Genomic DNA, 72,089 nt, shown 5'->3' on the forward strand with positions numbered 1-72,089 from the left:
AATTTGACAGGTTTATATCTGAACAAGGTTATCCTAGATGTCACTCTGACCATTTTGTTTATCTTAAAAATAAAATTGATGGCAGTGATATTATATTGCTATTGTATGTAGATGACATGCTTGTTGTAGGGTCTAACATGTAGGAGATAAATGTGCTCCAATGAAAATTGGCAAATTCATTTGCAATGAAGGATTTGGGTGTTGCAAAACGAATCCTTGGTATGAGAATAACTAGAGACAGGAAAAATAGTAAATTAACATTATCTCAAAGTGAGTACATAGAAAATGTCTTGGAAATATTTAATATGCAAAATGCAAAACTAGTTAGTACACCTTTGGCTAGCCATTTCAAACTAAGTAAGGAGATGTGTCCCAAGACCTAGGAAGAGATGGATTATATGTGTAAAGTTCCATATGCATCAACAGTTGGAAGCTTAATGTATGCAATAGCCTACACAAGACATGATATTTCACATGCAGTGGGAGTTGTAAGCAGGTATATGAATGATCCAGGAAAATAGCATTGGATGGCGGTGAAGTGGATTCTCAATTATTTGAGAGGTACCACAAATCAAGCATTGGGCTTTGGTGGTTGAAACATTTCTCTACAGGGATATGTTGATACAGATATGGCAGGTGATAGAGATAACATGTTTATTATTGGTGGAACAACTTTCATTTGGGTTTTAAAGTTGAAAAACATTATTTCACTTTCAACAACAGAAGCAGAGTATGTTGCTTCTATAGAGGCTAGTAAAGAAATGATTTGGTCACAAAGGTTTGTGGATGAGTTGAGCAAGAATCAGGAGATGGGAAAGTTATACAGTGACAGCCACAGTGCCATTCATCTTACAAAGAACTCAACATTTCATTCCAATACTAAAAATATATAGCTAAAGTACCATTTCATATGGTTAGTGTTGGAAGATGGACAGTTAAAGCTGGAAAAGATACACTCTAGCCAGAACCTTACAGATATGTTAACAAAATTGTAACCAGGGAGAAACTGAGATTTTGCTTAGTTTCAATTGGTCTTCAAGTATGGCAATGAAGATGAGAAACATCCACATCCAAAGTGAAATCATTTTCCAGCAAGTGAAGCAACGGTGGAGTTGTTATAATCAATCTCCAAGTAGGAGATTGTTGGGTGTGGAGCTTGATTACCTTCCTGATTGTTCATAGATTTTTGTTTCAATCACGTTGAATCCATGTTCCTAAAGGAGCGCAAACACCCCCATTTAATTAATTTCGTGGTGGTCCGGGGGGGGGCGTGACAGTGACTTTTATCAGCACCCCCACCCCTCCCTTCCCCTTCCCTTGGGGGGGGCTCGATGGCAACTTACCTGAAGCTAAAAATAGATGAAATTTTTCCTTGTAAAATATTGTAATTTCACAGTCAATCTAGGTCATTCATTAGGCGGATGATATGATGGTAGAAGTTATGTTAATTTAGGATTTTCTCCATAAAAGGAAACCCTCATTTTATATGAGGGAATTGTATTATGGTTGTGTATGATTATTCTGAGAGAGAGAGAGAGAGAGAGAGAGAGGAGGTTGTGTGAGAGTGAAGAGGAAATTACAGTGGATTTGTTGTAGGTTGTATCTATTCATTTTGTTGGACAATAGAAAATGAAGGACTGGTTGTTTCTCTGTGGAGATAGACAAAATTGGGTGAACCACGTATATTTGTGTCTCTCTTGTTTTATGTGTTTTTGTGTTTGTGTTTCCACGATATTTTGTATATTTCATTGCTTCATTAATTAATTTCTAACACTTATTGAATTCAGATTTAGGCTGGAGTTTCTTGGCATATTCATTTTTTATAGAGGTCATATGATTATTGTTTAAATAAGCTATATTGACAAGGTTTCTCTTTCACCATAAGCTCTGAGATCATGTTGATTTGCCTAGGTATCATCTACACTGATAGTTTCTTCTTATGATTTACTTAGGTTTATATTTTCTTGCTTTTCATTATTCATCATCTTGCATTCATTATCCATCATAAAGAAATTATACAAATGATATCAATGGTAAAACTAAAATACCAATAGGATAATGCAGAGACAGCCACACAAGAACACAAAAATTTACCCTAGGAAAACCCACATGGGGTAAAAACCCAGCAATCCTTTCCTTAGAGAATCAATACAACAAGACATCAAATTCATGGACAAACTAATCAACATAATAGCAAGATGGAAATCCACCAAGAGCCAAGTCAACCCTCCACCAAAATCCAAGTCAAAACATCCGTAATCTATCCACAAGTGCTCACGGTCAAGGTCTGCTACAGGTTTGTACTACAGTCGAATTTTGGCCTCTTTTTGTACCACAAAAAGCTCATACTAATCATAGATACCACTGTAGAAAACTTCGGATCCACCTCAAAAAAGTACCACAAAAACCCAGAATGATCTCAACCTCTTGTTATCACTCGAGTGAGGGAAAAAGGATAACTTGTTCTTCTTCTTTTTGGTCTCCTTATCTTCTTGTCTTCCCTTGTTGATTGCAAAGATATACTTGTGATTGTTAAAATTGGCAGCTACAAGCCGAATTTTCCCAAGGAGAATCCCAACTACCCCAAGTTAGGTCCATTATTCTTCAAAGGAAATTTCAATTTGGTCAAAGGAATTTTTCTATTTTGTGTTTAACAAGTCGGCCCCACCTAAGGAAATTACCCCTCCTCAACCACATACAAATAGGCATTCATTGACCTCACTTGGAGTGTCATCTATTGATCTAGGTGGATGTTGGTGGCCACCCACCTATCCCACTTGGACCCCCACAACTGTCTCTTTCAGTTTTTCAGTTTCCTTAATTGTAGCACACTTTACTATTTTTAGCAGTTTTTCAGGTCTTGAACTTCTGGAGCTGTTTTGAGGCCCTAAACAACGTTTTTTGGGAAAATTGGGAGTAACACGGGGCCATGGAACAATGTTGCTTTTCCCAAAGTTGTAGTTCTCGGATAGATCTTTCTAATGAGATATTGTGCGCGTCAAACAGAGATCGTATGCCAAAGTTACGACCCTGGGAAGTTGATGTATCAATTTACTTGAAACGAGGCCCATAGTTTGGAGTTTCATCTCCTAGGGTTGGGTTTTTGGGTGTTTAGGGTTTTCCATTGTTTCTCAACAATAAATAGGCCAAACAATTGAGATTGAAAAAAGGCCAAACAATCTCAATAGAGATGACGGATGGAAAATCAGCAGTTGTTGGATCCCTGCCCTCTCTTCCTAGCCATTTCCCCCTGCCCCCGCTCCTTTTGTTGTTATTCCCCCTCGTTTTCTGGATTATCAATTTTTCCTTTTTATCGTCCCTTTGATTTTTATATGTTTTGTTCACCTATTCTCTTTCCCTTCCTCTCGATTTATATTGAAAACTTTATTGTTTGCTTAAGAAATAAAAATCCTTTTATAAAACTTTCTTTTACTTATTAGTGATGAATGATTTTTATGATGAACTAACCTTCTTTAAAACAAGCTTATTCTCCCTATCGGTTTTTTTTTTGATCCCTTATTCAACTACCTTAATAAGTTATCCTTTAAAGAATTATTCTTATTATATAAGGCTTAAGTTAATTTATTTTAATAGCTTTATTAATAAGATCGATTAATAGATCTAACAACAATTAGAAGTTATGGTAATAAATATAACAATACTAACTTACAATTAGATTTTTAATTTTTATTAACCTCTTTGATTAAATATAAATATAACTAACTTACAATTAATTAACTAAATATTTAATTTTAAATAAATATGAAATATTTAATTATATAACACTTATGCGTATGTAAACCCTTTTAATTCATGTTAATTAAATATGTTACCTTATTTACATATGTTTTAAACTAACTTCCCAGTAACTATTTAATTATTTGTAAATTTAAACCCTTTTTAATTTAATAATAGTAAAACCAACTTATTATTGATTTAATAATTATTTAAATCTGAAACTTTAACTTATTTATTTATTTAATATATTACCTAGTTTTTATTTGATACTTAACTAACTTTCAATTAACTAACTAAATATTTATTTATCTTACTTAAATATATGTCATTAATTCCTATTGATTAATTTTTATTTAAATATAGTTATGCTCTCCTATCCCTGTCCCTTGGTCCAGTCCGACTAGCCGTTTCCCAGTCAAATATAGCCGTTAGCCGGTCTAGCCTACCAGTTCAATATAGTCATTGCATGGTCAAATATAGCCGTTGGATGTTCTGCTCTGACTATTTAACATGCAACCTAGATCTGATTCTTCAACTTGTCCTGACGATGAACCACACTGGTTGGTTCGAAATGCGTCGACAAAGGAATTCGAATGTGATTTACGCTGAAAATTCTTCTTAAAAAACATGATATGGATCACATAAGTTTAAATTCATCAATAAATAGGCCTTCGAGCCTCATTGTAACACAATTCAGAGGCATGCATCCACCACATCTCTTCTCAGAGATAAGCTACCATCGCCCTAGCTGGTTTATTTCTATTTCTATTTGTAAGCATATTTCAGTATTTTACAGTAATGAAATGAAGTATTATTTCCACTGCATATCTGTATTTATGGTTATCTTTGTAATTTGTTGCGTTTCTGTTTAAATCTAGCACATCTTGGTCCCTTCCCTGCCGCAACGTGGTCCACTTTATGTATTTGTCGTCATAGCTTTTGACAGGGTAGTACTACTCCTTGACGGCATCCCGGAATGAATTCCAAGTGGGTGCGGCTGGAAATAGTGAGCCTGTTCTTTCATCCTTCTGCTCGCAGTAGGTTTCCCACCAATCCTTGACGTGGGGGGCTACTTTGAGAAGAGCGAAAATAATCTTTTCCCGACTGGAAAAATCATGAACAGAAAAATAACCCTCTAGCATATTTAACCATTTATCTACGGCATCTTCGTCTATCTGACCCTCGAATATGGGGATTTCAAAATTAACTTGTACCTTAAAGGGTGTGGCATTTCCAGAGTAGCTGTTGGAAGTTGATGCATCGCCTCTGGGTAGCCGCTGAAGGATCTGGGCAAAGTTGTCCAGCATCGCGTCACTACAACAAAACCAGCAATTTGCGCCAGATTTAGCGCCAGATTTTAGTGCATTTTTTTTGTAATTGTGATGAGCAACCTGGCGCTAAATCTGGCTCTATTGTACAATTTTTAAAGCGTCCTTTTTTGCACCTGATTTTGCATCCTTTTTCACGCTAGATTTTGCATCATTTTTTACACCAAACTATGCATCATTTTTTGCGTCAAATTTTGAACCAAGATTTGCATCTTATTTTATGACAGGTTTTGCTTCTAGTTTTGTGTCATTTTTTGCATCTATTTTTCATTCTCTTTTGCTTCCTATTTTGTGTCATTCTTTGCTTCCATTTTTGCACCATCATTTGCATCAAGTTTACACTGTATTTTGAATCCAATTTAACGTCTTTTTATGCATCCATTTTGTGTCAGTTTTTGCATCTAGTCTTACGCCAGGTTTTGTATCTAGTCTTACACTAGTTTTTGCTTCTATTTTTGCACCAGCTTTGGTGCCTATCTTTGCACCATGTGTTGAATTTGATTTAGCACCAAATTTTGCACCCATTTTTGTGCCCATTTTTGCATCTTTTTTTGGACCATTTTTTACATCCACATTTATGTTTGATTTGTCTCCATTTTTCCCATCTCATTTTGCACCATATTTTGCGTCATTTGTTTCATCCAATTTTGCATCATTTTTAACACCATCTCTTGCATCTAATGTTACATCATTTTGAGCATCCAAATTTGCATTTATATTTGCATCTTATGTTGAGTCATGTGTTGTGTCCACCTTTGCATCTTATTTTGTGTCTAATGGTACATTCAATTTAGAGCCATTTTTTACGTCTACTTTTGTATTTGTTTTTGCACCAAGTTTTGCATCCAATTTTAAGCTATTTTATGCCCCTTTTTGCACCATTTTTTTGTGTCTACTTGTGTCCAATGTTGCACCATTATTTACACCGACTTTTTCATCCAATTTTGCATTTTTTTGGTGTCTAGTTTTACATCGTTTTCACCATCCAAATTTGCATCTTTTTTTGCCTCATTTTGTGTCCACATTTGCATATAATTTTGTGTCTGAGTTCGAGCCTAAATTTGCATGTGATTAGGAATCATTTTTTACATCCAATATGGCATCCTTGGTTTCACCTTTTTTCAGCCCCATTTTGCATCTTGTTTTATGTCTTTTCTTACATCTTTTTTTTTTCCTTTTTTGCACCCAAGTTTGCATCCCAAATTTACACCATTATTTGCATCATCATTTGGCATATTAATTTGTAACGTTTTTTGCTTCTTTTTAACGTTCAACTTTGCATCTTATTTTACATCTAGTTGTTGTCTTTTTTTGCATCTAATTTGGTGCCCATTTATGTGTCCTTGTTTTTGCCCAATTTGATATCCTTTTGTATGCCATGTTTTGTTCCCTTCTTTGTGTCAACTATTGCACAATTTTTCACTTCTAATTTAAAACACTTTGTATGTCAATTGTCTGCATTTTGTATTAATTCCTAGTTTAACATCCAATTTTACTTTCAATTTTGCATCCATGGTTACATCCGCATTTGACTTCTTATATAGAGTATATTTTTCTTTACATATATGACCCCCTTTATAGATTCATAGTGAAATATATGATAGTTTCTAAATATCATTAAAGCAGATATCACAATTCAAAATCATTTGTAAAGAAATTTAAGAGAAATTGACAACATCCATCCAAAAAAATAACAATGTGTCATTAACAACTTTCAAAACATGTATAAAATAGCAACATAATACTAATAAAATCAGTATTATTTTTAATCAAAACAAGTAAAATTCAAATATGATTAACAAATCAAAATATTTCATGAATATCGTTATTCTACGATAAATTAACAACATACATAAATCAAACTCATCGTATGATTACAAAATCAAAATGTCTCATTGATATAGGGTAAATTCACAACACCCATCTAAACATAAGAATGTCATTCTACACAATAATTTCTTCATAAAAAACAATGCATGTGCATGCCTAGCTACCACCACCAAGATCATCCTCATGATCATCTTGACCATCCTCATTACTCTGATCCACATCATCACCAACACCGCAACTATCATCATCATCTCCTCCTTCACCACCATCATCCTCATCCTCATCCTCATCATCTCCTGATATATGTTGAACATAATTTGGATCATCGTCTTGGCAATCATTACCTATAGCATTCTGACAAAAAAAATCAATATTACCTGTTAGTATTAATTACATAACACAACGCATGTTTTTGTTATACAATGTTAACCATAAAATGAAGTAAGATATAATATCTAATAGTACTAAAAAATAAAATGAAAATATAGTTTAAAAGTATATTGGAAATCCAACTAAGATTACATACCATGGAGTCCATCCAAACAACAAATTCAACCCATCTCTTTTCCTGCAGCACCTCCTTTTCCAAATGATTTGGAGGTCTTCCATATTTTAGTTCCTATCAATCAGTAAATAGGGAGAAATTAGATAACAATGACTTTCTTCTAGTACAAAATTTATTAAAAAAATATCACATGTTTAATATACTTACAAAGGTTGTTATCAGTGCTTTTAAACCTTTCTGGCCACTACGATGAGTGACTTTTGTCTTGGTTAACCTCGCCTTGGATGCCTTGTCCTTAAACATAAACCAATTCAATTTATTTTCACACAAATACATGTTTAAGATACTTATAAATATTAATACATTCTAAATAATGTTTAATGAAAAATTAAATACCTGAATGCTCTCATTGCCGACTTTTCTTTGTGTCTTCTAGAAGAGATTCATTCATACTTAAACAAGGGGATATATTGTAACTTTTTCTAAGTTCTGAATTTTTGGATCGAATACTAGAGTCCAGGCCAAATAAGGTGCTTAAACAGGTTGATATATTATATCTCGGCGTAACCTCATGGATCCTCAACGGAGTATCCAGTTGGGAAGGTTCCTACTTGCTCACCACAATCTGTATATTTTCTCCAACTTCGAAATTTTGGTTCTCTCCAGCTTCCTGGCCATTGTTTCCCTCAATTTTGGCAGGGTCAATGAATCCCTCATGTTTTCTGTTGCTGTCCATATCAAACAATTTTTCTCTAATTGGACCTGCAACAATTATGCCATCAACAATAAAAATGCTTTCCTGGCATGCTCCCTTCATGGATTTGACTAAAGATCAGTAGCAGGAGTTACAGGTGGTCCAGGTTCAGGAGTAGATGGGTGGGGTTCATGAAAGCAGTAAAAGGAGCTAAAGAGGGATCTCCTAGTGTCCAAACAGGACTAACTGCTTAAAGACTGGGATCTGCTAATGACAGATTGCTCACCCGGGGTCTCAGGATCAGCATGAAAATATTGAAACCATATTCCACAGAAGTGAGATCTTGAAACCATCCAGCATTCTCTCCCAAGTTCCCAGCATCTGGGAGATGAAGGTTGGTATTTCAAGTCCTTCACTTTCATACCTCCGATGAGTGGATTATCCAGAACGAGGTTTCGAGAAAGGCAGGCAAAAAAGAAAATCAGAGTGTTTTTTGTATTCGGTAGCATCTGAAGTTCTGGTCTCCAACAAGCTAATCACTCCCACTAGAAAGCCATAATGAAATTTCCATATGTGAAATTTCTATAAAGACTCTGAGCCTTTTGTTTTGAAATCCTGTAATATGTATACCGACTGAATGTAAATGTTTGTTCACTAATAGGAAAACAAGGTTACTATCTATTAACATATTTCTTAATAGTGAAGAATTGCATTGAACTTCTTTGTGCTATACATATGAATTCTCAGATACTATAAAATATCCGCTGAAAACTAGAACACCTCTAGTTATACTTCAGTTTATAGATCAACTACAGCACAGGCAAACAACCTTATGTCAGACAACAACATCAAATAATTCTGTAGCCATTGACTACAAGATTTGACCACTTTTGACTACAAAACTAACCAGGGCCATCTGGGTGACAACAGATAAAAGAAAGCAGAGAAAATTTGTGTTATGTATATGTTATCTCTTATGCATACAATATTATTATGCGCCTATGGAAAGATGGAACCTCTGCATTTCTTTGGATTTAGGCTATATCATTTTCCTTGAATTAACTAGGTGATTTTTTATTTTTTTTTTCTCATGTAGTAGGTGCTCCAAGGACATAAGGACTCAGTGTATTCTCTTGCATCTTATTGTCTCAATAGGATTCCGAGCTTGGCCACACTTGTGTATTTTTATTTTCAATAAATTGAAATTGGGATTCTCACTCTGAAAAGATATGAGGGAAAAATATAAACAATACTTGCAAATTGATAGATAAGATCGTTGTTTATCATATGGTAGTATTTAATGATAAAAGTCTGTGCTACAAAAAAACACTGCTTTGCATGAACGAAAACAATGGCTACATAAGATTTTCCTAGATGATATCCTTTATCCCATTTGCACAGTCAGGTTTCTGTCAAGGTCTGCACCTGACACTTTCTCTCAGAGCTTAGCAGCACCAATGAGGATACTCTTCATACAGTTAATTAAAGTTTGCATTTGTTTTCTGGAATGCAAAGATGCGGGATATACACATGCACAATCCAAAGCTCCATTTCTAACTGTATCAAAAACTGCAAGAGAAGGTCCTCCTCCATGAACAGAAGAGCATCCCATATAATCCTCTAAACCTATTGCCCTTTTCAATTCATCCATTTCGTCCACCATGGGACCTTCAAATACAACAATAAGTGAAGTGCGAAGTGAAGATGATGGAGTTAAATAAGGATGTCGAATTGCTTGGCACATAAGGAAGTTGACATCACTCATGTCTGTGAAATGTTTTCGATTCCTCATAGATGTATCAAGTGCATTTGAGCATTGTCTGGCCAGCTCCCAAAAGTCCCCTGTTTCATTGATATGATGGGTATTCATAATAGCAGAATGGTAGAAACCTTCGTGCCCACAAGAAACCAAAATAAGGGTCAAGGGAAGCAATACAAATATTCACACAACTGATCAGAAGAAAATTAATAAAAAAATAAAGGGTATACAAATTGAGATATACTAATACTGTTTGTAGCTGATAGAACCACACACAATTGCTTTCTTACTGAATACAAGTGTATCTGTACAACATATATACCATGAACAACATGACTGCTCACACTAGAAAAACCCAGTTCATAGAGTGCAAGAAATCATGCCATAAATAAATTAAACCTACAGAAACCGATAACTGTAAATAAATACAAAAACATACTGTGAAAACTAGACAAAACTTTGAAGCAGCAGTGGTAATTCAAAATAAAATAAAGCAATGTGCAAATATGGAATTAGCAAAACCTTACCAACACTATGATCAGATAGGCTGCTGCCAACGAGGCTTCTGCAGTCAACCAGAGTTATGACAGAGTAATGCTCCCAGCGATTGCCAAGCTCCTTGAGAACGGAAGTGGCTTTAAGCCCAGCTGCTGTTAAAGCTCCACACATTGTTGTTCTTTCTGTCTTGCAAACCTGTGATGGCAATCCATCAACATCAAAATTGATACTCATGAAATCATAGAACTTATAGTTCATTAATTTATAATGATATAACGTAGAGAACAAAACCTAGTGTGCATTTACTGGCATTAACAATGCACAAATGTAAGACCTCATGGACTATAAACTCTTTGTGGACAATAAACTCTATTAACATGGAAGATAATAGACTTTATGGCCTAGCTATCACTAGGCTATAGACCTTATGGACTTCCTATCCACAGTTACAGAACAATTCCTATCCTCTTCATTGACCTAGATACTAGGAAATAAACCTTATGGACTTCATATCCGCATAACATAATTCCTATCCTCCCCATATGACTTCTCTGACACTACTAAATCAAACAGTACACAGTATTGGATATTGACTTGCAGCAATGCTACAAAACTATCTATAAATCTATCAGTACAGATTATCAACTTACATTCTCAAGCTGAGCTGTCCTCTCTGAGCATAAGCACAGACGAACGATTTGCGAATGGCGAGGAGAATTAGGATCTTCAAATGGCAAATTGGCATGCCTCCTGGACCCCAAAGAATATCCCAATAAGTCAACCCCATGAGCCCAGAAGGGCTTGTTGGCCTGGCCTCTGGGAATTGCATCCTCTATAGCCATAAAATTTAGGTTTTCTTCATGATATCCATTCTTCTCTGTCTGAGAATTGGTTTCATATAAAGATCTATAAAGATCTTAGAAATTTCTATAAAGATCTTAGAGGCTAGATCAGTGTGAAAGAGGGAGAGAGCCAACAAGTACCATGGATAGTGAGTAGGTTTCATATCTATAGTCTCTTTATTACAGGATGGTATAACATTACTAATCAGTGAGGCACATAGACCAGTGTACATGTTTCCACCAAGAAAGCTCATAACACAAAGACTAATCGCCCGGTTGGATTCTTCCCTGCACCTGCTTTGGCTGGATCGAATCCCTATATCGGGAGTAGTGCCAGCGGGGAGGTGGGCCGACATCTAGCTAGTCCAAATCATCCATCCAGGCACATCAATCTCAATTTTATGTTTGAAGTGACAGGCAGGCCCCTGACTTATAAAGGGTTCATTCATGCGCTCGTTCTCGCTTATTGATCGGATTACCTTATGGATGCTCGACACCTTGATGAGGTCTGACCTAGATCGGATGCCCAGCTGTATCGGATGGGCGGCGAGATGAGGGATGTTTCTGCTCAAGCATTGATTGACTAAGCCAGTTTTTTCCTACAGGATTCCAATCGGGGCCAACAGGATAGATAGATTGGGCTGATTCCATCCATAGGTTCAGATTAGTGCGTCGCCCTACTTACTATTATTAGGCGACCCCTATTCTTATTTGAGCTCTTCCAACCTTTTCACAATGGCAAGCAATTACCGAATCCACAATGGCTGGCAAGAGCGCCCCCAGCTTATTCCTATAGCTATGGCCAGATCTTCCAATCACCTGGGAAAGCCGAACAAAAGAAAGTGAGGGGCCCTACCGCTCCAGGAGCAATCAGCCAGCACACCGGTGCTCCACCTACTGGCCAAATTAGATATAAAAGGAGGACGTTAATACCAGTTCCCCATTCATCCCGGAATTCAGATCTTTTGACCGGGAATAAGAATCTCGCTTGACCAATCTTGCACATAAAGACTCGTTACGTAACGTATCCTCTCTCTTGCGACCGAAAGGAGCTAAGGAACCAGTAACTAAGATGGGTGGGGTTCATGAAAGCAGTAAAAGGAGCTAAAGAGGGATCTCCTAGTGTCCAAACAGGACTAACTGCTTAAAGACTGGGATCTGCTAATGACAGATTGCTCACCCGGGGTCTCAGGATCAGCATGAAAATATTGAAACCATATTCCACAGAAGTGAGATCTTGAAACCATCCAGCATTCTCTCCCAAGTTCCCAGCATCTGGGAGATGAAGGTTGGTATTTCAAGTCCTTCACTTTCATACCTCCGATGAGTGGATTATCCAGAACGAGGTTTCGAGAAAGGCAGGCAAAAAATCAAATTAGAGTGTTTTCTGTATTCGGTAGCATCTGAAGTTCTGGTCTCCAACAAGCTAATCACTCCCACTAGAAAGCCATAATGAAATTTCCATATGTGATCTGTATGTTTCTACACTCAACATCTGCATTGCACTCCTTATAAACCATCTCCTAAAACCACTGTATCAATGCATACTAAGCTCACCAGAAATCTTTCTAATAATGACCATAGCTCCTGTAGGGATGGTATCGCCATAATGCATGCCACAGCAGTAACACACTAAAGCCTACTAAAAGAGAAAGCTTGGATTGTGGTGTGACTCCCTAGCATATGTGTTATACAATAATCCACCTCTAGCCCTCTAAGTAGCTCTATAATGTATCTCTCCTCGCATCAGTGCCAAAATATGTCGCAGAGAAGCAATGTAGGTTGATGCCATTCATTCAAACCGACTTTGTTGTAGAGGAACGTGTCAGTCAACCTGTGTGTTAATGTTATACATATTGCAGAGGAACAAAGTCTTATACATCGTGAGCCATATGAACTGTGTAGAGCCAAGAGCCATCGGTAATAGAATTGGCAGTAACAACATACCAAGCAGCTCTGCTACTGCTGTTCAATGAAGCTACGAAGATGAGCTGTGTAGAAATTAAATTAAATCTCTGAGATATTTTCTGGAAGAGAATCATCAATACCTGAACAAAATAATGCATCATTACTCTCCATAAGATTTGGCTTATCTAATGGATCACTAAAGTCCAGTACCAAACAAAGAATTCAAGCAAGAAGACATATCAAGGCCTTCTGTAAGCATAGGCATCTTCAATGGAGCACCCATGTTAGAAGGTTCCTGGTTGCTAGCCACTGTGTCTACTTTCACAAGTTGTATATTTTCTCCAACTTTGAATTCTTGTGTCTCTTCAGCTCCATTCTGTACAGATTGTTCTTCCTGGTCATCCTTACTACCATACTTGAAACAAGTCATTCATACTACTGAAATGGAGCAGCCCCGCTGCTAGATAAAGCTCAAACTTGATGAAGATCTTCTTACTGTTATTCAAAACTTTTTGCAGGGTTATGATTTGAAACCCTGCTTCGACTGAAACCCCAAGTGTAGAAGATAGTTTTGATTTTGAAATGCTAATAGTACAGACAGTGGATGTCAACAATATCACTGACTGCCAGAACAATCTGCCCATGCATACACTCTTCCTTGATTATGATATTGAAGATAGGCAAAGGAGGTAATACCAATGAGATAGATCAATGCTTCAGAGAATGAAGATCGGTGGATACTCCTGGACTTGTTATGGAGATTGAAGACACAGTAAAAGTCTGACATTCCTTAGAAGTGAAGTCAGATGATCTTTGGTATCATCGATATTTGTTCCTTTCACTTCTTCATAGGCACCTTACTAGCTAGTGCCAGTGAGAAGTATCAGTGAGTTCTGAGGGAGCAACATATATTTTCTTACTATTCCAACTATATGCCCTAGACTTGAATCTAAACAGCGAATTGTCAACAATGGTGTCTTGTCACTTAAAAAAAAAACTCAACAGTGCCTTGTGTATCTTAAATTCAACAAGTTTATTTATGCTGATCTCTGTAAGATTACAGTCTTCATTAGGAGTTCTTTCCATGGTCATATAAGATGATGCCATTTGATGCTATTGGTTAGATTACATATAAACATCGAATTCTCAACAATGGTGTCTTATCACTTAAAAAATACTCAACGGTGCCTTATGGATCTTAAACTCAACATGTTTATTTATGCTGGTCTCTGTAAGATTACAGTCTTCATTAGGAGTTATTTCCATGGTCATATAGGATGACGCCATTTGATGCTATTGGTTAGATTACATATATATGGAGTATCGATTCCATATTAACTATGCATCAGTGCCAAAATATGTCGCAGAGAAGCAATGTAGATTGATGCCATTCATTCAAACTGACTTTGTTGTATAAGAATGTGCCAGTCGACCTATGTGTTAATGTTATACATAATGCAGAGGAACAAAGTCTTATACATCGTGAGCCATATGAACTGTGTAGAGCCAAGAGCCATCGGTAATAGAATTGGCAGTAACAACATACCAAGCAGCTCTGCTACTGCTGTTCAATGAAGCTACGAAGATGAGCTGTGTAGAAATTAAATCTCAACTAAATTTGGAAGATGAAGATCTTATTCAACTTCTGTATTTAGTTTCATGTGGCAAGATCGAGATTCTTCTAAAGGAACCTAGCACTGCAACAATATCTACAAGTGATAATTTTGAATTCAATCCTCCCTTTTCGCACAAGTTGAAAAATATTAAGATTCCACTTACAGATATGAATGCAAATGAGAGGAATAGAGTGATTGAAAATGTAAAAGAAGACAGACATTTCTGAATAGATTCAACAATAGTTCTCATCATGAAGGCTAGAAAAATCTTACCTCAGCAACAACTATTGAGTGAGTGTGTTGAACAATTCCAAAGCACATTCAAGCCCGAACTTAAAGCAATAAAATCCAGAATTCAGGACTTGATCTCAAAGGAGTACCTGGAACGTGACAATGAAAACAGTAATTTATTGAGATATATAGCCTAATATCGCTGATTGAGATGCAAGTCGAAAACAAATCTGTAATGCAACATATGGTTAATTTTGTTTTATTTTAGAGAAATAAAACATATCACAGATTGGATTTTCCATGTGAGTTCGACTGACTAACATAGAAATACTCTGTTTTGCAATAGAGGATGAAGAAGTTTTCCAGGTCAGCTAATCAGTCACCCAGTTCTACCTTAAAGAGGAGGGACTTAGATAATGCACGGTTTTTGTGCCACAACTCATCAGAGGAGAGAACACTGCTCGACTCATGCTACTGTTCCTTAAATTTTGTTTTATGTTTCAGACAGGGAGTTCCATCCCTTCGTCTACAAGGAAATAACATAAAGTGGCGATGGATCGATATAGAAGTTAAAATTATTTGGATCTAAAGGAGTGGTGGTTTTATCCACTACTCCAGCTAGTGCCTAAAAAATATAAAATTTGGGTTTGGTGGTTGTGAATTCCATTGTCACTGAAGGTAGGTATAGCCTAATTTTGGTGTCCACCAGAAACCTATCAATTACTTTGGCTATACCCTCTTTACCCTTCCTTTCATTACACCAATCTTACAAATAGCATGCACTTTCAGAACCTAGTCAAAGAGCCCCCAACTCCAATGGTTTTTCAGACTGGTTATGATTTGAAACCCTGCTTCGTCTGAAACCCCAAGTGTAGAAGATAGTTTTGATTTTGAAATGCTAATAGTATTGACAGTGGATGTCAACAATATCACTGACTGCCAGAACAATCTTCCCATGCATATGCTCTTCCTTGATTATGATATTGAAGATAGGCAAAGGAAATTATACCAATGAGATAGATCAATGCTTCAGAGAATGAAGATCGGTGGATACTCCTGGACTTATTATGGAGATTGAAGACACAACAAAAGTCTAACATTCCTTAGAAGTGAAGTCAGATGATCTTTGGTATCATAGAGATTTGTTCCTTTCACTTCTTGATAGTCACCTTACTAGCTAGTGCCAGTGAGAAGTATCAGTGAGTTCTGAGGGAGCAACATATCTTTTCTTACTATGCCAACTATATGCCCTAGACTTGAATCTAAACAGCGAATTGTCAACAATGGTGTCTTGTAACTTAAAAAAAAAACTCAACAGTGCCTTGTGGATCTTAAATTCAACAAGTTTATTTATGCTGGTCTCTGTAAGATTACAGTCTTCATTAGGGGTTCTTTCCATGGTCATATAAGATGATGCCATTTGATGCTATTGGTTAGATTACATATAAACATCGAATTCTCAACAATGGTGTCTTGTCACTTAAAAAATACTCAACGGTGCCTTATGTATCTTAAACTCAACATGTTTATTTATGCTGGTCTCTGTAAGATTACAGTCTTCATTAGGAGTTATTTCCATGGTCATATAAGATGATGCCATTTTGACGCTATTGGTTAGATTACATATATATGGAGTATCGATTCCATATTAACTATGCATCAATGCCAAAATATGTCGCAGAGAAGCAATGCAGATTGATGCCATTCAGTCAAACTGACTTTGTTGTAGAGGAACGTGTCAGTCGACCTGTGTGTTAATGTTATACATAATGCAGAGGAACAAAGTCTTATACATCGTGAGCCATATGAACTGTGTAGAGCCAAGAGCCATCGGTAATAGATTTGGCAGTAACAACATACCAAGCAGCTCTGCTATTGCTGTTCAATGAAGCTACGAAGCTGAGCTGTGTAGAAATTAAATCTCAACTAAATTTGGAAGATGAAGATCTTATTATGAGGCCGAATTGACTGGGTTTGGCTGAGCTCATTTGGAGGAGATTTTTGTTGGTTTGACTAGCATTAACTTTCTGGTTACAACATCTTGTTAACTGTTGTTTGGCTGGACTGTTTTGACAGTGATTGGGCAAGTAATTTTGTATGATGTACTCTCTCTCTCTCTCTCTCTCTGTGCTGAACTTTTGAAGAATAATAAGAAGATTTGATCAAAGGGTTTTCCCCACATTGGGGTTTTTCTCTAGCATCCGCCAAATATTGTGCCCTCTTGTCTTGACTTGTCTTATTCTTATTGTTTATGTTCTATCTGCAAATACTCTCAATATTTATGTGATTGCTAATCTGGAAATTTATATTGGGCTAATAAGGAAAATTGACGTAAATTGCTCTAAAGCATAAGAACATACCATTGTTATCTAAAATTAACAATCATTCTATAATTAGCATGATTAAAATGTAGAAAAATGTTATGGAGTGTCCAAGTAGTGTAGAACAGAGAAGCAAGAAAAAATACCACAAGACAACCATAGGGTTGATAGAACCATGTTTAGGCACATTAGATATTGCTTGGTGACAGAGTCTTACACCTTTGAAAGGAATATTTGTTTCCCTACATTTCTATTGAACAAATACAAACCTGAATATGTTCTAAGGACTATCATGGAGGGAGTCGAGATGACCCACAGGACCCATAGCTGAATACACAAGGGGATTTCAATGTTGGAAATCTAGTTTATAGCATAGTAGCAAGATTTGGTCATATTGCTCTTTATTATATGGAAATTCGGCAACAATACAAAATTCAGTATGTTTTCACTGCAATGCAGATACAGAACAGTTCACTTACCTTATAATGTCTTTGATACCCATCAACATATAAGCCCCAAAAAAACAGAGCAAAAACCTCAAAAAAATAAAAATAACAGTAAGAAAACACTTAAAAATAAACTACATTGCAAAATTTTCAAAGAATAAATTGCTTTTTCTGGTTTTAGTGTGTTCTGAGGATGAAATTCTTCTAAAATATGGAACAAAACGCTTATTTTCATACTGAGAAATATAGATTTCCATATTGGAACCATGCTGCATTTCTTTATTAGGTATTTTCCATACTGAGTTGTATTTGAATACATATTCGGATTCAAATTTTGCTACTATGGTTTATAGCCATTCCTAGTTACACGTATGCTGAAATCAGGGAGGTCAAGGTAATCAGATAAATTGTCACAACAATTATGAACAAGAGGCAACCTTCCTTGAAATTCTTGAACCTCCAGTAATCAGAAAAATTGTCACAACAATTATGAACAAGAGGCAACCTTCCTTAAAATTCTTGAACCCCCTACCCTTGCCTGGATTTGCTCATGGCGCCAATCAGTCCTCATGTACATGTACATCAAAATATTTATTATATAATTAACTATAAATTTGTTAACATTAAAAGGACAAATAGATCCTCTGTTCATGTAGAGATGCTCACTGACGACCATGTTGACAATGGCGATGAGAGGGAGAAACTGCCGTGATATCCAATCTTCAATATGCATATTTTAGATAATAAAGACTGACCTACTAAGTTAACCAAGTAGCCATTATACAAAGTACACATAAATGAAGCTCAAAGCTAAGAGATTTTTTTCTCACTTTCTTTGCTTCCCACACAAACTATTACTCGATTTCGATTTTTCTTATTAGATTCCAAAATTTAATGAAATTATCTGGCTGGGAGCATTGTTGCAGTGCATGGCTTTTAACCACTATCTCCACTACAAATTTTGAAATGACAACAAAAAATCCATTAAGACCGGAATCTCCCCACAACAGTGAAAGCAGAGTTCATTATTCAAGAACAAAGTAAAGCGAACCAAATACTCTAAGAGCAGGACATGCATGAGTCCTCCAGACCCAGATCCACTAGATTGATTGCATCATTTTTTCAGCTGGATGAAGCATCGATGACCCGGTAGATGCACCAGTCATGAGCAAAAATAACAGACGATCAGTGATTCAGAAGCACCCTTACCAAGCACAGTTGAGATCATCCAGATAATCCACAAGGCCATCTAGGTATGCTATCTTACAAAAGCTATAATTCTCAGCTTATATCTTGTAGACACTAGACAGACACCCATCACCAGGGTTCTCCCTTCCACACGTAACCCGTCAAACTTTGCATTCCGATGAGCTTCAATAAAGTTTGCCAGGATAGAATCCAGCCTGGTTTATGGCCCTGCATACCTCTCCTTTGACGCTTAGATAAATTAGGACTTATTTATTTTCTAGGCTTCTGCTATTAGTCTCGTCTTCATTGTATCAGGTTTATCTGTTATTATAACCCTTGAAAATCTGATAAGGAAATCCAAGAGATGCTTCTCCATATTTGCGAATGGCATTCTTCGTAAAACTGTTGACATAGACTAGTGCACCTAAATCTGGGGGATTTAAACTGGTTACCTACTAACACGTAACCAGAACCAGCCAGATGCTCGTCTTCATTGTATCAGGTTTATCTGTTATTATAACCCTTGAAAATCTGATAAGGAAATCCAAGAGATGCTTCTCCATATTTGTGAATGGCATTCTTCGTAAAACTGTTGACATAGACTAGTGCACCTAAATCTGGGGGATTTAAACTGGTTACCTACTAACACGTAACTAGAACCAGCCAGATGCTCAACAACATTGGCTACAAACAATTGAGATAATCACCCCTTTGTTATTTTATCATTCGTCATTCTGTTAAATCTGAAATCTTATTTGTAGTCTCTCCTTTTCAGCGAATACCTTTAAGCACTCCAGCATCAATATATAGTTTTAGTCCCATTAACCTAATGTCCTTTCATCATTTGTGGACATTTATATAATTTATTTCTTTATTCCGAAATTCTTCTTAAAATTATTATTTCCATTTCTTTATGAACCTTCTGCTGTCGAGCAATTGGTGTTATTTTGAGCAAAATAATTTGTAAACGAAGTTTCTTGGTTAGTGAAAAGCCCGCCAAAAGTACCTCTACGCCAAGTAGATCCCTGGAAAGTGTCTATCTCTCAATGTTAGTGACATCTCAACGCATTCACCCATTCGGGAGCTTTCGTAGGCAGTCAGCGTCGTATGTAGAGCATCTAGCTCGGCAGGCCTCACAGTTTGTGAGGAAGAGTAAGCAGATCGCAGAGTATTTGCTTATTTCAATCCTTTCGGAAAACCTATAAATTTTTTAAAGTAACTGCTACTTACGAATCATAAGTTTTTTAAAATAAATTCTACTTAGTTTCAGATTTTTAGATTTTTAAGGGGTTTTACCGACCCAGAAATAGAGATTCAATAAATGGAAGAGAAGCTTACTGATGGTGACATCGTCGTCGGGGCTCTGGAGCATCTTGTCCATTCCCTTGGGGCCGAGTGAGGTGCAGAGGATTCTCGCAACGAACCTGGCGGCCGCAATGTTGGCCTTCTGAGCATCTAAGCCTCTGATTCGGGTCTTCTGCTCCTGCTCCTTTATTATGATAAATGGCCTCCCGTACTCATCAAATGCCAGCGCCATCCCTGCAAACAGTAACAGATTGCAGCACAGAGATTAAAACCTAAACATACAAGAGTGGCTGCTAAAAACACACTGGATTTTGAACCAGAAACCTGAAATGCGTGTACTCCTCTCTGTGTGGAAGACTGAATGTGCGGGTGGAAATCCATTGAAGTTAAAAATGGAACATACCTTGGCGCCGTCAATGGACTGAAGAACCGATCGTGGGGTTCGAGTGTCTGCTACTGGTGAACCCTAATTCGCAAATCTCTGCAATCTCGTTTTCGCTCCCGCCCTGCGAAAAGCGAACAGATCCTCCTTCTTGTTCTAGAACGTAAACGAAGTTTGGGTTGGGAGGGGTTTTGTAAAGAAAAGTAAAGCTTTACCTTTTTCAAAAATGCTAATTTCATAGTGAAAAACAGTAAATACATTTTTTTATTTTCACATCACTAGTTAAGTAGCTATATAATGTTTTTGGTTCTTGGTTAGGTTGGAAAATATTTATAATAATATAATTTTATGGTTGTTGTTTAAGTTTATTAGGTGTTATTAAAACAATAAATACATTTTTTTTATTTTCACATCACTAAAGAAGTAACTATATAATGTTTTTGGTTATTGGTTAGGTTATAAAATATTTATAATAATAATAATATAATTTTATGGTTGTTGTTTAAGTTTATTAGGTGTAATTTTTTTTAATTTCAATTTAATAATTTTTAAATGGAAAAATATGATTTTAATTTGGTTGTATTGAAAATATTTATATGTTTTTACATATAAGGTGGGTGCAAACAAAGGAGAATATATAGTAAGTCTATTTAATAGTTAATAACAAGTGTTAATTTCTTAAAATTATATGATAAATTTGAAAGGAGTAGGGTATGTATCTTTTTTCGGGTGAAATATATTAAATTATTGTGTGAATGGGGTTGTAAGACCCTATATTTTCATCCTGGGAAAATATAGTCCTCTCTTAGCCACTTGCATAGTTTAGATTGTCATAAGCAAAGTAGGTACATTGTCTTAAGATGTAAACATTTCATTTTAAGCAGTGTCATAATGTGGTTTCAGTGAAGCATTAAAAGATGGAATGAGCATGCACATTTGGGATGCTAGTGTTATATTCAGCGTGAGGCATGATTGCACGTCTAAGAAGACTCTAACAAGGGTTGCAGAGGAGAGGTTGGGGGATTGTAGTCTCACTTAGAAGTGTATACAAGCAAGTTAAGCCCTATGAGAAGTTGTGAAACAAAATTAAGGGATTTGACAAGTTGCACGAAGGCAACTTAGTAGTGGTACTAAGTGAGCAATCCTTGATTCAACTTGATACTCTCTCCTTGGCACTACCACTTTGTAAGATGGAGAAGAAATGTGAAATAGATGTGCAACCCACTAAAGAAGTTGAAGGTTGTTGTAATGTATATCGGTGGTTATGTCATGATGTGAAAGGAAGTGTTGGAACTTGGAAGGTGACCATTAGAGTAGATTTACCATGGAGTGCAAGGAGGTGCAAGGATCTGATAAGGAGGGAACTACACAAATCTAACAAGTAGGCCATGTTGGGTTAGGATATTACTATTTTGGGACATCCAAAGTTGAAGGTGCATTTTATGGAGGTGCAGTCGAAGTGCTTGGGTGCGTGCCACAGCGTAAGGGTATCTAGGACTTTTAGTGTGTGTTAGTGGTGTTAGTGCATTGTGTTTGATCAACACTAGCTAGAATGTGTTCCATGAAGGAAAAAATCCCACAAATTTGGGATGACTTAACCATTTGGCATTTAAGGTGTGTTATGTCCTAGTTTTGAGGAGACAATTAGAACCATCTTAGAGTGTGATGGGTTGTGCCATGGACTTAGGTCCACTTATATGGGTTGAGGTGTAAAGGTACCGTGTGAGTTGAGGAAAATGATTACAATGCTTACCTATATAAAGTGTTTATGATATAAGATTAATAAGTTTTTGTTGGAGAATGGAAGAGGAGGATAAGAAAAGAGAGGCATTAAGGTTTGTTGTAAATCAATCAAAAGGAACGAACTTGTTAATCTTATTAGCAAGATTGTTCAAGTTGTCTCTTCAATAGGAGTGAATTTTGGCTAGGACTAGGGAGTTAAGCATTGATTGGGTACTCTGGAAATCCAAGACCTAACATATCCAAGCTAGTCCATTAAATAGATTCATCTTGGGCAAGGGTTGTTAAGGCTAAGGTGCAAATATCCCCTCTGCTCAAACTATTTAACATGCAAAGTTGGATCTGATTCTTCAACTTGTCCTGACGATGAACCACACTGGTTGGTTCGAAACGCCTAAACAAATGATATATCTTGTGATTTACGCTGGAAAAATTTCTCGTAAACTACACATTAAGAAAGTTTGTGCACTCCTATATGGATAAACATGCTTATTATCTTTCATGAGTTTCATCAAATATTTAACATATTATTCATCAACTTTATTTAGATATTCATCATCTCCAATTAACAAATATACATTAAGCAAGTTCATGCACTCTTATATCGATAACATGCTTATTATTTTTCATGAGTTTCATTAAAGATTTAACATATTATTCATCAACTTTGGATTTGGCGAGGATGAATTCTAGTATATTACCAAGTGTGTTTTTTTCAATTGTAGTTCTTACTTTCATGATTAATTTGGTTGTAATTTTTACTTCCACGATTAATTTAGTCTAAGTTCTCTAGGTAGTCATTAATGATCTATTCAGTGCTATGTGGGGGTTTTACTTTTCAACAAATATGAAGTATCTATGTTACATTGGGACCTAGTGACCTTGTTGAAAAACCCTAGCAAACATCTTTGAAACCATTTACTAGCACTAGTTGAACTTGAGATATCTCAAAAACTAAAAGGAACAAATAAGGGTTGCTTTGCCAATCCACTCATAACCTAATCCACTTTGGTGTACTTATATTCTCAAAGTGAATCAAATACCAAGAATGATCTATGTCTGCTAAAACCTATAATCACATTGTTTCCCTAATAGCAACTAAAAACTTCTATACCCAGTTGTTGAACTTTTGCAACCAATTATAAACCTTCAACAAGAAGTAGTTTTCTAACGAGAATTATTGACATATCTTCCTTGGTTTTACGAGGAAAAAGAAATAAAATTTCATTTGTTATCAAAGGTAAACCAAATTCATTATTTGCATACTTCCAAACCTAGGGTTTCGTATCCAAAGTAGATCCTAACCACATCAATGAAACAAACTTTGTTTTTATGTATCATCCAAACATTATGTACAATTACAGACTCACCTCTAATCCATTGTTTATAAAAATGTTGAATATTTTCATACATGATATACTGAACAGTTGGACAATGAAAATAGTTGTCATCGCTATTCTTCCATTTATATGCTTTTTGCAACTTATTTGAAAGAGCAATTTTGTCCCAACAATTAGACTTGTAGCATAAAGAACATGGTTAATACATATGATTAGACCAAAAACTAGTTACTACCAAAATTCAACCAAAAAAAATATTACTGCATAAAAATAGAATTAAAAACAAAAAATATAAAAACAAAAATTTCCCAAATTAAAAATAAATAAATGATAAACTTTTTTTTACCAAAATTTAGTGATTTTTTTGGTGCTAATACTAACATCACCATTACAACAAGATATTTTTCTAGTGCTAATACTGCCATTACAACAAGATATAAGAGGGATATAATGCAAAAAGTTTAATAATAATATGTATGTAGAAGATGGTCTTCAGACTGGTGAATTCATGATAATCAATGGGACTATAGTCAAAATAATTGGATGTTATTTACTTTTTTACATAGATTGTCAAAATAATTGCATAAATCGGTTTTTTTTAACCAAAATTTAACAAAAACTTTGCTAGTGCTAACATTAGAACCACCATTACAACAAGATATATTTCTAGTGTTGACAACACCATTATAGTAAGATACCTCAAGAGAGACAGAAAATCTAAAAAGTATGATAGTAATACGTATCCAGAAGATGGTATTGAAACTAGTAATTGTTCACGAATCCATAAGATTGTAAGGTCATTCTCATTATCATAATCATTGTCATCATCATCACATCCTTGTCATTGTTATTGCCATCATTACATTATCATCATAATCACCATTCATGCCATCATCATCATCATTATGGACATTGTTTGCAATTGTTCATAATTGTAGATGTTGTAAGAAATATCATCAACCCAAAAAATGTGATCAGTGCTAGAAAAGGGTTGTTTAGGACACATTGATATACGTAAGAGAAATAACAACTCTATTTTTGAGAGATGATCGATGATGATCATCATCACCACCATTATCATCGTCATTGTCATTTTTATCATCCCCATCATCATCATTAATGTAATTTATATCGACATTGTTGTAATCATCATCATCATTCATGCCATTATAGTTTTTTATGATGACCTAGATGAAAATGATGATGATGACACCAAAGATAATGCTTATGATTATGACAATGACAACATCTAAAATTGGGAAGATTCGCCAACGTCATTAGCATCGTCATCATCATAATCATTGCCATCATCATCATTGTCATTGTAACCACTATCGTCTTTATCATCATAATCACAATTCATGTCATCGCCATCATCTTCATTTTCATCATTGTCAATATTATTGACATTGTCATCAATTGTTCATAATTGTCAATGCCATAAGGAATATCATCAATGCAGAAAATATGATGAGTGTTGGAAAAGGGATGCAAAAGCGAACATAGAAATGGGGGCAACAATAGAAGTAAAATTGGATGAAAAGTGGATACAAAATAAGTAGATGCACAACAACATGAAAAACCTGACACAAAAGTGGATGCAAAAGTAGATGCAGTTGTCAATGCAAACTTGGATGCAAACATGAAGGCAAAAGTGGAAGCAAACATGGGTCCAATGGTAGGTGTAAAACTTGGCACAAATTGTGGTGAAACAAATGTGGATGCAACAACGGACACAAAAGCAGATGCAAAAATGGATGAAACAAAAGTGGATGCAATAGGGGATGCAAACGTGGAAGCAAATGTGGTTGCAATGGTAGGCGCAAGATATGGTGCAACAAAAGTGGATGTAACAATAGACAAAAAATATGCAAAATAAGATGCAAAAATGGATGTAAAAGTGGAAGCAAACATTGATGCAACAGGCAAAACAAAATTGGATGCAAAAAATGGATACAATGTAAGTAGATGCAAAAGTAGATACAAAACGAGATGCAAAACCCAATGCATAAACCTGACACAAAAGTGGATGCAAAAATAGATGCAATATTTGATGCAAAAGAGGATGTGAACATGGATGCAAAATTGGAAGCAAACGTGGATACAACAGTGAGTGCAAAACATGGTGCAAATTGTGGCATAACAAAAGTGGATGTAATGATAGATGCAAAAAAAGAATCAAAGTATGATGCAAATGAAGATGTAAAAAGGGATGCAAAAAGTGAAATTTAAAATGGGTGCAACAGTGGATGCAAAATTGTGTGCAAAAGTGGATGCAATAGAAGTCGATGCAAAAGTAGATGCAAAACGAGACACAAAACCCGATGCAAATCCTGGTCCAAAATTGGATACAAAAAGGGATGCAAAAATAGATGTAGTAGTTGATGAAAACCTAGACGCAAATGAGGATGCAAACATGGATGCAAAATTATAATCAAAAGTGGGTGCAAAAGGAGGCCAAACTAGGCGCTAATTGTGGCACAAAAATATTAGATGCAATAGTGGGTACAATAATAGATGCAAAAGAGGATGTAAATATGGATGCCAAACAAGATGGAAAAGTGGATGCAACAAAAGTAGATGCAAAATTATATGCAAAACTAGACACAAAACTCGATGTAAAACTTGGCGCAAAAGGGATGCACAAATGGATGAAAAAATGGATGCAAAAAATGATTTAAAAAAGGATGCAAAAGTCGATGCAAAAGTTGATGCAAGTGTAGGTGCAAAAAGTGGATGCAAATGAGGATGCAAAAGTATGTCAAACAAAATTAGGTGCCAAACTTGATGCAAAACCTGGTGTAAAGGATGACACAAAACTTGGCATAAAATTTGGTGCAAAACGTGGTGCAAAACCTATTGCAATACCTGGTGCTAAACTTGGTGTAAGATTTGGTGCAAAACTTGATGCAAATTTTGTGTCAAGTTTTGCACCATATTTGATAAATGGATGCAAATAGCACCAAAAATGGGCTCTAGATGCAAAAAAAGAAGTAAAAAGGGACGCTAATCGCTGGTTTTGTTGTAGTGCGTTCCTTTGTCGCTCGAGGGCTTCTTCAAGCAAGATTTTGATAGGATTTTCTGCCCCCTCGTCTTTCTTTTCATCCGCCATGGGAGGCCATCAAGATTTGCGAGGCTAGTCTTGCAAAGGTTCGACCAGTTCAAGCCCTAACTCCTTATATCCTGACCTCGTTGGGGACATGCAAAGAAAAACAGAGAAAAATAAGACCACTCTAATACCATTGATCCTGATTTAAACAGGAACGCAACAAATTACAGAGATAACCATAAATACAGATATGCAGCGAAAATAATACCTCATTTCATTACTATAAAATACTGAAATATGCTTACAAATAGAAATGGAAATAAACCAGCTAGGGCGATGGTAGCTTATCTCTGAGAAGAGATGTGGCAGCTACATGCCTCTGAACTGTGATACAATGAGGCTCGAAGGCCTATTTATTGTTGAGAAACAATGGAAAACCCTAAACATCCAAAAATCCAACCCTAGGAGATGACACGCCAAACTATGGGCCCTGTTTCGGGTAAATTGGTACATCAACTTCCTGGGGTCATAACTTTGGCATACGATCTCCAGTTGACGTGCACAATATCTCGTCAAAAAGATCTATCCGAGAAATACAATTTTGGGAAGAGCAACATTGATCCATGGACCCATGTTGCTCCCAAATTACCCAAAAAACATTGTTTAGGGCCTCAAAATAGCTCTGAAAGTTCAGGACCCAAAAGACTGCTAAAAATAGTAAATTGTGCTACAATTAAGGAAACTGAAAAAACTGAAAGAGACAGTTGTGGGGGTCCAAGTGGGATAGGTGGGTGGCCACCAACATCCACCTGGATTTCATAAACATTTTTCATACCCCTCGCACACAGTTGGGTATCAAGGACTCTGAGCTGCATTTGGTACTCAAGTACTGCGGTTGCCTACACAGATACATCCAGGAAGAGATGGAGTTCCTGAACATCTTCTCGCTCGACACGACGTACCAATATGCTGTCAAAATCAAGCAGAAGTTCAAACAAAAGAAGCGAGACTTTGGATGTGTGAATCCGAAGCAAGTGAAAGGTTTCCCCAAATCACAGAACCAAGGACAAAGCCAAGACGGGGCATGCCAAGACAACCCGTCGAAGCCACAAGAAAAGAACAACACCACGAAGTCGAAGGAGGAAACAGGAAAGTGGTGTGAGTTCCATAAGAGCCCCACTCACAATACAAGTGAGTGTTGGACCAAGCAGTCGCTGGTGGCCGAGTTGAAGGCTTCAGAATCATATGCATGTTCCGACCCTGAGTTAGAACCTGACAAGGGGAATGGAAAAGGAAAGTAGATCATTGACGCGGATCCCAGCGCCACTGTTGCCACCGCCAAGATCCAGAAGAATGAGCCCAAAGATCCAGAGGAGGGGGAGCATCATTTCCACTCACAGATGTGGGTGAAGGGTTCGTCGCTACAATTCATTGTTGACAATGGCAGCCAAAACAACCTCATTTCAGCAAAGGTCGTGAAGCAGTTGGGACTCCCAACCATACCACACCTGCAACCATATAGCATCGGGTGGCTTCACCAAGGACGAGATCTCCGAGTTTGCCAGCAGTGTCGCCTTCCCTACAACATCAAGCCCTTCACAGATGAGGTATTGTGTGATGTTGCACCGCTTGATGTTTGTGATGTATTATTAGGCCAACCATACTTATGGAGGTGACATGTTGTGTATGAGTCAAGGCCTCGCATTGTTATTATCACTTTGGGTAATTCATTATACAAGATACCGGAGGTAGCCCCACCTACCGCCACCTCTTTGATCACTGCTAAGAAATGAAGCAAGCTCATCTCCTAGACTAGGAAATTCATTTTCTGTCTGGTTCTCTCCCAAAGTAAGGGGAAGATCGTCGCCACATCCATGACCCCCGTGAAGGGTTCCTCCATGTAGCAACAGCAGATGGATACGGTCATGAAAGCAGACAGGAACAACTTCTCCTCACCCACAGGGGTACCACAAAAGTCTTAGGTGGGCAACAAAGTCGGGTTGCATCTATAGAAAAAATGCCTTACAAGAGCCCATCAGAAGCTTAGACCACTCCGACATGGTCCTTACACCATTACTAAGGCTATGGGAAATAATGCTTTGGAGCATAGCATTCCCCCATTCCTTCGCTTGCACGAAGTGTTCAATGTGGACCTTCCTCTACCATGCTTCCCACCATTACTGGACACATCAGAGATTGCAGAACAGCTCACTAGGGACTGAGTTCAGCAGATGGAGGAACTCAATGCAATGGGGACCATTGCTTCCTAAGGGGGGAGGAATGATCCAGGTGGATATTGGTGGCCACCCACCTATCCCACTTGGACCCCCACAATTGTCTCTTTCAGTTTTTTCAATTTCCTTAATTGTAGCACAATTTACTATTTTTAGCAGTTTTTCGAGGCCTGAACTTCCGGAGCCATTTTGAGGCCCTAAACAACGTTTTTTGGGAAATTTGGGAGCAACATCGGTCCATCGATTGATGTTGCTCTTCCAAAAGTTGTAGTTCTTGGATAGATATTTCTAACGAGATATTGTGCGCGTCAAACGGAGATCGTATGCCAAAGTTACGACCCCGTGAAGTTGATGTACCAATTTACCTGAAACGAGGCCCATAGTTTGTTGTTTCATCTCCTAGGGTTGGGTTTTTGGATGTTTAGGGTTTTCTATTATTTCTCAACAATAAATAGGCCTTCGAACCTCATTGTAACACAGTTCAGAGGCATGTAGCCACCACATCTCTTCTTAGAGATAAGCTACCATCGCCCTAGATGGTTTATTTCCATTTCTATATGTAAGCATATTTTAGTATTTTACAATAATCAAATGAAGTATTATTTCCGCTGCATATCTATATTTATGGTTATCTCTGTAACTTGTTGTGTTCTTGTTTAAATCTAGATCATCCATCACATCGCTCATCACATCAAAAAGGTTTGATCTGATTTGAAAATCGCAGGAGATATTCACACGTGGGAAGGAGGAGAGAGAGACTTATGATGACCAACTTTGACTTTATTTTTGGGATACATTGACCAATGTTGACTTGGGCACTTTACCTCTATTTTAATTTCTTGGGAGGTTGAGTTGAGGGAGACTTTGACCGAAATTTTCTGGGAACTTTGATTGAGGTTGATCACAGTGTTGAATAGGGTTTGACCACGGGTCAAACCTGAGATTCTCACTCCCCTTTCACCAAGAATTTTGTTGTTTTGACCGATTTTGACTGAGCAAGGAAGGTCGAATTTACTGTTGAATTGACCAATATTTTTTGGGTAGTTTGACCATTAAATTTGACTAATTTGTTGCAGACTATTGACCGTTGTTAACGTTTCCTCCATAGGCTGAAAATTGCAGACTAATGTTTTGACCAGATTTGAATTTCTCTCTCATCATTGATTGGTTTTAGATTTATGGGTTTTGGAAAGTCAAAGTTTGACTTTGGCTGGTTTATGAATGTACTATTGGATTGATATATCTCATGCTTAACATTGATTGACTAATAGAAGAAGAAGAATTGATGAAGGGGTTTCCCCCTTGTGGGGTTTTTCCCGTATCTTTGACCAAATCTCTATGTCTCATTGTGCTTGGCTATCTTCTATTATGCATTTATTGTTTAATGTTTTATTTATAATTGCTTATCTGATATTACGGTGATTTAAATTGAAATAAAAAAATTTAAGTGATTATAACAACATAGAACACTATAAAAACTAAAATGGTATCAAAGTTGAGGTGAAGGTTAGCCTAAGGAGACCATAGAGCACCCCTTGGAGACACTCTTTTTGTTGATCAGTGATAATTTTCTTTTGAAACATGACTACCTCTTATTTCAAGATTGAAAAGAAGTTGAATGGTGCCTCCAACTTCACAGCATGGAGGGATACTCTTGAAGAGAATGATGTGATGGAATTTGTTTAGGTCCAAGTAGTTGAACCTCTAGAAAATGCCAACATTGGTGCTAAGTCCAAGTAAAACAAGGGTGAGATCAAGGCCAAGAAGATCATTATTGACTCCCTCTGGGATCATCTCATTACTTATGTTTCCAAGATGAAGAAGTCAAAGGATATGTATGAAAAATTGATTGGGATGTATGAGGTCAACAATCTAAGTTGGACATGTTTTTGAAGAGCCAACTTTGTGACAGTAGGATGAACAAGTTTGAATATATTAAATCCTACTTCATGAGGATCTCTCAAATAAGAGATCAATTTCTTTCGATTGGAGAAATCATATCTGAAAGAGAGCTTACGCAAATGATTCTTTGTGGGCTCCCCGTGCCTTGGGAATAATTCATCACAAGCATTAGTTGCAGGAAAGAGCTCCCTACATTTCATGAGATTTTGGGAGATTGCACGTAAGAAGAATCTAGGCTCATTTCCATAGGAAGAATTCAAAGACAAGAAGGAGAGCCTAATGCCTTTGCAGCCAATGTCAAGAAAGGAAAAGGAAAAGGTACACCTTTCAAAGGGAAGCCGAAGAAGACAACCCTTGCATTCAACAATAATATAAGGGACTTCTCCAATGTCCAATGCTACAGGTGTGAAAGATTTTACCACATAGCTCGAGATTGTCCTAATAGAAGAAATTCTCAAAGGATCCACAACAACAACAATAATGGAAACAACAACTACTTCTACCATAGAAGGAAAAGAGGAGGTCATGCTACCCATGCAAGTGCTGAAGAGTGCTAGAACCTTCAAAAGAGATATAGAAACACAAAGTATGTAATAATGTTGCAAAATCTCAGTCTAAATATGTTTTTATTGATGCTTTTTCTAGTTCATCTTCAGATAGCATTGATAGTTGGTTGGTGGATAGTGGAGTATCTAGAAATTTTACTGGGTATCGTGAAGTCTTCTCAAATTTTGTTATCCATGAGTCCAATTTGAAAATTTTGCTTGGGGGATAATTCTTCTCATGCTGTAAAATGGTATGGTTATGTTTCTTCTCATTTGGAGGATGGTCAAACTATTCTTCTACAAGATGTGTTGTATGTGCTAGGGCCTGCAGAAGAATCGTGTCTCCATCTCTGCCATGGAAGACAAGGGGTTTAGAGTTGCATTCATTAATTGTAAATTCCTTGCTTGGCGAGGGAATTATACTATGAGGGAAGCCTTCACACTTGGTGTCAGATTTGAATGCCTTTATGGAGTTTGTGGTCTACCTGTTCAAGCATTGGTCCATGATACCACTAATTAATGTGAGCTTTGGCACTGGGGATTTGCACACATTCATTACAAGGCTTTTCCTAGCTTTAGTAGGATGGTTATAAGGATACCCAAGATTCAAGTGGATCATGAAGGTGTATGTCAGGGATGTGCGAGTGGAAATAATATCAAGGGACCATTCCCTTCTAACAACAATAGATCTAAGGAGTCCCTTCTAGCAGCAATAGATCTAAGGAGATTATTCAGCTAATTCATTATGATCTTTGTGGACCCATGCCAATGAAATATCTTGATGGATATTTATACTATGTGATTTTTTTTGATGACTACTCTCAAAACTTGGATCTTCTACTTGAATACCAAGGATCAGGTTTTCGATGTATTTAGGGATTTCAAGGTTCTTGTGGAAAATAAGACATGGAATAAGATCAAGATCCTGAGGATAGATAATGGAGGAGAATAAACTTCAAATGATTTCAAATACTTCTACAGAGAAGCCAGGATTAAGAGGGAGGTCATTGTTCCATAAAACCCTCAACAAAATGGAGTTGTTGAGAGAAAGAACGGGTCCATCTTGGAAGCATCCAAAGCCATGATTCATGATCAAAATATTCCTATGTTTTCGTGGGGAGAAGCTACAAATATTGTAGTCCATGTCCAAAATAGGAGTCCTCATCATGCCTTGGGAAACATCACTCCTGAAGAAGCCACTTTACAGGTGCGAAACCGAAAGTTGGATACTTGAGAATCTTTAGTTTCCCTATCTACTTTCATGTACCGAAGGAGAAGAGGTCAAAGCTACAGGCTTCCACAAAGAAAGGTACGTTTTTTGGCTATTGTGAAAATTCTAAAGCTTATAGGATATATTTTTCAAGTCAAAGGAACATTGAATTCATTCGAGATGTGACATTCGATGAAGATGTTGCTCTTGGGAAAGATAGGGACTCCCCCGACTCTAGATGTTGAGTCATCCATTCCTAAGCATGACCTTGCTGGTGAACCTATGGCACCCATGGATCCTTTATATCCTCTCCTTGTGATCCTCCCACGAGAAAGAGACCATTGTGTCTTCGTGGTACATTACAGGATGCAGAGAGACACTTACCCCCGAGAAGCACCTTCAGGAAGAGAAAGCAGACTTACAAATATCAAGGATATGCTACCATGATGAGTGACATTATACTATCTGAACCTTGCATCTGTTAAGAAGCAGTGAAGGAACAAGTTTGGAGAGATTCCATGGTCGAGGAGTATGAGTCCATCATGAAGAACGACGTATGAGAGGTGGTTCTGAGACCTAAGGGGAAGTCTATTCTGACTTCCAAGTTGTTATACAAAATCAAACATGTAGCTGATGGTAGTATTAAGAAGTTAAAGGAAATATTTGTGGCCATAGGATTCTCCCAGAAAGAGGGAGAGTATTATGATGATATATTTGCACCTAATGCCGGATACATTACCATCTGATCCATCATTGCTCTTACTGCTAATTAGGGTTCAAGGATTCATCAGGTGGATGTGAAGACAACAATTTTTCATAGCATACTTAAGGAAGAGGCGTGTGTGGAACAACTAAAGGGATTTGAGGACTGTGATAGGGAAACCCATGCTTGTGTATTGAAGAAATCCCTCTATGGATTGAAACAAGCCCCTAGGGCTTGGCATGCTCGAACCGATGGATACCTGATGAAGTTGGGATTCACCAGAAGCAGTGTCAATTTTGACCTCTACTTAAAGGTTGTCCAAGGTATGCCTTTGATTTTGGTTTTATTTGTTGATGATTTGTTCATGATAGGAGCAGAGCCTCTGGTCATCCAATGTAAGAGGGAGCTTGCCTCTGAATTTGAGATGAAGGATCTTGGGTTGATGCATTTTTTACTAGGCTTAAAGGTGTGGTAGAGACCTAGTGAGATTTTTCTTAGCGAAGGAAAATATATGGTCAAAATCTTGGACATATTGGGGATGGTGGATTGCAAATCCATGGCCACATCGATGGAGGCAAACTTGAAGAAGTTATGGGCTGACGCTGCAGGACCAAATCTAGTGGATCCTTTGATGTACTGGCAGTTGATTAGGGCTCTGATGTTTCTAATCAACATGAGAGCATATATATATATATATATATTAACACCTTGATCCATTTCATGGTGGAACCTTTGCATGCTCACTGGGTGGTCGCAAAACATGTGCTGACATATCTACATGGGATGATCAACTATGGACTGAGATATACCTCCGATGATGAGTTGAGATTGCATGGATATACTTATGCAGATTGAGCTAGGAGTGTTACTGACAGGAAGAGCACATTAGGATGTTGTTTTAGCTTAGGGTCGGCTATAATTCCCCGGATGAGCAAGAAGCATAAATTTGTCACTCTCAACACAGCCAAGGCAGAGTACATTGCAGCTAGTACGGCTAGCTGTGAGGTAGTGTGGTTGTGGAAGCTCTTTGCAGAGCTGTTTTAGTAGGTGCTTGATATAACTGTGATATACTGTGACAAGCAAAGTCAAGACTGACTTTTAGGGAATCCAATATTCCATGACAAGTCGAAGCACATCAAGATCAAGTACCACTATATCAAACATAGTTACCAATCAAACGAGTTCTGAACTGAATTCTCACTTTTTAGAGGTAACAAAAAATCATTCGATTTTGAAAAGTGTTGATTTAGAACACACCTTTCTTTTTGGAGAATATTTTTTAGACCTAAAATTTTCTTATGTATTAAATATGCACATTTTTTATAAATGTTAGTGATTTTCATGTCAATTTGAAAAGTGTTGATGCAACAACAACGCTATTCTTTTGGGGCTTATTTTTGACACTTAAATTTTTTTCATATATTAAGTATGGATAAAAAAAATTAAATGTTGGTGATTTTCAAGGAATTTAGAAAAGCATTAACATTTTTTTAGGCATATTTTTCACACTTTAAATTTTTTTATGTGCTAAGTATGCACAATTTTCTTTAAATGTTGTTTATTTAACCATTTTTCAAGTTGTTTTACTCCTATTCTTCTTTTTCTTCCTAGGATGTTTGTTTTTCAAGGGTTTTCCAAACTTGTGTTTTTTGTTTTTCTTTGCAATGTTTTTTTAGAATGATTTTTTTGTTACAGAGTTTAAAAAAAATTATAAAATTAATATTTTAATTAGGATTTTTTATGTACCTTTAATTAATACTTCAATACACATGAAATAATTGTCACTAAAAAAAATAATTTTAAACAGTTGACAAAAAAAACACATTTTGCATATAGATATATTTTAAAAAATATGTATTTCGAGACTCTTTTGCTAAAAATGACATGTTAAATAAAAGATGTTTATGAAAATTTGAATAAAAAAGGTCCAAAATTAGCAAACTTTATGAAATTTTTATGAATTTTATATCCGAAGATGATGACATTTGAAGTGTTTTTTCCAAAAAAAATGATTCAGATAAACTTTTAAATAAAAATCTTCGGCTTTGGCCGAACATGCTGAGAATACCAAGCATCATATATGCATTGAGGAAGCTAAGGTTATCGCTAAGATTCCTCACTTTCATCATCGTAAATTTAGGGAAGCCATTGAAATTGAGAGGTTTTCCAGTAATATTAATAAGGATGACGGCTAGAAAATTAGTCGCTGCTGGATTCCCGCCCTCTCTTCTTAGTTTTCCTTTGTCTTTGTCTAGAACATTTGTCCTTTTTTTTAATATGAATATTAGTATTTTTATTTATTTTTTTATTTTTTTTAACACAGTCGATTACTTTTTATATATTGCAAAAAGAAGAAAAAAAAGGAAAGGAAGCTAGTTCCTTGTACATTCAGAGGAGGGCTAGTTCAAAAGTAGTGCACAAAATGGGAGCGCAGTCCCTACAACTACTTTTACAACCCTGTTTCTATAAACTTCAAAACTATAACACTGGTGTCGTGGTTCTGAGCTATGGGATAACTTTCCAAATTTTGACTTGATCTCCTTAAGCCTCGCGTGGTAACCAAACCCGCACTTAACTATGGATAAAGCGGTCTTAACCATAAACCTTTATCCTCGTATAGTGGGAATATACACAAACACATGGGAAATAACATTTTCCGCTTTTCCATAGCCTTGGCATGATTTTCAATGCTTACCTTTATTAGGCTCAATCTCCACCATAGATTTTCCTCAGTTAGATCTAACGGACACCTGTGACCGCCAATGAATCGACTTGCACGTCACTCCACCACCGTCAATCCACTCGCAATAGATCCAATGGCTAATAGGGATTTCAGGTGGGCAAATCGCGCGGAGAATACCCACCCGATAAAGCAGTATTCTCACTCCACCCTCTTGCTACATGTCCATCGGTGAGTGGAATCAGGTGGTTCCCTCCTGAAACCGCTTACCGCTTAATCTCATCCCGAAATACCATTCCTGCTTATATTCCCGCCTTTTCTCTTTGACTAACTCTCGAGCATGTTAGCGCCCGATGACCATAGATCTGCCACCATCGATGGCTGCGACGGCTTCTCCAAGTTCCTCTTCCGCTACTACTAAAGTCAATCCTCGTCCGTTGATCTCTGAGATCCAACGGTTCCTGTGCGATGATTCTTCATCTGTCTCCTCACTCTTACTTTGTGGCATTTCTTCAGTGTTTTGTGGTTTCTGTTCCTAATTTATTGGTCTCTGTTGAGGAGAGACCTACTGCTGTTGATTTCCATACTGTCTCGGGTCACCTGGGAGCCTGCGCAGGTGTACGTGGAGACCTGACTGTTACTTGCAATACCATTATGGTCCAGGCGTTCATGATTGACATGACTAATGTCGTCTTCACCTAAGAGAGGAGGACAATTGAAATCTTGATTCATCATATAGTGTAGCTTTTTTTGGATTGTGAGAATCGTGTGCTCTGAGCAAGGCTGATTACAGTTGAGAACCTCTGCTGACATATATTCTCTGTTTTCCTCATGCAATCTCCTTCTTGAATTGATGTTTTGATTCTTCTTTTTTATTCCCCCCCCCTGTAATATTTCTTGTGATATTCTTCGGATCTATATCTTCTTTCTCGATCCTCATACTGGGTGAGGGGGTCATGGTATACTTTCTTCATAAACTTCATTATTCTCTTTGACAATCCCAACTGGTCTGTCAATTGCTTTGTTGGCATGGCTATCAGCGTCCTTATTTTGGTTTCTCAGGACATGCTTTATGGTTATTTTTCCCAGACTTTCAAAACTTGTTCTGATCCTTTGATAGATTTTGTTGATGGCTATGCTTTTGAAGTCCCTTTTGGCATCCAAAGCGGCTATTATGATAGCCGAGTCCCCTATTATTATAGGGTCCTTGATTTCATTTTTGTTTAAAAGCCTTGTGCCTAGGAGAAGGTTGTATGCTTCAGCCCTGTTGTTTGTCATTTCTCCAAGGCTCCATTCATAGGTTATTATTTTTTTTCCATTTGGATCTAGTATAACTCTGCCTGCCCCTGCTTTACCTGGGTTATTTTTTGCAGCTCCGTAAAAAAAAAGAATGTGTCTCTTCTATTCTTTATCCATTCTGCAAATTCTTTATCCTCCAATCTTAATTTCCATTTCTTGTTTGTGTGAAATTCTTTATTTTTTGCTATAGCTTCTGCTTTTGCTTTGTTTTCTAACATTGCTTTGTTGTACCAATCTTTCTCTTCTTGTTGTAAATTGTTCTGGTCCATTTTTGAGATTCCATTTGTACTTATTATCTCTACAACTTGGCTCCAAGTTTTTGCTAAGATCTTGCCTAAATTTGGCTTTTGTTCTTTGAAAATGCATTTGTTTTGGGCTAACCAAATTTGCCAACATAGGATTGAAGGGAGACATTTCCATATCCTATTTATTGTTGCCTTTTTTTTCTTTGTATATGGGTAGCTTTTATCCCAGTTTTTATGAAGAGTTGTCAACTGAATTATTGGATTTATGTTTATTTCCAAAGGACTTGTTGCCTGTTTCCAGCACTCTCTCGCCACCATACAGTTTATGAAGAGGTGTTGGATTGTTTCTTCCTCCTTTTGACACATGACACATTTTGAGGGCCCTTGTATTCCTTTTTTTTTTTTTTTTTTAATTTTCAGAGGTAAGAATTTTACCTTTTGTTGGGTTGTGTTATATTCTTTCCATGACTAGCCCACGTAGTTAACTGGGGGTTACAAGGGGGAAGGTCACACGGGGTTTGAGAGGTACCCGTAACCCCACTTTATGGGGTCGGGGCAGCACCCCAGAAAATTTTGGACCCTATGTTAGGTTGGGCGGACCCACCTATGGTTTTGTGCATGATTTTCGCACATGTTTTTGGACGTGATGGTTTTCAGTCCATGGTATTGGACGCGATGGTTTTCGGTCCATGGTATTGGATGCTTCGGCATGTCAAAATATGTATTATAACATTGAAAGAAACATAATGAAAAATCAAGCTGGTAGTCCTAGTTTTGGGATCCAAGGGAAAATTTCTGTTTATATGTGTTTTATGTGTTATGCTCTCGCATTGTTTATTTTCTATGTTTTAGACTTCGTATGCAGGTAATTTATGTACGGGGTTAAAACCTACAGTTGGTATCAGAGCTTTTTTGGCTTCAAGGGGACACCTTTTTTGCTGAGGGGTTTCACTCGGGCCTGTGGTAGACCCTGTTCAGTGGGAGATTTGCGAGATTGATTTTGTTGGTGAAAGAAGATGGCGAGTAGTGGAAAGATAAAGATCGAGAAATTTAATGGTCAGAGTTTTGAGTTGTGGAAACTCAAGATGGAGGATCTGTTGGTGGATAAAGATTAGTGGATCGCGGTAGATCCGGGTACTAAACCAATGGGAGTGTCCGATGAAGAATGGAAGAAGTTGGATCGGAAGGCAAAGAGCACAATACGATTGTGTGTCTCAGATTTAGTATTGTTGAATGTATCAGGGGAAGCTATGGCGAAGGCTTTGTGGGACAAGTTAGGGACTTTGTACCAATCTAAGTCTTTGGTGAATAAATTGTTCTTGCGGAAAAATTTGTATAACCTGAGGATGAAAGATGGAGACTCGGTGACAGAACATCTGAACGCATTTAATACTGTGGTAAGTCAGTTATCATTTGTTGATATTAAAATTTCAAATGCAGATAAGTGCATCAGTTTGTTGTGTTCTCTACCAGATTCGTGGGATAGTCTGGTTATTGCAATAGATAGCAATGCAACTGCCTTGAATTTTGATGAAATAGTCTCATCCTTGCTGACGGAGGAGATGAGATGGAAAAATATGGAGAGCCGGAATGGTGATGCCTTGTTTGTACGAGGACGGTCCCAGAACAGAAACAAAAATAAGTCATCAAGTGGGAGATCTAAATCTCCAGGAAAACCTGTAAAGGTGGTGTGCTGGAAATGTGGAAAGGAAGGGTACTTCAAAAGGGAATGTAAATCTAAAGCTCCTGATAAAGGAAAGGGATCTGATGATGCTCTTTTTGTAGAGGCGAAAACCACCTCAGATGAAGGTGGGGATGTGTACTTGGCTTCTTCAAGTACACATGTAGATCATGAGGCATGGTTGATTGACTCAAGTGCATCCTTTCACTTCACTCCCCATAGAGAGTGGTTCTACGAGTATGAGAAATACGATGGTGGTGATGTCTTCTTGGGGGATGACAGGAAGGCTAGAATCGTTGGTCGTGGAAAAGTAAAGTTGAAGTTGCAAGGTGGAAGGGTTAGAACACTTCTGGGTGTTCTGCATATTCCTACATTGGCCAGAAATCTGATTTCTGTAAGCAAGTTGGATGATGTAGGTGTAAAAACAGTGTTAGAGAAGGATACCTGCAAGATGGTTCGGGGAGCACTAGTATTGATGCAGGGTGTTCGGATTGGAACTCTATACAAGCTGCAAGGTAGCACTATTGTTGATGGGTGCAATAGTTATGTGGTTCCTAAAACTGGAGCAGAAAATCTAGTGGTCTATGGAGAGAAGACCATGTTGTGGCATCAAAGGCTTGGACATATTGGAGAGAAAGGCCTTTGAATACTTCATGGTAAAGGTATGGTAGAAGGTATAAGTAATAGCTCTCTGGATTTTGATTTCTGTGAAAATTGTGTATATGGGAAGCAGAATCAGGCGAGTTTCCCATCTGGTGGTAAGAGGGCAAAACAGATATTAGAGCTTGTGCACAGTGGTGTGTTTGGACCTATGAAGGTTCCATCACTCGGTAAGTCTGTGTATTATGTATCATTTATAGATGACTTCTCAAGGAATACATGGATATATTTCCTTAAGAAGAAATCTGAAGTCTTTGATAGGTTTAAAGAATTTAAGGCTCTCGTGGAAAATCAGACAGAGAAGAAGATAAAGGTGATGAGGACAGATAATGGTGGAGAGTTTTGCAACAAGGAATTTGAAGAATTCTGTAAGAAGTGTGGTATATCATGGCAGAAGAATACTCCATATACACCTCAGCAAAACAAGACGTTGATGGAAAGGGAAAGAAGCATGTTCAGTGTTGTTGGGTTAGGACAAGAATTCTAGGCAGAGGCAGTGGATACTGCATGTTACCTGGTCAACAGGTCACCTTCATCAGTGTTGGAGGATAAGACTCCACAAAAGGTATGGGCTAGTAAGAAACCCTCTCTTTCACATCTAAGGGTATTTGGATGTGATGCATATGTACATGTTCCAAAGGAGAAATGAACCATGTTGGATAGTAAATCTGAAAAGTGCATCTTTATTGGGTATAAGGATGGTTTAAAGGGTTATAAGCTTTGGAACCCAATAACAAGGAAGGTTGTGTACAGCCGAGATGTGGTGTTCAGAGAGGTGAAAGATGTTATTAAACATGAAGTCCAACCAAAGGAACCTGAGAAGATAGAGTTTGATCTAAAGGAGGAAGAATCAGCCTCTACAGTAGAGGAGGAATCAGAAAATGAAGAGCCACAAACTCCGGCTGTGAGAAGATCAGTTCGAGAAAGATGGCAGCTAGAAAGGTATAGTCCATCTGATTTCTGTTCAAATTTTGCTTTGTCTGTTACTGATAATGATCCCAAAACTGTGAAGGAAGTAGTGGATTCAGAGGATGGAAAATTTTGGAAAGAGGCCATGGTTGATGAAATGGCATCTTTGCACAAAAATGAGGCTTGGGATCTATTGGAGTTTCCGGCTGGAAGGAAACCAATTGGGAGCAAATGGGTGTTCAAAAAGAAGACAAATGCAGAAGGAAAAGTGGAGAAATACAAAGCTCGGTTGGTAGAGAAAGGTTATTCCCAGGTGTCGGGAATTAATTTTGGTGTTATTTTTTCTCTTGTTGCCAAGGTAACTTCTATTAGATTACTTTTATATGTTGCTGCTACTTTTGATTTTGAGGTAGAACAGATGGATGTGAAGACAACATTTCTTCACGGGGATCTGGAAGAGGAAATCTACATGAAGGAACCCTAAGGCTTTGCGGTGAAGGGTAAGAAAGAACTGGTATGCAAGTTAAAGAAGTCTCTGTATGGGTTAAAACAGTCACCAAGGATGTGGTATCAGAAATTTGATACATTTATATGGGGACTTGGCTTCACGAGAAGCAAAGCAGATCATTGTGTGTATTTTAAATTAATTGGTGATAGTGTTATTTATCTGGTCATGTATGTGGATGATATGTTGCTGGTTGGAAATGACAAAGAAATTATCCAGGATTTGAAGACCCAATTGTCCTCCAAATTTGACATGAAAGATCTTGGTGCTGCAAATTACATTTTGGGCATGGAAATTAAAAGAGATCGAGCAAAGAGGAAGCTCTGGTTAAACCAGAGGAAGTATGTCGAGACAATACTGCAAAGGTTTAATATGCAGGATAGTAAACCGGTGAAGGTTCCTATTCCTGTAGGTGTGAGGTTATCTGCTGATAGTGTCCCATGACACAAGAATAGGAAGAGGACATGTCCCGTGTTCCATATGCAAGTGCAGTAAGTAGCCTGATGTATGCAATGGTCTGTACTAGACCAGACATTGCATATGCAGTGGGAGTATTGAGCAGGTTTATGTCAAAACCAGGAAAGGAGCATTGGACAACAGTGAAGCGGGTTTTCAGGTATTTGCGTGGCACTAGTGATTATGGTTTGTGCTACCAAGGAAGACCAGGATTGGACAGAGTGTTGGATATTCGTGGCTTTGTTGATGTAGACTAGGCTGGAGATATGGATTAGAGAAGATCTACAAGTGGGTATGTGTTTAACCTATTTGGAGGTGCAGTCAGTTGGATGAGTAAGAAACAATCTATAGTGGCACTATCAACTACAGAGGCAGAATACATGGCAGCCACTCATGCAAGCAAGGAAGCAGTTTGGTTGCAGAGATTGTGTTCAAGTATGGGGTTAGTACAGGAAGCTATAAGGATAGACTGTGACAGCCAAAGTGCAATGTTCTTGGCAAAAGAACCCCGCATATCATTCAAAGACAAAGCACATTGATGTTCAGTATCACTTTGTGAGGGATATGATAGAAGACAAAAGGGTGTTGCTGGTAAAGGTGGAAACTTTGAAGAATATTGCAGATGCATTAACAAAATCTGTGAGCTCTGAGAAGTTCTCTTGGTGTAGAGAAACAATGGGCGTTTCAGGGCTAGAAAAATGACTAAGCTCTCTTGTGGCCCCCTATGGAAAGAAAACAACAAGTGGGAGAATGTTGGGTTGTGTTATATTCTTTCCATGACTAGCCCACGTAGTTAACTAGGGGTTACAAGGGGGAGGTCACAGGGGGTTTGAGGGGTAACCGTAACCCCACTTTATGGGGTCCGAGGTAGCGCCCCGGAAAATTTTGGTTTTGGACCCTATGTTAGGTTGGGCGGACCCACCTATGGTTTTGTGCATGATTTTCGCACATGTTTTTGGATGCGATGGTTTTCAATCCATGGTATTGGACGCGATGGTTTTCGGTCCATGGTATTGGATGCTTTGGCATGTATAAATATGTATTATAAAATTGAAAGGAACATAATGAAAAATCAAGCTGGTAGTCCCGATTTTGGGATCCAGGGGAAAATCTCTGTTTATATGTGTTTTATGTGTTATGCTCTCGCATTGTTTATTTTTTGTGTTTTAGAATTCGTATGCAGGTAATTTCTGTACAGGGTTAAAACCTACACCTTTGAGAAGGGTCCAGGTGAAGACTTTAATTTTGGGCAGACTCTCTGATTTCCAAGTTGCCTTCCAAAGACTCCAATCATTTTGATTGTGAAGTTTTTGGAGGAGGTTGTACCCAGATTTCATTGTGTAATCCCCTCCATTTGGGTTCCAAACAAATTCATCATGCTCTTCTTTGTTGATGGGTGTGGCCCTTGCCAGATGAACTTTTAAAATTTCCCACTTACTTTTTAGTCTTGGTGGTGTAGCCAGCTTTTTCCATCTTACCCAGTTATTCTGATCCCAATCCGAAATAGAATAAAGAGTGTTAAAACTTTGTTATTCCATCCATCTCTGAAGTCCTCTTAAATTTTGTTGCTGATTTAAGGGGTTTTTCCCCATTATTCTATCCTCCCAGATAGAAATTGTTTTGTCATTCCCTGGATTTTTGGATATTTGATCTTTAATAAGAGGAATTATCCTTTTAACCAATTTCTAGATTTGGGTGCATGGCCTGTCTGGAATAGTATCAGTGAGCAACTTTGTTCTATGATAATTTAAGTATTTCATTGTTAGAACTTTTTCCCACCAGTGACCATTCCCATTTATCATTCTCCAGATAATTTTTTTCCCTAGAGCAATGTTCATTAGTCCTAGCAGGCGTATTGCTATACCTCCTTTTTCATAGGGAAGAGTAACTTGCTCCCATCTAACAAGGCTAAATTTTTTATTATCTTGTTTTCCTTCTTGCCAGAGGAAGCTTCTAATTATCAATTCCATTTGCTTGTCGGAACTTGCCGAAGCCATAATGATTGCATACTGATATATAGGCAAGGCCGAGAGAAGTTCTTTAATCAATGTCACTCTTCCTACCAGGTTGAGCCACATCACTCCCCAATTCTGAAATTTTTTCCCTCATTCTCTCCACTTGGTTGTTCCAGACTTCTGATTTTACCATTTCCTTTGCTAAGGGCAGCCCAAGATAAGTGAAGTGGCTCCAATTTATTTGTAAAGGTATTTCTAGTATTTGTCAGATACGCTGCATTGTTTTTGTTAGGGTATTCTAGCAATAAATTCTGCATTTGGAGTTGTTTAAAATTCCTCCTGAAGCTAGGATAAATTCATCCAGGACTTTTTTGAATCGTCTTGCTATAATGCAGGATGCCCCGCCTATGAGAAGGGTATCATCTGCAAAGAGAGAGTGGTTTATATCTTTGACTCCTCTTGATATTTGGATCCCTGTTATTTTTTCTCTTTTCTCTGATTTTCCAGCATAGCACTTAGCGATTCAGTGATGATGATGCACAAGAATGGAGACAGCCTTGCGTCAGCCCTCGTGTGCTTTGGAAAAATTTACTGGGCCATCCATTAATTAATGGAGATATCCATGGATCTGATATACATGCCTGGATAATCTCTATGAAGTTTATTGAAAAGCCAAACTTTTTGAGAGCTATTACAAGAAAGTTATGGTTAACTCTATCAAAAGAATTAGCCATATCTAACTTAACAATCATTCCTCTCTCCTTTCTTTGGATATTGCTGTGAATAACCTCCGGAACAATTATCACATTGTCTGTGATTTGTCTCTTGGGGAAAAATCCTCCTTGGTTTTCTGAAATTATTTTCAGAAGTAATTTTTTCATTCTATTTGCTAGAATTTTGGTGAGTATCTAATAAGACGAGTTGCAAAGGGAGATTGGCCTGTATCTGTTAAAAGTTGTAGGATTGGGTTCTTTGGGAATGAGGGCTAGGAAGGAGGATTTTGTATTTCCTCCAATCTTTTTTTTTTGGAAAGCATTTTTTAGCATTCTCATTAGATCTTTTTTTTATAATTTCCCAATGTTGTCTGTAAAAGGCCATTGTAAACCCATCTGAACCTGGTGCCTTATCAGGGTGGAGATTCCACACAACTTCTCTGACTTCTTCCTCAGTAATTTCTTTGTCTAATTCCCTGTTTTTCTGGTCGCTTATTTTTTTGTTTATATGTTGCAAAATTTCTTCATTAGTTGCCTGCTGGTCACTTGTTGAGAGGAGTTCTTTAAAGTGTTTATGGGCTGAATTTTTTATTGCTTCAACTCCTTTTATTTCTTGACCATTTACTTGAATCTGTTTAATCTGATTTTTTGACCTCCTTATTTTCATTGTATTATGAAAGAAGGTTGTATTTTTGTCTCCGGATTTTAGCCAGAGGCATCTTGATATCAGTCTGCTTTCTTCTTCTTCTTGCCTATTTTGCTTATATATTTCCAGATATATTTCCTTTTCTTGTATGTGATCTTTCTTACTTTATTCCTTGTTCTCTTTTTCCTTGCAAAGATTATCCATTTTTTTTTGCAATTTGATTTTCCTAGCTTTGTCCCGGAGATCATTTTCTCTTGCCCAATTTTTTAAGTGCATCCTTAGGTTCTTTAGCTTAGTTTCCCAAACATACTGGGGAGATCCTGTGACACTTTTTTTCCAGCTGTCCTTTATTTATTTTCCAAAATATTCCTTGCTGTCCCAAATTGAATTATATCTGAAGGGAACAGGTCCTTGATTTTCCAGCTTTCCCAAGGTTAACACCACCGGCTTGTGATTTGAAGCTGAGTTGTGAACAATTTTACTTTTCACAAGAGTATAAGCAGCTGCTATGCTTTCATGAATAAGAATTCTGTCCAACCTTTCTTTTATGTTGTTTTTTCCTATTCTTTTGTTGTTCCAAGTGTATTTTCCATTGCTTGGCGGAATGTCTATTAATTTGTGTTCTTCTATTATTCCTTCAAGAGCTTCTCTTCACGGATCATTGTAGAAGATTCCGCCAAATTTTTCTTCTGTATTCCTTATCATATTTAAGTCTCCTCCCAGGATTAAGTTCCCACTTTGTCTCTTTGCTATTTCTTCTTTAACTGATTTCCAACATTATTCTTTCTCTCTATAGTGATATGGGGAGTACACATTTATAATGCTATACTGTTCTTTTGTATTGATATTTCTCAACTCTGTTCGAATCCAGTGTCTGCTGATTTTTTGGTCATTAATTCCCATTTTCTTTTATCCCAAATGGTGTTGATTCCTCCTGATGCTCTTGTGGCTTCTAACGCTACTCCTTCATAATTTTTTAGTTTTTGAATCATTTTTTGATTTTCTTGCTTGTTTAGTTTGGTCTCTTGGATCATATATATGTCTGGTTGTTCCTCAGCTAAAATATCTCGAGCTGCATTGACTTTAAAGGAGGTGCCAAGGCCGTGACAATTCCAAGAGGCCACTATCATTATTTACTGTTGTGTTGGTGTGGTCCTCCCTTTCCTCTTTGCTGAGTTTTTTCATGACTTCCTGTTTGTTTCCCAAGGAATGAATCCATTGGATGTTGCGTTCCTAGGGTCATTTCTTTTGCTGCTGCCTCATCTCTGATTTCTTTATTGGATTTCCTTCCCACTTTTTTTTGTTGATCCCAAGCTTGGGGGATTTCTTTGGCTTTGTTTCTAGTTAGAATGCGGTCCACTGAGGGAGGAGGTGGAGAGGATATGAGAGCTAGAGAGGTGGGGTTTGAAGGTGGGGATCTGGGAGAGGGTGGATCAAAGGAGTCTTCTAATGGCTCAAAAGGTTTTGGAGTTGTGTGATCAGGAGGAGTAACCTTCGCTGGAGGTTGAGAGGTTGTTTTGTTTGCTTCTTGGGACTGATAGATATTTGATGCGGTTTGCTTATTGGTAGGTTTTTTCCTTTTCACTTGTTCCCATGTAAGTTCTTGCTCTTCTACATTTTCATGCTCTATTTTTTTAAGACACCTATTTGCAAAATGTCCATACTCGTGACATACCTTGCATTTAAATGGTATTTGCTTGTAGTCCAGCTGCTGAATGTGTGTCCATTGGTTGACCTTGATCTTTATTGCCTGTGGGAGGCCTTTTCCGAGATCTACTTCCACACATATTCTTGCGCACGCATGCATGTTGTCTTTTGGCTCACATCTGTCAATATATTTGCCCACTGCATTTCTTATAGCCTTTACAAATTCGTCTCCCTAACAGTGAAGAGGAAGATGTCGGAGCCTGACCCACACAGGCACTACATTTGGGACATCCATCTCTGGATCAAAGTATGGCGTCCACCTGTTCAGGTATAAACCTTTGGAGTCCATGAAGTAAGGTTTGTTTCTAAATATTAGATCTTTGTCCTCCTTTGTTTCAAAGAGAAAGGTGTAGTATCCCCTTCCACAGAATCGTATTGCTATCTTCCCCTGTGTGGTTGCATTCCAGTTTCTTTCCACCCATTTTTGCACTGATTTGGGTGAAGGCCATAGCCCTGTGAACTGTCCAACAAGTCCATGTTCTGCCAAAGAGATGGATGCTCTTCTTGGAAGTGCTGGAGGGAGAGAAATCTCTGGGATACTTTCAAGTTTCTTTACAAATTTATTGACTGATGGTTTGTTCCTTGGAGATCCATTCTCTGTGATTAGAGATGCGAAGGCTTCTGCGTTTTCTTTATTCCCTGGCTGCGTGGAAGAGTGAGGATCTCCCTCCTCTGAGGACTGCATGGTCTGGTTGGTCTCAACAGCAGGAGGTTGCCGAGAGAGGGATCTGCAGGGGCAGCGGCGGCTAGGTCAACGGAGGCTCGAGTTGGGCTGTTGCACGCGCGATTTTCTTCCAAAAAATTATTAGTATTATTAATATTAATATTAGTAGTATTATTAATATTAATATAAATAATTAATACTATTAGTATCATTGATATTAATAAGACAATTAATATTAATAGTAAATATTAGTTTAATAATAATAAGCCAAAGATTTGATAATTCTATTAATATTAATATTAATACTAAATACTAATATTAATATTAATAATACTAATTTTAATATTAATAATACTAATAATAATACTTAGTATCATATTGAATATTAGCATCATTAGTATTGTTAATATTAATATTAATATTAGTATTTAGTAACATTAAAATTTAATATCTATTATTAGTTAAAATATACATATATATGAGAAAGAGTAACAAAATAATAATAATGGTTGTTTTATTAATTAATTAAATATTATTAATACAACCGTTGAGATAATAAGACAATATATTAATAAGATAAATATAAATAGTTTCAAGTATAACCATTTTATAAATTTATTAATATTATCAAAACCCTAGTCAAATATAACCGTTGGGCTAATAAGTTGACTTCAATATATATTGATTAAATAAACAATTAATAAAATAATTAAATTTGTTTGAATTTTGGATCGCGCTCTGCTCCTGCCCTGCTAGGTCACGCCGCTAGCCGCTGCTGAGCTCTTTCGGCCTTCGGCCCTTAGCCATGGCCCCTCCGGATGCAACCCCGGAGGTAGCAGCCGCCCAAGCGGCCTTCTCCGCCCTGGTCAAATCCTTACCCCTGCAGCGCCCTCGCCCAGCAATCTCTAAGTTCGTTAAGAAGCTAGATGTCTTACAAGAGGTAATCCTTCCTCCAGCACTTCCTCGCATGGCAACACTTTCATTAGCAGAATGAGGCCTTATCGGGCAATTCATTGGTCTATGGCCCTCTCCGAAGATAGTGCAAAGATGGGTCGATTGAAACTGGTCTGATAAAATACAAGGAAAAATCTCCACCCGCTTCTGCGGGAAAGGGTATTTCACCTTCCATTTTGAATCAAGAGAAGACAAGGATCTAATCTCTAGAAACAAACCATATTTCATGGATTCCAGAGGCCTATACCTCAACAAATGGACTCTAAATTTCGACCCCGAATTGGAAGTCCCTAGTGCAGTCCCGGTCTGGGTTCGACTCCCTCACCTTCCTCTCCACTACTGGGGAGACGAATCGGTTCGAGCCATCGGGAATGTTGTTGGAAGATTTATTGACCGTAGTGAACCAAAAGATAACATGCAAGCCTGCGCCCGCATTTGTGTTGAAGTTGATCTCGGCAAAGGCCTCCCAGAGGCCATCAAACTCAAAGTGGACGACTGGACGCACATCCAACAATTGGACTACGAGCAAATCCCATTTAAATGTAAGGTATGTCACGAATATGGCCATTTTTCCAATCGTTGCTTTAATTAGTTGATGTTGAAAATGTTTCGCAAGATGAGCAATGGGAAACAGTAAAAAAAAAAAAGATCGGCCCCAACCCCAAGACAAACCCTAATGCTGCCCCTCCTAAATCCAATGCTTCCATCCCATCCACCTCATCTCTCCTTCCCCCTGCTTCTTCCAATCCTTTTTTCGCTATTGCTCCCCCTGAAGACAACCCCCCTTCCATTTCCCTTGCTGATGCCATTGAGCCCTCTAAACCCCCTGAACCCTCTAACCCCTCCCCTGCTTATCTTCTCCTCCTTTTCCCACGATCCTCCCTCTTCTAGATCTACCAAGAGTTCTTCTAAAGAGCATGGTGTAACTATGGACACACAAAAAAAACAAGGGCCAGGAAGAAAGTCTTCAAAGCAACAGAGAGACGAAAACGCTCAAAAGGATATTGCCATGGGTACTCAGAATCCCATAGAAACTTATATTTTGGGGCAAAATAATAAAGAAGCAGTGCACAAGGAGCAAGGAGGGCGAGCAACTCTCCGTACCCCACACACTCAATGATGAAAGTTCTATCCTAGAATAGCAGGGGACTAGGGCACCCCTCCAAAATAGTTGCCCTAAAAGATCTAATAATACATGAGAAGCCAGAAATCCTATTGCTACAAGAAACAAAACAAGGACACCAAGAAATGAAAGGAATCATTGGCCAGCTAAAACAATATAATGGATCCATAAGTGAATCAAGGGGTGCCTCTGGGGGAATTGCAACCCTCTGGAACCACAACATTTGGAATCACATAACAGATACAGTTAGCCAGTACTGGATCAAAACCGCTTTTGAGAATTTAACAGATAACCAAAGGATTGTCATCTATAACATCTATGCACCAATTCATTACAGAGACAAAGAGCAGTGCTGGACCTCCCTCAAAGCAAACATAGATGAAGAAGGAAGCAGCAATATTATTCTTGGTGGAGACCTCAATCTCATCCTCCACTCCAATGAGAAAAGAGGAGGTTGCTTCTCTCATGACCCCTACAGATCTCTGTTGGAGAACATCATGCAGGATCATGATCTAGTTGACATTGTTCCAAAAACTCGCAGGTTCACCTGGAATAATCGCAGACTGGGCAAAGGACTGGAATAATCATGGAAAGGCTTGACAAGATTTTGGTGACTTTAATGCTCCTCTCATCTTACTCCACTGCTTATGCCATCGTTCTCCCTTACTCAGCATCTGACCATTACCCCACAACTCTTGTTCTCGAAACCCACTGCCCCTTAGGGCCCATTCCCTTCAAATACAACCCTCTGTGGAGCAGCATTCCTATTGTCCAAGAGATTGTCAACAGCACTTGGTGTCAGCACATAGAAGGATCGTTGGGGTACATATGGGAAAGCAAGTTAAAAAGGACCAAATACGCCTTGAAGGAATGGGCAAAAAACTACTACACAGAACCTGAGAAGGACAAATCTGAGATAAAAAGCAAATTGGAAAAAATCCATAGCATAATTGAAGAATGAGGACTCTCCCAGGAATATAAAACTATTGAAGGTCATCTCTACTTCCAGCTATATCGTGCCAATAGAGCAGAGGAGCAAAAGTGGAGAATAAAATCAAGGCAGCTATGGCTGCAAGGAGGAGATAAAAACTCTGCTTTTTTTCATAAACAAGCCACTGTCAGGAAAATTAGGAAAAATGTTACCTCCATCATCGATGTTGAAGGCAATCTCAAACCACTCAAGGTTCCCTTAGAAAGGCAGCCTAAGTTCATTACAGTGCTCTTTTAACAGAAATAAAAGAGGTGGAAGATTATTCAGATCTGTTGCAACACCTCCCCACTAAGATCAGCAAGGAAGTTAATGAAAACTTGATCAAGGAGATCGAAGAAGAAGAAATAAAAAGAGATGTTTGGATGCTCTAACTAGACAAAGCTCCTGGCCCAGATGGTTTCCCCATCTGCTTCTACCAAGCTTATTGGGGAATAATCAAAAAAGATTTGGTCAAGATGATAAAATGGACTCAACGCAAGGGTAAAATTGGAGGTTTCACCAATGCCACGCATCTTGCCCTCCTTCCTAAAGAGAATCGACCTTCATCCTTCTCCCGATTTCGGCCCATTTCTCTTTGCAATTCTTCTTACAAAATTCAAACCAAAATCCTCGCCTCTTGTCTTAAACCTCTCCTCCCCTCGCTCAGTTATGAAAATCAAGGAGGTTTCTTGGCCAATAGGCAAATTTTTTACTCAATTCTCCTTGTCCAAGAAGCTATACACTCCAGCCAATCTAGAAAGGAAAAAGGTTTCATTCTAAAATTGGACCTAGCCAATGCCTTCGATAGAGTCAGACACTCATTCCTCCTTGTTGTTCTCAAGAAAATGGGGTTTGTTGCGCACTTCCTTGATCTCATCAAAGCTTGCATATTTGGCCCTTGGATCTCTCCTCTTGTTAATGGCAGACCAGGACCATCCTTCCAATCCTCATGAGGGCTAAGACAAGGTTGTCCCCTTTCTCCTTACCTATTCATCTTGATGGCTGAGTCCTTTAGTAAAGCCTTGGACTACAATCAGCGTGTCGGTCTTATCATAGGTATTAAATTTGGGAATGGAGTCAAAAACATAAACCACTCTCAATTTGTTGACGATACACTGTTAATGGGAGAAGCCTCCAATATAATAACCCGTCGGTTCAAATCCCTATTGGAAAAATACATGGGCTACTCAGGATGTATGGTCAATCATCTCAAAAGTTGCATCTATGGTTGGAACACTTCGGCTCAAGTCCTTCATAACATTGCCAACACTTTTGGGGTCCCTTGCTGTTAAGTTATGGTATGTTCTATGCTTATAACAGTTTACTTCTTTTTCTTATTATATTCCACTGATTAGCAAACACATGTACATAAAGTAAAGTGCAGATAGAACATTAAACGATCGACAGAAAATAAGCCAAGACAAGAGACACAAGATGTGGTGGCTAGCCAGGGACAAACCCCACAATGTGTGGGGAAACCCTTTGATAAAATCTTCTTTTATCTTCAATAATTCAGCAGAGAGAAATAGTACAATAAATCTGATTCATATCAGCAGTAGCAAACCCTAGATCAGCAGCATCAGCATTAGCGGCTTCATTATCAAACTAGGGCAGACCATATCTCACAAAAATACCGTCGGATTGACTTCATTCCACCACCAAAAGTTTTGGCTTCCAGAGGAGGTTCAGATGAACCTACAGCGTAGTTCAGATGGGGAGATGATCTAGGCCACGAAAGTCAATCTTTACTTCTGCAGTTGCAGCAGTTTCCGGCTTCAAACTAGGGCAGTCGATATCTTGCAAACCGTTCGTCAGATTGACTTCATTCCACCACCAAAAGTTGCAGCTTTCAAAGGAGTTTCAGATGAACCTACAGCGTAGTTCCAAAGAGGAGATCTTCTAGGCCACGCAAATCAATCTTTACTTCTGCAGTTGCAGCTTCAGTTTCAGCAGTTTCCGGCTTCAAACTAGGGCAGTCGATATCTTGCAAACCGTTCGTCGGATTGACTCCATTCCACCACCAAAAGTTGCGGCTTTCAAAGGAGGTTCAGATGAACCTACAGTGCAGTTCCAAAGAGGAGATCTTCTAGGCCATTCAAGTCAATCTTTACTTCTGCAGTTGCAGCTTCAGTTTCAGCAGTTTCCGGTTTCACATGTGTGAGAGAGAGAGAGACCCATTTCAGCGCAGTAGAGAAGAGACTCATATCTGCGCAGTAGAGAGAGAGAGATGTGATGAGATGAGTGAGTCCAAATGAGGAAAAGTCCTCTTATATTTATACACAACGTTGGTGGGTGAATAGATGCGACTGTTGGGCTTCTGAGCCTACATGAGTTGTAGGTCGGCTTGATAATAATTCCATAATCAAAATAAATTCATATCTCCATGAATACTTATCGGAATCGGATGATCTTTATATCAATCCTACACCTCTCGACGAGAGGAATCTAATAAAAATATTATCAGCCATGAATAAGATGACCCACATGAAGTTTTTCCCTGGTTGCCAATTTTAACACTCCCTCTCAACCATGGAGAACTTCATCTGCAATCTGTCTATTGGTCGTTACTATTCATCCATCAAATGCACTGCCTTGTACAGCCTGACCCTTGCCCTGCTCTGCTCTATTTTTCCTGTTCTGCTTTGTCTTGTTCTGCCCTGCACTGATCTGTACTATTTTGTTCTGTTCTGCTCTGCTCTTGCATTGTTTTGTTCTACTCTGCTTTTGTCTGAATTATGAAGAAGAAGAAATGATCGAGGATGTATCATACTGACTCAAAGTCAGTCTCAGAGTATGTACCACTGATCCCAGACCAGTCTCAACCGACCCGAATTCAGCGTCATAGTAAGTACAACTCCAATGGTGCCCGACCAATATCATCCTCCACTGACTCAAAGTCAGTCTCAGAGTATGTACCACTGATCCCAGACCAGTCTCAACCGACCCGAAGTCAGCGTCATAGTATGGTACAACTCCTACCACTGGTCCCAGACCAGTATCATTGATCCCAGATCAATGGAGGTCATCCTAGCGTAGGGAGTACGGTAGTTAAAACGATGTGTCCATCGGTACTACTATGGTCCCTAACTTCATTTCCTTGCTCATTGATCAGATGAGAGGTACTTCCCATGAGTCCCAGACTGCATGGGTAGGATGCCTCGACAGGAGAACTAATCAATCATGTCCTCACAGGAGAACACATCAATCCTGCTACAATCGCCATGGAGAACACATCAATCCAAGCCTCACAGGAGAACACATCAATCCTGCTACAATTGCCATGGAGAACACATCAATCCAAGCCTCACAGGAGAACACATCAATCCTGCTACAATTGCCATGGAGAACACATCAATCCAGGCTGCCATGGAGAACACATCAATCCAGGCCTCACAGGAGAACACATCAATCCTGCTACAATCGCCATGGAGAACACATCAATCCAGGCCTCACAGGAGAACTAATCATCCTGCTACACAGGAGAGCGAATCATCTTGTTCCACAAGAGAGCGAATCATCTTGTCCCACAAGAGAGCGAATCATCTTGTTCCAGTGTGCACCACCAGGGGAGGGTGAGTCACCCTGTGGTCGTATGTTGCTCCAGTAATAACCGCAAGCCCTCAGAGCTCCCATAGCTCAATGTATGCAACATGCAGGACCCTTGTACAAGGGTTTCTTACCGACTCCAAGTCGTTTGGGAAAATCACAGATTAGATCTTTCCTCGGGGCTTTGACAAGGTGTATCAACCTGTACATCATCTTAATGCGATGGAGCCTCCTTGCTCATCAACTTACCATATCCCAGATGATGTCTATCTGTTGGAGCAATCGACGAATACATGATTCCTCAATAATCGAATCCCACCTCTGGTTGGTATAGAGAATCACAGTGGTATCCAATGTAAATCCAAACAGCTCACTGAAGAGCTTTCGCAACCAGACTACCTCACACGAGGTTATGCTAGCAACAATATATCCTGCTTCGGCGGTGCTCAAAGCCACCGACTTCTGCTTCCAGCTCATCCAGGATATCGAAGCAGATCCCAAGGTGAAACAGCACCCGGAAGTGCTCTTACAGTCCACCACACTGCCTGCCCAATCAACATCAGTATATCCAAGTAGTCTCACATCTTCGGCAGTGTATCTTAATCCATGAGAGATTGTGTCCTGAAGACATCTCAGAAGATTCCTGGCATCAATCCAGTGAGGCTCAACCAAATATGAGCTCACAATGCTAACTGCAAAACATATGTTCGGACAGAGGTTCACCAAGAGCATCAATGTGAAATGAGTTTTTTGAAACTCAGAGGCATTTCCCAAGTCTGGTCCGACATCACTACCATATAACTTCTAAAAGTTAAGATCCTTGAGGTAGTCACAGGCTTGCAGTCCATCATACCGAATCTTTCCAATATAATTACCACATATTTTCCTTGAGATAGGAAAATTTCCCTTGGCTTCTGCCACACTTCAAGTCCTTGGTCCTTCATTTCAAATTCAGAAGACATCTCCCTCTTACATTTGTGAATGAGAGGGTTTGCACCTGTTTAGAAAAAGGTCATCCACATACAACACCAGTATGAGAGGCTTGTCATCTTCAACCTTAAAGTAAAGGTTAGGATCAGCTTCACTCCTAGTGAATCCTAGCTTCATCAAGTAGCTATCGATCGTCTCATACCATGCTCGGGGTGCTTGCTTCAGCCCATAGAGAGCCGTCTTCAACCTGCATACATGAGATTTTCAATCATAAATCTCAAATCCTTCAGGTTGCTCCACATAGACCTCTTCTTTGATAGAACCATGCAAGAACGCGGTCTTAACATCCATCTGATGTAGGTTCCATCCTTGTGAAGCCACAAGGGCTATGATCAAGCGGATGGTCGTATATCTGGCAACGGTTGCAAATATCATAGTCTATACCTCCCTTCTGGGATAAACCACGAGCAACAAAATGAACCTTATACTTTTCCATACTTCCATTTGCTGCATGCTTTATCTTGTAAAGCCATTTTGAAGTAACAATTGTCTTGTCCAGGGTCTGGGAACTACTTCCCAGACATCATTCTCCATAATAGACTCATATTCTATGATCATAACATCCTTCCATAGTTAATGCTTGATGACATCTGAGAATGATGAAGGTTCATTTTGTATGATCATGCTCATGATGGTCAGGTATCCCTGATACCTGTTAAGTTTCTTACTTTGATGGAAGGTTCCTCAGGGTGCAGCATTTCCTTCATCATCATCAAGTATCCCCCTAAGCCATGAAGGCCTCTTCCTAGAAGAGGAAGGCTCATGTGGATGAGGATCAAACAGATCCATGGGTTCTTCTACATCAGGCATTGATTCATCATCCTTTTCTTTCGGTTCCCTGGTGTCGGCTTCTTGAGAGCTACTCAAAGTCAGTAGATTATCCACCTTGCTGAGAGCCATATCTTTGTCAAAGGTGACATCATGACTAATCATGACTTCCCTTTGACCGGTGGTGAACATTTCTTCAGGAGTTTAGGAACCCAATGCTTGATGAGGGCATCGATTTTGTACATATACGGCGGTGATTGTAGTTTCAGCCCATAGAAACTTTCGAAGTCTTTGATCATGTAGCATGGCCCGGACAGCTTCCATCATCGTGTGGTTCTTCCTTCCCACCACACCATTTTGCTCAGGAGTATGTGGTGTAGTAGTCTCCCTCTTAATGCCAACCTCAGGTATGCTTGAGTAAACCAATTGTAATATATCGAAGGTCTTGCTTTGGCTTGAGGGGAATGGTCCCCTTTTGAGCTTTCCTTTGGCACATCCCGGACATACACCTTCTTTCTCTACTTGGAATTCGGGCATCCCTGTTACCATCTGTCTTACATCGGGTAGAGCTTTGTAATGAAGGTGGGCAAACCTCCGATGCCAAAGTTCGGACTAAAGAGTTGTGTCACAAGACATGACACCTAGCGGACTTCCATCGACCTGATATAATGAATCAACACTAAACCCAAGAGTAAAGGCATCTTTAACATTATATACATACCTTGCCATTGCTGAAGGTTACCTTGTAGCCTCTGTCTTCCATTGCCAAGATGGACACCAGGTTCCTTTTGAGGTCAGGTGCATTTAATACATCCTGGACTTTCTAGCCTTCTTGAATGGTTGTCCTCTTCCTCGATCTCCAGCTCTCCTCATACCTTTGCTGTTGAATTTGTCATTCCTTTGATTTTCCATCAGAGGGATTTTGATCATCGTCACGGTGAGAGTCCTTTCTATCAGGCATTCCCTTGCATAGTGACCTGCTTTATTGCAAATGAAACATCGTCCTTTTCTTCCACCCTTAAATCCAGCCTTTCTTTTCGATTTAGACCCAGAATTATTTCTTTTCTTAGCATGAGAATAAAAAGCAGCAGGAGGACCTTTAGGCAAGGGCATTTCTTACACTTCTTCCCTTGTTTCTTCTTGAATGCATCTAGCCATTAATTCCTCGAAACCAGGAATTACATTATAGTTTAGAAGAGTAGTCCTGAACACATACCATTCAGATGGTAATCCTTCAAGAGTTGTGAGTGCCATTTCTCTGTCAGTAATAGTTTCCCCAATAGATAGGAGATCGTTCTTGATCTCGGTGATTCTTAAGAAGTATGCTTGCATACTTTCATCTTTACCCTTCTTGATTTCCCTCAGCTTATTTCTAAGAAACAAAACTTGATTTGCATCATTAACTTTAAATAAACTCACCAGTCTGTCGTAGATTTCCTTGGAGGTGTCTAGATCAGAGATGTAGGCCACCAAGCGCTTGTCGATAGAGTCCCGGATGATCTTCTTTGTTTTGACTTCTCCATTTTTCCATTTGTTCCAGGCAGCAGCAGATGCATTTGATGAAGGCTCAACAATATTGCCTCTTACATGGTCCAGCACTCCTTGATCTTCAAGGGTTAGATCGATAGACATCTTTCATCCGTGATAGTCAGCTTTCTCATGGAGCTTGTCTTCGGCAGGAAAGAGTGTTGAGGACCCCATAGTTCTTTTAGGATAGCCTTGCCAATCTTCTCTTCAATGATTGCTCTTGCTCTTGCTCAGGCTTTGTCTTCACCTCAGCTCTGATACCATGTTAAGTTATGTTATGTTCTATGCTTATAACATTTTACTTCTTTTTCTTATTATATTCCACCGATTAGCAATCACATGTACATAAAGTAAAGTGCAGATAGAACATTAAACGATCGACAGAAAACAAGCCAAGACAAGAGACACAAGATGTGGCGGCTAACCAGGGACAAACCCCACAATGTGTGGGGAAACCCTTTGATAAAATCTTCTTTTATCTTCAATAATTCAGCAGAGAGAAATAGTACAATAAATCTGATTCATATCAGCAGTAGCAAACCCTAGATTAGCAGCATCAGCATTAGCAGCTTCATTATCAAACTAGGGCAGACCATATCTCACAAACCGACCGTCGGATTGACTTCATTCCACCACCAAAAGTTTCGGCTTCCAGAGGAGGTTCAGATGAACCTACAGCACAGTTCAGATGGGGAGACGATCTAGGCCACGCAAGTCAATCTTTACTTCTGCAGTTGCAGCTTCAGTTTCAGCAGTTTCAGGCTTCAAACTAGGGCAGTCGATATCTTGCAAACCGTTCGTCGAATTGACTTCATTCCACCACCAAAAGTTGCGGCTTTCAAAGGAGGTTCAGATGAACCTATAGTGCAGTTCCAAAGAGGAGATATTCTAGGCCACGCAAGTCAATCTTTACTTCTGCAGTTGCAGCTTCAGTTTCAGCAGTTTCCGGCTTCAAACTAGGGCAGTCGATATCTTGCAAACCGTTCGTCGAATTGACTTCATTCCACCACCAAAAGTTGCGGCTTTCAAAGGAGGTTCAGATGAACCTACAGTACAGTTTCAAAGAGGAGATATTCTAGGCCATGCAAGTCAATCTTTACTTCTGCAGTTGCAGCTTCAGTTTCAGCAGTTTCCGGTTTCACATGTGTGAGAGAGAGAGACCCATTTCAGCGCAGTAGAGAAGAGACTCATATCTGCGCAGTAGAGAGAGAGAGATGTGATGAGATGAGTGAGTCCAAATGAGGAAAAGTCCTCTTATATTTATACACAACGTTGGTGGGTGAATAGATGCGACTGTTGGGCTTCTGAGCCTACATGAGTTGTAGGTCGGCTTGATAATAATTCCATAATCAAAATAAATTCATATCTCCATGAATACTTATCGGAATCGGATGATCTTTATATCAATCCTACACCTCTCGACGAGAGGAATCTAATAAAAATATTATCAGCCATGAATAAGATGACCCACATGAAGTTTTGCCCTGGTTTCCAATTTTAACACTTGTAAATTAGAATGGGGGCATTTCAATTACTTGGGCATGCTAGTGAGCACTGGTCCTCTGAAAGCTGAAGTGTGGGATACTATCATAGATAAAATGAAAAGGAAAGTGCAGCAATGGGTTCCACTTCGCTCAATCCAGCAGGCCACCTTGTACTCCTGAAAACAGGTCTCTCTTCCTTACCCTTATATCAATTCACGCTACTGCAAGCTCCTACTATTTTTCATCACAAAATGGAATTCATCCTCCATCACTTTATTTGGCAAGGGGGGGAAATGAAAAAAAGAAGTACAATCTTATAAATTGGAAGCAGGTCATTCAAACCCAGGATCGTGGAGGCTTAGGAATCAGATCTCCCAAAATCCTAAATCTGGCTTTTGGTGGCAAGATTGTTTGGAGATTCATCAGCGGCCAATCTGCTTGGTGGAAAAGTTTTTTGGAAGCTAAATATCTAAACCATCCAAGACAGCTCCTCTTGGATTACGATATCCCTAACAGAGTTTGCTCTAAAATCTAGAGGTTGTGCAAGAAATCTACCCCCCTTCTCGCCCAAAGCATTTCCAAAGTCCCCAAGGGCAGCACCAACATCAAAATCGGAGGAGACAAAATAATGGGACAGTAGCCCATCAGCAGCAAGCCTGGAACTGATCAAATTCTCACCTTCTTTGACAACATATGGCTTCATTACTTGGACCAGATATCTCAGTGGGATAACCAATCCCAGACTTGGACAGGATGGACCTTTCTAGCCATACCCATAGACCTCGAAGCAAGTTTTGCTAACCTTCAAGCCCACCTTTACAGCATAGCTCCAATTCAAAAAAACGGCATCGATGGCTTCCATTGGGACCCTTCAGGTTCCGATTACACAATCAAAGCTGCCCACCAGCATTTCTGTAACAACGAATACCCCATGCCCACTTGGCTGCACTGGAAAATCATCTAGAAATCAGAGACCATTCCAAAAATAAAATTATTCATTTGGGTCCTCCTAAAGGGGAAAGTACTCACTTCTGACAACTTGCAAAAACGAGGCATAATTGGTCCTTCCCGTTGCCCAAACTGCCAAGCTGATGAAGAAACCATCCAGCATATCTTCATCACTTGCCCCTTTGCCACTGCCTATTGGAAAGAAATCTTTTTTAACACCCATCTCCCTTGGGACCCCCAAAACTCCATTGTTGAAGTTCTGCATCTTTGGAAAAAGAACTATCCGTGGCAACGAAAGAAGCATAATATTGCTAAAAGAGTTTGGGATGCTCTTCCCTATCCTCTTCTTTGGAACATATGGTTAGCAAGAAATCGCATGGTCTTCAAAGACAAAGAAACCGGCATAAGGAAATTATGTAACAAGGTAAGGAGTCTTACTTTAGAAACCATCGCAGTCAAGAGTCAAAAGAAAATTGACATCGTTGATCTCTGTGTTGAGGAAAGGAATTTCATAGGGTATTTGTTGGATAAAAGCAACAACAACCAAAGAGGGAGTAACATCAGCAACCAGCTCAGCAACTCTAATCACAGTTGGAAAATAAGATTGAAAGAAGAGGAGTTCTTCACTTGGCTTAGAAACAGTAACACCCACTATCTCTTCTTCGATGGGGCCTCTAAATCTAATCCAGGAACAGTAGGGGCTGGTGGAATCATCTACAATGCCAATGGAGACATCAAAATGACTTATCAATGGGGGTTAGGCCCCCTCTCCAACAACAGGGTTGAAGCTCTCGCCCTATACCAAGGGCTCATCCAGCTTCAAAAACTTGGCATAAACACTGCAATGGTCCTTGGAGACTCAACCGTCATCATAAGTCTAATGGTTCACAACCGAAGTGCCTCTAATGTGCTCCTGCATCAAATTATCAGTTGGTGTCAAGCTCTCTCACAGCAAATGATGGATATTCGTTTCTTCCATGTTCTTCGATCCTTCAATAAGGAGGCTGACACTTGTGCCAATAGAGCTTACACCAGATCCATAGGCAATCTTTCATGCAACTCCATCGAATCCCAACATTATCTGCCATGATCAAAATTAAATCTATTCTTAGAAAGGCTCGCAGCAAATCAATTCTCACTAACACTTGCAGCGTCCTCGAGCAGACTCAGATCTTGGTTGCTGCCAGAATCCACATGGGAATTCACCATCATTATGATTTTACCCCCAAATCTCTGGAATCGATCCACCTCTCCCTTTCCTATCCCATCGCCCATTCTGTTCTGCTCTGCTCCTTCCTCTACCATGACCCGCCTCGCATTTTTCCCGTGACCTCCACCCCTTTCTCCCTTACCCTCTCGACAGAGCCTGCCTACTTAACCGCACTCTCCCTCGCTTAGTATCACATATCATCTTCCTTCTGGCTGCTCCCGCTTCATCTGTTGTTTGCTCTCGGCCATCCTTCTGCTCTGAGCCTTCGCTTTCCTTCCCTCTATTCTACCCCTCCTCCCTTCAGTTTTTTCTACCCAGGCACATTGGTTCAGCTCTTTTGCAGTGCTCTGTGCTCACAGCGCTCTGAGAACTCAGATTGGTCATACGAAATGGCAAGAAATGAAGACTGCCTTCATTGCGCAGATCTGCAAGTAGAATTGGAACAAATCAGTGCTCATCAGAAGATTTTGGACACCAAAATCGACATCCATGCCAAGATCATTAAGGAGAAGCATGAGGCCGACCTCAATCTCTTTCTCCACAAAGTTTCCTCCTTTCAGGAGCAGTTAAATGACCTCTCAAACAGATGTAGCCATGTCCAAGAGTCCATCGACATTCTGAAGTTCATCATGGAAAAGAATAACGCTCCCAGCACCAACTCTTCAAAATCTAAGGAACGCAGAAGCGGAAGGAAATCTTGATGAATCTACAGCCCACCAAATTAGTCATATAAACATAGACTAAGCATGTCTTGCAAATTCTGTTTCTTACTATTTCAGTGTATTAGAATCTATACTTGTTCAAGTTTTCCAAAAGTCAAGCATGACAGAAGCAAAGAGAAATTTTGTCTTCCCTATAATATTTCCTTGCTTTGCTTCCCGGGCATAATGCCTTGTAACACAGGAGCTTAGCCTCCTCAATCTTCTTTTTTGAATGCAAACAGCAACTGATTATGTAAAAAATAATAATAATAATAATTAAATTTATTTAAATAATATTAAATTTTTCCCTTTGCCTACCCTAGTCAAATATAGTCGTTTTTCTAGCTGTTAGGTTGATATGTCTCCCTATTTAACCCTCTTCCTAGATCTGCTTCTTCATCGTGTCCTGAAGATGAACCACACTTGTTGGTTCGAAACGCGTCAACCAAAATCTTCAATGTGATTTCTTCTGAAAAAAATATTTTATACATTTGATATGGATCACAGAAGCCTGAATTCAAATAACAAAATAAAAAAAAAAAAAAATAAAAAATATACGATTTAAAAAATAAAACAAACAAAACAAAACAAAACAAAAAACAAGATCCTTAAAAATAAAAGATACAATTAAATTCAAAAAAAAAACATGTTTGGGGTAGCTCAATTAGCAATGGCCGTGGAAATGAGGTCTCACCGAAACGGAAGTCTTGGGTTCAAATCTTGTGCTATCGCTCCTTTGATCGAGGTGAGAAGTTGGACATGATGAAGATGTAGTCCTACCAAGCTTACAAAAAAAACATTAAAACAATTTAATAAGAAAAAATTAAAATAAAACATTAAAATAAAAATAAACAACATTAAAAATAATTTGAAAAAAAACATTAAAATAAAACAATAATAAAAAATAAACACAATGACCCCTACCCAAGGCCCCACCCAAGTGCCCAAGGGGTCGCAGGCAAGGGCGGGGAGCCCTGTGTATAGCCCCCCTTCCCTCGCCCTGGCTAGCAGCCTGGGAGGGGATGGCCTAGGGGCCACAGGTGGGGGCCATTGTGTGTTTTTTTTAGTTTTTTTCTCAAATTTTTTAATGTTTTTTTAACTATTTTTTTAATTTAATTTTATTGATTTTTATTTTTACTTTTTACTTTTATTTCTTTTATTTTATTACTATTTTTTATTTTATTTCTAATGATTTTTTTTAATTATTGTTATTTTTATTAATGTTTTTTTGTTTTTTTCCAAAGAAAAAATTAAACTTTCATTAAGGAAATAAAAAGTTACAAATTAGATGCAGTAAAGCATTCATAAACCAGACTGTGATTCCACAATATGCAAAAGGTGAAAACATAACATACTGAGAAAAGTGGAAAAGACATCACTTACTCAATACCAAAAACATAAAATAGTACTAAAAGTTGGAACCATAAACCGGGTCTCTCTAAACAACAGAGAAAACAACCCGTCCATATCCAAAAAAGTTTAAAATAGTAGTTTAGAGTTTTCACCGACACAAAGCCATAAACACCATGGAAATATTTACAGAATAACAGATGTAAAAAGTCCAATAGAAGTTCATTACAGCCCAAAAATAACCATAAGTTGCAGAGATCAAGGAGCATAATCAAAAAGACTGAGCCCTTATATGAAAGGTGGTTGATTCGACTCAATGACCTGCCCATTTTTAGATTCAACTATGTGCCATATGTTCAAAGCCTGTTGTAAACCTTTCTTAGAAAGGAAATCTGCTTCCGCATTCCTCTCCCTGTAAATATGACATACAGAGAAATCAACAAAACCAGATTTTATAAAAGAAATTTCATCTAAAATAGGAACCAAAGTAAGATTTTGACAACGTTGTGCATTGTTTTTCCAATTTATCACATTCAGAGAGTCACCAAAAATATGTACCGAGTCAATCCCCAGTTGTCTTAACTAACACAATAGGATTTTTAGGGTTTTTAATTCTGCAAAGTTGTTTGAACCTGAACCAATACCCATTGATCTCATTTACATGAATGATAATACCTGCTCCGCATCTATCTTGTGCATCTGAAGCACCGTCGAAATAAGCCCACAGAACATGACGTCTGATTTGTTCTATGTGAATGTTCCGACAAGGCAAAGAGGGAGTGTTTTGAGGGATCAGATCATAAATGGAGGCACATTGTATTGCAATAGGATAAGGATCTGAAGCCTGTTCCTGAAAAATTCCTTTGTTCTGGGCCAACCATATCCCCCAGAAAATAGTCGGGGGGTATGTTCCTATAATGAACATCATTAGAATTTAACCACAAGTTTTTCCAAGCATCCATCAACGAAAGACCATGCCAGTTGAGTCTAATGCCAACTACATTCGAGAAGATCTCCCATGTTTTTAAAGTAAAAGGACAACTTAAAAATAAATGAGAAATATTTTCTTCAAAGTTTTTGCATAATAAGCACCAACCTAGCCCATGCTTGTTTCTTTTTTGTAGGTTATCCCAAGTTGGCACTTTTTTCTTGAGAACACGAAAAGAAGAGTCTGGATTTTGTAGGACACCCTAATTTCCACAATGGCATGTGCCACCACTAGCCCTTCTATTCATTTGAAGATTGTACCCAAAATTCGAAGCATAGAGTCCATTGGGTGAGTGTACCCACCGAAGTTCGTCTGCCCTATCCCTAATTTGAACATTTGTTCTCTGCAATTTCGTAGTATAGTCCATCCATACTCCACCCCACTGGGACTCAAGGTTTAGATCCAAAGAAGACATTCAGACCTGATTCCAAAACAAATCGTATTCCTCATTTGTAATTTGATTTAGAAAATAGATACCCCGAGCACCAAGAAACTTCCTCAGGTCCCTTGGAAGAGTGAAAACATCGTAACACCCCACCCTTGGGTCCACCCCTACTCGAACACTAGTGTCATTCCCAACAAGCCAGGACAGACCTTCATCTATAAGGTCAAATGATTCAATGGTGGCCTTCCAAATGATCGATAAATTTCTTGAAGACTTATATGGGTTGCGCAGCCAAGCATCCAAATGCAAAGGATCAATATATTTCCTTTTTATCACAGAGGTCCAAAGGTTTTCCTTGGTTAAAAGGCGCCAACCCAATTTAGCCGCCAATGATTGAGTAAAGCTTGAGAGATCCTTAATTCCCCACCCACCCCAGCCCTTTGGGTGAGAAATTTTCTCCCATGCAACCTAGGGAAAGACATCATCTTCCTTAGAGCCTGCCCATAAGAAACAACCACAAACTTTCCTAATCTTATCAAGGACTCCTTTCGGATCCAAGCAAGCGCCATCCAGTAAAATGGGATTGCCATTAAAACATATTTTATAAGGACCAGACGCCCTAATCTTGAAATCCACTTGAAACTCCAATGCTTAACTCGCTTTTCAATTTTTGCAACCAACCATTTCCAATCAGATTTCCTGTAGGATTCCAGATTTAGGAGAAAACCCATATATTTGAGACTTTCTGACAAAGGTTTAATATCAAAAGGAAATAAAGACAAAGGTTTGATCTCCGCCCCTGAAAGCCCATTGTGAGTAATAGAGGATTTTTTTGCGTTTATGCTCATCAGTTGCCTTGAGAAATAAATCCAGAACTATCTTCAGTTGTGATAATTCACCCCTAGAACCATCACAAAACAATAGAATATCATCGACAAAAAGAAGATGAGTAATAAAGAGATTTATTGCAACTTCAATTTCTTTGAATTCTCCCCTTCTGATGGTTGCATGAATCAATTGGCTCAAACCTTCTGCAACAAAGAGGAACAAAACGGGAGAAAATGGCATCCTTGACGAAGGCCCCTCGGACTAGTGAAGAAAGGAGAGGTAGCACGATTGATAAGGACAACAAAGCTCACGTTTGTTATATAGCCCATGAACCAATTAATAAAACCAATGTTGAAATGCAAGTGAGTCATTAAAAGATGCAAGAACATCCAAATGATCTTATCATAGGCCTTTGAAAGATCTACTTTGACAAGCATTCCCTTTTTGTTGTGTCTTTTGATATTATGCAGAGATTCCTGGGCCACATTGATGGCTTCATGAAATTGCCTACCATTAAGAAACTCAACTTGCTTCTGAGAGATGTTTTTTGAAAGGATGCGTTTTAGTCGGCCTGCAATAGTTTTGGCAATAATTTTATATGTACAGTTGCATAGTGAGATAGGTCTGAAGTCATCAAAACTTTGAGGATCATCGGTTTTAGGAATTACGGCCAAGAAGGTTGAATTAAGGAGTTCGTGCACAAACCCCCTACTCATGGATTCCTCCACCATTCCTACCAAGTCATCACCAATAAGCTCAAAAAAATGTTGAAAGAATTCCACCATCCAACCATCAGGACCCCCTCCACTTCCCCCTTAGATATATTAGCCGATATATTAGCCAAAATATTAGCATTGTCTTCCTCTTCAAAAAAACTTGGAAAAACTTGTTTCACCCAAATAATTTCAGCAATTGTAGCCTATGGTGATGCCTTGAATAAAGTTTTGAAATGGATAACACCCAAGGAAACCAGCTCGCTAAAATAAATTGTCGACCCCCCATCTGCTTTTTCATTTCCCAAATTGTGTTTGTGATTCTCTTGCCCTTTGCATAGTTTTGGAAAAAATTGGATCTTTCATCCCCGACCTCAAGCCATATAGCCCTACTTTTAAGCCTCCACTTTTCTTCAATGTCTTTCAGAATCCTATGCCTTTCACCCACCATAACTTTGATCCTTTTATTTTTCTCTTTTGTCTCATACACATCCCCTTCTAGGCTTTCTAATGCCTCCACTTCGATCTCAATGGATTTTAAGGCCGCTTCATCCCTTAATGAATTTTCCTTTGCCCAAGTAATCGTTGATTGTTTCAAACTTTTAAGATTTTCCATAAAGCACTGGGCTAACGATAAACCCTGGGATCTGTTTAGCGGTTTCTGTGTCTCTCGAACCAGCTTATTATAAGACTGGTCTTTTAGCTAGGAAGGGTTGAATTTAAAAGGAGTGTTGGGATTCCTGCTAGCGCCTTTTAATTCCAAGAAAATTGGAAAGTGGTCTAAATCGCCCCCAGATCCAACCCACTGATGAAAAAATGGAATTTGAGCTACCGAATCTTCTTTAATCAAAAATCGATCTAAAAGTTTTGCCACCCTGGCTCCAACCCTCCTGTTTCTCCAAGTAGGTTTTTCTTTTAACAAATCATCATCTATGAATCTGCCCATCTGAATCTTGTTTAAGAAAAAGTCATCCAAAGGATCAGCCTGAGCCATTTGCCCCTAAGATTCAGACAATCCTAAAGAGACATTAAGATCCCCTCCCACCACGATCTTAGAGCAGTTCAGCAAAGATTTTGAAAATAGCTTGTTCCAAAAGGAGATTATTTCCTAGCACGATCCATAAATGTTGATTAGGGTAAGGTTTGAGCTAAGATCAGAGGAGAAAACCTCCACTCCTAACATCAATTCGGAGCCCCAAGAGTTCAGGATTTTTAAGTTTTTGTCCTTAAAACCCAGAGCTAAACCCCCAAATCTACTAAATGCATCAAGTGCCACAAAGGTCCAGCCAGGCAACATAAGGCTCAACGACATTATTACCGAATCCCTGGGACCAAGAGTCTCTTGGAGCATAATTACATCATACTTAACATTTTTGAATAAGTGTTTTAAAGCCAACTTCTTTCCGTTGTTGGCTAGCCCTCTACAGTTGAAGGACAGCAAAATCATTTGGAACCCATCACAAGGATCATCGGTTCTCTAAGCGACCCTTTTAGGGAAAGTTGTTTTCCATCAACAATGTCAAGCTTTTCTTTTAAATGGGCATTTGAAATGTTCGTTTTCCAGCCACGGGTCTTAGGAGGACTGGCAACATCTTGAATAAGGCCAAGACCACCCACAGATTCCTCGGGGAAATCTCTTTTGTCCAGGGGACGAAGGTTATAATGGGGCTTTTCAGGCATATTTTTTATGGAGGAGGAAAACTGAACCCAACAATGAAGGTCCAAATAGGTTTAAGACCGGTATGGAGGTGATGATATTGTTTAAAGCCAAATATATGTTACAACATGGAGAAAAAACTTCAATAGAGGGCCTGGAGGGACTAGGCCCGAGACAAGTATCCACTTGGGGCATCAACTGAAACGAATGAGAGGGAAAAGGGAGAGAAATAGTACTTGCAAGATGATATGCCTCCTCCTCTACCATCTCTTCTCACATGTGTTCAATCACTGGGATTTCCGCATCATCAGGGATCGCCAATTGAAGCTCCTGAACCTCCATCTGAACTAGTGCCTCTTCCTAGTGAACCTCAGGCATTGTCGGTTGCTCCATAACATCATCATCGGGTTGATCCTGCATCTCTTGAACTGACTCAACCCTATTCTTTCTCCTTCTTCTAATCCCCAAAGGACAATCCCTCGCCAAGTGATCATGCTTGTGGCATTAGTGGCATCTATAAGGTAGATGTTCATAGTCAAGTAACTGTGTGAGGGAGTAACCATCAACCTAAATCTACATCATATCTGCCAAACCTTCCCTCGGGTCCAACCTTACCAAGATGTGTGCCACCTTCCTTTCCTTAGTCGCATGAAAGGACATATCAGCATCAAGGAAGGTACCCAGAATGTTTCCAATCGCCCTGAACACATCCATCGACCATAGCTGAGGAGCAAGGCCTTCCATCGACCAGAGCTGAGGAACAAGGCCTAGAAGGCACACCCACACAGGGATTTATTCCAATCTTTCTCTTTGGGTGTCAAAGAGAGGAGTCCATTTTTTAAAGAAAATTTGAGCTTTCCCAAAACCCCAGTTTCGTTTGAGAACCCATTCGACAGCTTCAACATTCGAGAATTTGACCATGAACCAACCCCTGGTCAGACAAATGACCTCCATCTGTGTAGCCGGACCAGCACTCCACTCATTTTTTATCCATTCAGAGATGTAATTATCTTTGAATTGCCTTCCCTTTACCTGTCCTACTATTATAGGCTCTGAAGCATCCATAACTTCATCCATTTGAATGTCAACCCCTAGAATCAAATTCCATCTTTCAAATTTCCTCCTAATCACTTTCCCCTTCTTCCTCTTCAGTCCAGAAGACTGACCATTCATGGAAGGTGCTTTTGATGAGCTTTCTTCACCATCTTGTATTTCAACCACCAAAATAGCATTCAGCAGCTCCTCCGGAACCAAATTATTGATGGGTAAAACCCCAAAATCCAAAGCCTACCCACCAGAGTCGTGAATAAGAGGTTGTCTACACTTCTTTGACCCCTACGAGCCAATATCCAATTGACCCACCAGTTTCAAACCCTGGCAAAGTAGAGCTGGAAACCCTAATCCATCCTTTCATGTTTCTGCCTGAAAATTCTAGTCTTTAGAAACATTTATGTCCAGAAAGCAAATGAACGTGCCTTCCCATTCACCACATCCTCTGCAGCTAATGAAAAAGGCTCAGAGAGGTTCATTGTGTATGTCGGAACATGAAGTTTTCCTTTTTGAGTCATGTACAAACTCAAGCCTGCAACTGAGCGCTCTAACCCCAACACTTCATTTAAGCAAGTTTGCAACCCTTCCTTTCTCTTAAGCCCACTACTCTTCACAATATCTTCCAACCCACCCATTAGAAACCAAGAATCAGAGACAACAAGTGGGGTTTTTGGGCTTACCAACAATTCCGCCGACAACCCAATTGTTTTCCCTGCCAAATGCACTACACTCTCTTGACCGGCGAGAACTCCAGTGTTCGGAAACCAGCAAACCGCCTTTGAGGAGAAAGGTTTTGACTCCTCCAGCAACCCTAGACCACTGCCTATGTTCCATGCCAGCTCTGTACCGCCACTTTTTCCAGGTGTAGACCTAGCTGGCAAGACAACCTTCTCTAAATTCTGTTGTGTCGGTTCCAAGCCCCATACTGACAAAATGTCCTTTGGTGTCGGCTCCAAATCCACATATTCCTTGGGTCTAACCATCCTGCTAACAGTTATGAGTGAAAAATAACTAAAAACCAACCACACTTATTCTATTGACCGATGTAACGGCTTGAGCAACGAAGATGTTGGATGTAAACCCAAAGTGCAAAGAAACCATAGAGATGTGAGGTGTGACCAGTAACCCTGTAGCGCTAATGATTTAAAAATCCCGGAGATAAAAATGAAAACTCCCTTCCAAAGCACGATTGTAATAGTAAATGTTCAAGAAAAATCGCAGAAATAATTGGTTGTAAACCCCAACCGGTCACCCTTCAGCGAGAATAAAGAAAAGCCGGGAAAAAGTTCATCCTAAACCCAAAACCTCGTAACACTCAAACAAAACCCACGGCTCCATGCCCTAGAGCATGGCCATCGAAACGTGGCTTCCCGAGAACCTGCAAACTGTCTCCCTCGACTCTCCCATTCCCGCCCTTCCTTTCCAACCTTTAGTTTATTTTTTTTATTATTTAATTTTGTTTTAACATTTTATTTATTTATGTTTTAATATTTTTAGAATATTTTTATGTTTTTAATTTAATTATTGAGTTTGATTTTATTTATTTGTTTTTTAATGTTTTGTTTATTTGGTGTTAATTTTTTAATTTTTTTTCTTAAATTATGTTTTTTTTTCAAATATTTTCTTGTATTTTCATTTATTTTTTTATATTTCCTTTTCTTAATGAGTTAATTTTGTTTTGTTTTTTTCTTACATTTTTAATGTTTTGTTTTATTTTATTTTTTTAATATATTTTTTATTTACTTTTTTTAACCCTTTTTTTAAGTTTAATTTTTTTGAATGTTTTAAATTTTGTTTTGTTTTGTATTTTTTTTTAATTATTATTATTATTATTTTATTTTTTTTTTCTGCAAGCTCTGTGACGATCCTCGACTAGCAACCTGACTCCACAATGTGGAAATTTAATGGTTGATTTTTAAGTTTTCATTGCAATGGGTCAAGTTCGCCTACGTTGCGTGTCAATTTGATGATTGATTTTGAAATTTTTGTTGTAATGTGTCAAGTTGCCTTAAATTAAGATTTTAAAATATCTATACTTATAGCATTTAAAAAATAAATTGCTCTTGGTATAATGGCTCTTTCATTCAGGTGTTCATTTTTAAAAAAAAGTAGTCATATAATTTTTCATAATACTATGGTTGAAATATGTTGAAAACTTGAGGTTTTGGGTAGTCATGATCTTTGGTTTTAATTCCATGGTTGAAAATTTGTCAAAATTTTAAGGTTTTTTTGAGTCATGATATTTTATCTTTATTGTTATGGTTGAAAACAATTATAAGCATAGAAATCCAAGGGTAGCGTTATAGGTGATTTCACACTCAATGATAATTGCATGTGATGTGATTTTTCTTAACTTTATTAGCTTGTTTCTTCCACTTGATTATATTAATGTTCTTTATCATCAAACAGCTAGCAAATCATAAAATATGTAGGCGATCAGCCAAGGCCAAAACCTCTCCAACATGAAAGGAAAAACCACGAGAATTCTTCTTCTTATAGAATCTTCAATTGATGAATTCTGAGACTTAGACCCTTGACAAACAACCCCTCCAAGACCAATTCAATCCTTGGTTCAAGTCAAAGTCAATTTCTTCTTGAAGATGTTGCAATTTCTCCTTTCCTAACCCTCTACCCTACAACTCAAGTCTAAAATTCTCGGCCTATCTCTCTACAACTTTCAACTCCTTCTAGGTGACTGCAATTTTCCCATGTGTGACCAAATTAGGGCAACTTCAGCCCTCCTTCTCCTTCGCTTGACTAGGGCCATCTTCCTTGTGACTTCAGCCTTCAATATAGGTTTCTTACTTGCCTTGTTTCGGACCTCTTGTGATGACTGTAATTTGTACTTGCTGCAGAGACATAAACCCTAGCCTCCTCGCACATGTGAACATAAAGTGGCCCAAAAATAGATCAGAAAAACTCTGCACTTCCTTCTTCCTTTGTTGGTTATTAGTCTTCATGTTTCTTGTTTATATCGAACTTCTTGTGCTTGAATGAATGTGTGCTTGAATGAGGTCAAGTGCTCCTTTATATAGCCCTTCTTAAGCCCTCAAATAGGCCAACTTCATCGTCTACAGAGGTTGACTTGCTCCTTCGTAGGCCAACTTGACATTGACTCAAATAATTTTTCTTAAAATATGTAACATGCCCCAGAAGGGTCTCTCATACATGACAAAGACTCTTTTGACTTGTAGACCACATGACAATTCCTAGAAACTCTCAATGGGAGACTTATCTACAAAAATAAAATTCCTTAGGCATGAAACCGATGTCTTAAGCATAACAAAAACAATTTTATTTTTCTTCTTTACATCAATTACATAAAATCATGATTACACATGTCATTATGAAGATCAAACCTAGTTACATATTTCAAAACTCTCCAAGTTGTTGCGGAAATCAAAGTTCATATTCTTCAAAGAGCAACTTAGAGTGCAGGAAAATGCATCCCTCCCAAGAGGAA

General features: G+C 38.5%; 1 protein-coding gene across 6 annotated transcripts; it reads right to left on the reverse strand.

Annotated features, from left to right (window-relative positions):
* Window positions 1–7,179: 7,179 nt before the first annotated feature.
* LOC149208985 (uncharacterized) lies at window positions 7,180–20,800 on the reverse strand. 6 transcript variants are annotated; one of them, XR_016252815.1, is made up of 5 exons: window positions 11,003–12,131; window positions 10,382–10,547; window positions 7,609–7,695; window positions 7,423–7,515; window positions 7,180–7,250 (listed from the first exon to the last, which is right to left on the reverse strand). XR_016252815.1 is itself a non-coding variant. In XM_089396235.1 (4 exons), exons 1-3 carry the CDS (start codon window positions 11,192–11,194, stop codon window positions 7,448–7,450), a joined length of 426 nt encoding a protein of 141 aa, XP_089252361.1. In that variant the 5' UTR covers window positions 11,195–12,142; the 3' UTR covers window positions 7,180–7,250; window positions 7,423–7,447. The 6 variants fall into 6 exon arrangements, 5 of the variants coding, with proteins under 5 accessions (XP_089252361.1, XP_089252362.1, XP_089252360.1 ...); XM_089396235.1 differs by lacking the exon at window positions 7,609–7,695 and having other exon boundaries at window positions 11,003–12,142; XM_089396234.1 differs by lacking the exons at window positions 7,180–7,250; window positions 7,423–7,515; window positions 7,609–7,695; window positions 11,003–12,131 and adding exons at window positions 7,808–9,985; window positions 20,243–20,443; window positions 20,534–20,800.
* Between the last annotated feature and the right edge of the window lie 51,289 nt (window positions 20,801–72,089).

This window comes from Pinus tabuliformis, chromosome 1_2, assembly GCF_031772625.1.
Source record: "Pinus tabuliformis cultivar Carrire ecotype Pingquan chromosome 1_2, CPIR1, whole genome shotgun sequence".
In the NCBI taxonomy this organism is placed as follows: Eukaryota; Viridiplantae; Streptophyta; class Pinopsida; order Pinales; family Pinaceae; genus Pinus; species Pinus tabuliformis.

Bases quoted from the DNA above. Each gene is read 5' to 3' on its own strand.
- LOC149208985 (XM_089396232.1), bottom strand. From the start codon at position 11,194: ATGGCTATAGAGGATGCAATTCCCAGAGGCCAGGCCAACAAGCCCTTC. The intron at 10,548-11,002 runs GTAAGTTGATAA...TTGCCATCACAG, and splicing joins GGACAGCTCAGCTTGAGAAT to GTTTGCAAGACAGAAAGAAC. The intron at 9,986-10,381 runs GTAAGGTTTTGC...GTGGGCACGAAG, and splicing joins CCTATCTGATCATAGTGTTG to GTTTCTACCATTCTGCTATT.